Genomic DNA, 60948 nt, shown 5'->3' on the forward strand with positions numbered 1-60948 from the left:
ACTGAGTATAGAACTGGGCATGAAGTTACACCTCAGTGAGTGAAGCTATTATTAGCCATTATTACCGGAAACCGTGGACTAAATGGAGTATATCTTCCTGGAGTGCCAGTCCTACTCAACGCTTAGGGAGGGCACTGCCTTTTTCTAACGAAGCGACAAACGCAGGCGTACACAGGAGTGAATCACAAAACTCACTTAGATTCTGTGTGCAGTGTGGTGTGTGTCCGTGTGGGTGCCTGCTCGCGTGTGGGCACACGGGTGTGCTTTGGGTGTGTGTGCAAGGCTTGCTTGTGGATGCGTAGGCCAGAGTGGATGCCAAGCGTCTTCCCGCATTGTTCCCCACCTTACTGTATTGAAGTGGGGTGTCTTAGTCGGGGTTCCTTTTGCTGCGGTGAAACACCATGACCAAAAGCAACTTGGGGAGGAAAGGGCTTCTTTGGCTTACGCCTCCACAGCAAATGGAAGTCAGCAAAGGAAGTCAGGGCAGGAACTCAAACAGAGGAGGAACCTGAAGGCAGGAGCTCAAGCAGAGGCTGCGAAGGGGTGCTGCTTACCGGCTCGCTCCTCACCTTTCTTAAAGAACCCCAGGACCACCAGGCCAGGGATGGCTCCGCCCACAATGGGCGGAGTCCTTCCCATCAATTACTAATTAAGAAAATGCTCTACAGGCTTGCCTGCAGCCCAATCGTATAGAGGCATTTTCTTAACTGAGACTCCCTCCTCTCAGATGACTCCAGTTTGTGTCAAGTTGACATAAAACTACCCAGCACACAGGGTCACAGGGTACACTGATTTAGGTGGTCTAGTAACCAGCTTGCTCTGGCTGTCCCCTTTCTGTAGATCACCACTCCTGCCCAGCATTGCTGACAGCACCGGGGATCCAAACTCTTCTTCTCACACTTGTTTGGCTGGCCGCTCACCCGCGTGCTTTTGCTTGGATTTGTAACATTAAAACGAAACTTTGGCCCTGCCTCGCTCTCCTCACTCCCACTTCTACCTCTTAGGACAAAAGGACAAGTGGATAATACCCTGCCATGAGGAGCTGCTCAGAGGGAGGTCTGACACAGCGGCAGAGCCTGGAGATGCTGCCTGTACTTGGAGCCAGCCATCAGTACCTGCATTCTTAGGCAGTGGCTACCTGGGGTCCTGCGGTACCTGTAATGTTATGCACAGGGGATCTGGGGTCCTGTGTTAGTAAGGCGGGTTAACAATGCCTGTGCGTGCCTGTGGTGACATACGTGAAACAGCATGGCATAATGCTAACTCAAATATATATGTCGAATAATCCTTAGGTTATGGCGTGAAGAAACGGGACGTTGTTTTGAGACACTGTTTACCCAGCTTCCAGAAATGGTACTTAAGAGGCTTCCATTACAGCTGTGAGACTGCCCAGATTTCTGTAGGTGAGGAAATGCGAACTCATCTCTTAGCAATGTTTGTTTTGGTTTTTAGGAATCCCTTTGGCTCAGGCTTGCCTCTGGGTCAGCTGAAGATGACCTTGAACTTCTAACCCTCCTGCCTGCACCTCCCAGCTGCTGGGATTGCAGGCATGTGTGCCACCGTGTTTTATTCAGTGGTGATGGAGCCCAGGTTTTCCACATGCTAGGCTAGCCCTTCACCATCCAAGTGTCATCCCCAGATCTTGAATAGTATTAACTTTTTGTTTGCTTTTGTTTTTTGTTTGTTTTGAGACAGCATCTCTCTTTGTAGTCCAGGCTCTCCTGAAAGTCACAATGTAGACCAGGTTGGTCTCAAACTCAGAGATTCTCCTGTCTCTGGCTCCTGAATGCTTGGGGTTAGAGTTATGTGCACCACCACACCCAGCTAACACTAAGTTATAACCATGCTACATACCAGCATCTCCAGGTGTGTGTGTGTGTGTGTGTCTATGTGCCTGTGTATGTGTGTCTGTTTGTATGTCTGTGTGTCTGTGTGTATATGTCTCTGTTTGTGTGTCTGTGTGTGTTTAATACTTAAATTTTCAAATTTTGGGTCCATGGACAACCTGCCTGAGACCAAAATTATGCCAATTGTACTTAATTATTTGTTCCAGGGCATCTTATGTACCTGGCTCTATGCAGGTTCTTTTTAAATTTTTGTTTGTTTGTTTGTTTGTTTGGATTTGGTTTTTTCGAGACAGGGTTTCTCTGTATAGCCCTGGCTTTCTTGGAGCTCACTCTGTAGACCAGGCTGGCCTCAAACTCAGAAATCCACCTGCCTCTGCCTTCCAAGTGCTGGGATTAAAGGCGTGCATCACCACCGCCCGGCTCTTTTTTAATTTTTATAAATTATTTTCACTTGTTTTTGACACAGGGTCTGGAACTCGACTTCTAGGCCAAGTATCAAACTCACAGAGATCTACCTTGACTCAACTCCTCAGTGCCAGGATTGAGGGTGTTTTCCACCATGCTAGGTATCAATTTTAGTTAATTGTATGTGCATGGGTGTTTTGTCTGTGTGTATGACTGTGTACTACAAGTATGCAGTGCTGGAGGAGCCAGAAGACAGCATCAGATTCCCTGGAGCCAGGGATGTGAACTCCCCACTGGTTGCTGAGAATTGAACCTGGGTCCTCTGGAAGAGCAGCCAGTGCTCTTAACTGCTGAACCACCTCTTCAGCACCCCCCACCCCCGCATGAATATTTTTCCCTGAGTGTAGTTCCATATCCCCAGTATCCCAAAAACTTACCCAACATGCAGGTTCTGCCTCTTTTCCCTTCTGAAGAGCTTGAGCACAGTGGCAACAAACCACCTGACTTATCTCCACAGTCAGTGTTAGAGAAATGTGTGAGAAATGCTTTTGATTGGGAAAGGTTAGGGGCAGATCTTGATTATTCTTAATTTCCTTTAAACAACCCATTAGAAATCCCTTGTCTGAGAATGTGTCTAAATCTTAAAGACCTTACCAAGGTGACACACCAAGTTAATAGAATTACTATTTATACTTTACAAAGGTAACAAGGAGCTGACCGTAGGGTAGCCGATAACAGTTCTGCCAGTGTGTAGTTTAGCCTAGGCAGGGGGTTTTGCAGCATTACAGTAATGACTGAATGTTACTGAGAGAGCTCTATGCCAGGCCCTGATCTACAGCGTTCAGTCTCAGCGCTGTAATGATGCAGGTATTGCTATCTTACCTGCAAGAAACTTGAGGTGAGAAGAAGTTAACTGGAACTGCCCCACTCTCTCAGATTGTCGTCTGACTCCTTCAGGAATGCAGTGGCATGCTCCTGCCCTCAAACCCCTCTCTCTTTCTCATGTGAGTGTCCACAACCCACATACATATCAAATAAAGAACAAATGTAATACAATTTTTAATTAAGAAAAGAGTTGGCAAGAAGGCTCAGAGGGTAAGTGCTCAACCTCGCTGACCCGAGTTCCATCCCTAGAACCTCACTGATGGAAGGAGAGAACACTCCTTGCAAGGTGTCCTCTGACTTCCAGATGTGCACCAGCCTGGGCTATTGGTCCTTGTCTTAGTTAGGTTTTTACTGCTGTGAACAGACACCATGACTGAGGCAACTCATAAAGGACAATATTTAATTGGGGCTGGCTTACAGGTTCAGAGGTTCAGTTCATTATCATCAAGGTGGGAAAATGGCAGTGTCTGGGCAGGTGTGGGGCTGAAGGAGCTGAGAATTCTATATCTTCCTCCAAAGGCAGGCAGGAGACTGTTTTCCTGGCTTTTAGGATGAGGGTATTAAAGCCCGTGCCCACAATGACACACCCACTCGAGCAAGGCCACACCTCCTAATAGTGCCACTCCCTGGACCAAACATTCCAACCACTGCAATCAATAAACAGCCAAGATTTGGCTCCTACTTTTTTTTGTTGTTTTTGTTTTGTCAAGATAGGGTTTCTCTGTGTAGCCCTGGATGCCCTGCAACTCACTCTGTAGCCCAGGCTGGCCTTGAACTCAGAAATCCAGCTGCCTCTGCCTCCCAAGTGCCAGGATTAAAGGCGTGTGCCACCACTGCCTGGCTGGCTCCCACTTTTTTATTGTTTTGTTTTGAAGATCTTACTATGAAGGCCTGGCTATCCTGGAACTTACTATGTAGACTGGCTGGCCTTGAACCCACATAGATCTGCTTGTTTCTTCCTTTTTAATCACTCCTAACTCCCCCTCTTGCTGTGTATAGAAGGCCTCACTGAGATCTGGATTCACCAAAAGGGCTTTGAAGGGAAACCACTGGTGCTTCTGACTTTCTGGCCTTCCTCATTTGGCTCTGGGCTCTCATCCCAACCTCTAGACCAATTCCTAAGGGGTGGTGACCTTCACGTTCTGCTTGGGACTCTTCGGATACTATACCTATCCATTACAGCCTTGCTTACAAGCTGCCTCAGAGGTGCTTTCTCAGCTATTTAATGAGTATTTGTTTTATGTGCCCGACTAGACTGCCCTCTAGGCACATGTATTCAAGACGTGCACCACCACACCCAGATGACCACTTTAAAAAAACTATGTTTATATCTGTGTACATGAGTGGGGCACATGTGGGAGCACAGAAGACAAGGATGCTGTCACTCTGCAGGGCTATAACTTGACTGACTAGGAGTAAGGGCACACACCTTTAATACTCACTTGGGAGGCTGGGCGGTGGTGGCACACGCCTGTGATCCCAGCACTCTGGGAGGCAGAGGCAGGCAGATTTCTGAGTTCGAGGCCAGCCTGATCTACAGCGTGAGTTCCAGGACAGCCAGGGCTACACAGAGAAACCCTGTCTCGGAAAAAAAAAATCCAAAAAAACAAAAAAACAAAAAAACAAAAAAACCCCAAAACAAAACCAAACAAACAAACAAACACACAAACAAAACCTCACTTGGGAGGCAGATCTCTGGGTTTGAGACCAGCCTGATTTACACAGTGAATTTGCATAGATAGGTGGATCAGTGAGAGTCCAGGACGGCCAGGGCTACATATTAAAAAATATATATATAGAAAAGTGAAAAACAAAGTTGACTCAGTAGGAAAAGCATTTGCCACACAAGCTAGACTGGATTCAATCCCCAGAGGCCATATTAAGGTGGAAAGAAAGTCAGGCAGTGGTGGTGCATGCCTTTAATCCCAGCACTTGGGAGGCAGAGGCAGGCAGATTTCTGAGTTCAAGGCCAGCGTGATTTTCAGGACTGCCAAGGCTATACAGAGAAACCCTGTCTGGGGGTAGGGGGAAGAAAGAAAGAAAGAACCAACTCCATTAATTTGCACATCTGTGCCACACACACATCATATATATATATATATATATATATATATATATATATATATATATATAATAATTTTAAATTTAAATTGATTTTATTTATTTATTTTGGTTTCTCTTTGTAGCCCTGGCTGTCCTGAAACTCACTTTGTAAATCAGGGCTGGCCTCAAATTCACAGAGATCCTCGAATCTACAGAATCATCAGGCCTGGGCAGACTTTTTTTTTGTTTTTTGTTTTTTGTTTTTTTGGGGGGTCATATGTTTTTTAAAGAAATTATAGTCAGTCGGGTAGTGGTGGCGCACACCTTTAATCCCAGCATTTGGGAGGCAGAGGCAGAGGCAGGCGGATTTCTGAGTTCGAGGCCAGCCTGGTCTACAGAGTGAGTTCCAAGACAGCCAGGGCTACACAGAGAAACCCTGTCTCGAAAAGCCAAAAAAAGAATAAGAAATTATAGTCTGCCTTGCGTGCAGTCCCCGCCCCTCAACTCCCGTAAACCCCTACTCTTTCTCCTGCCCCTGATCCTGCATCTTCCTTCGTGCAGCCCCGCCACGCCCCGAGGCAGTCCTTCCGCCCCCGCCCCAAGCATCTTCAGCGTCCCCTAGCGACCGGGCGGCGGCTCCTAGCAACAGCATCCCGGCGCCCTAACGACGGCGGCACGCAGGCCTACGTCAGCGCGCTCGGCCCCGCCCCCGCGCCGCCGGCCCCGCCTCCCCGCGCCTTAGGCTGCCGCCGCCGCTACCGCCGCTGCTGTCGCTGCCGCCGCCGCCCGAGACTCGCGCAGAGCAGTTATGGCGGATCCCGCAGCGCCCGCACCCGCTCCCGCCCAGGCCCAGGCCGCCGCCGCCCCGACCCCGGCCGCAGCCCCTGCCGCCGCCCCGCCGCCCGCGCCCGTCACGGACTCGGCCTCCGGGCCGTCCTCCGACTCCGGCCCCGAAGCGGGCTCGCAGCGCCTGCTGTTCTCTCACGACCTGGTGTCGGGCCGTTACCGCGGCTCGGTGCACTTCGGGCTCGTACGCCTCATCCACGGCGAGGACTCGGACTCGGAGGGCGAGGAGGACGGCCGCGGCAGCTCGGGCTGCTCCGAGGCCGGGGGCGCGGGCCACGAGGAGGGCCGGGCCAGCCCGCTGCGGCGCGGCTACGTGCGCGTCCAGTGGTACCCGGAGGGCGTCAAGCAGCATGTGAAGGAGACCAAGGTGAGGCGGGCCGGGGCGGTCGGCAGGGCTGGGGGGGACGCCGCCTCAGCGCCCGGTGCACCGTCATCACACCGGCCTGGGCGCGCTCGCCGGCGGGGCTGCTCGGGGCGAGGGGAGGGGCCTTGCGGGGATGCTCGCCTTTGGTGTTGGCCTGGGGTGATGGACGCGCACGGATGCCCGTGGGGACCTCCTCGGGCGCTGAGGCGCGTTCAGCCAGCGTTACACTAGTGCGGCGTTTTTGCTGACAACCCCCACTGCCAAAGGAGGTCCATGCGGCATTGTGGTTCCCGGAGGGAAGGCCGTACCGGGGAGGGCTTGGCTGTGGGTTTTTCCAAAACAAAGATAGAGGTGAAAACCCAAGAAGTTGAGCAGATATGCTGACGGAATGCATGGTGGGGCAGCCGCCCGACGACGACGTCTTTTTTGTTTTAACCCCGCTGCATCCTTTAAATTGCTGCGGAGAACTTTGGGAGGAAAAGGATGAACAGTCCAGGGCCATGATATTAATAGTACTGAGGGAGATGGTGGCAGCTGCGACTGGGTGTCGAAGGACTTCTTGGGGTGGGGTGTCCTATGAAATCGTGGGTAGAAGAGAGGGACCAATGGAAAAATCTGTCGCGTCTTTTTTGTAATTTTATTTTTTTTTAACCTGAGGCTGTGAAGCAAACACCACATTCTCCCACTGTTTTGGGAAGAGGCTTGTGAATGGAGCAGTTCTACAAGAGAGGACTGACATCATAAACCTAAACCAAGATTGGTTTGCAGGCTTGTTTTCCTGAGTGTGTTTTGTATCTGTCTCTCACATATCTTTACCTCACAGCTCTCCCTCTCCTGCCCCTCCCCATCAGGAAACATTTCTAAGCATGAATCAGGCCTGCCTCCTTTTAAAGGTACCTGGAAAGTGAGAGGTCTGCTTTTGGGGAAGGCTGTTAATTCTTTTTTTTTTTTTTTGCAGTGTTGAGGGTTGAACCCAGGGACTTGATGCTAGACCACCAGCACTTTGTCATAGAACTACATCCTAAACCACTTTATTTTGAGAGTAAATCTTGCCAAGTTGTCCAGATTGGCCTGGAAATTAAGATTCTCACCTCAGCCTAGACGGTATGGAGGATTAAAGGGGTCACACCACCAAAACAATCGCAGGAGGTTCTTCATAAGTTAATATAAGGCGGAATGGTGACTCATGCCTTTAATCCCAGCACTAGGGAGGCTGAGGCAGGAGGATCTCTTGAGTTTGAGGCCAGCCTGATCTACATAATGGACAGCTAGAGTTACATAATAGGACCCTGCCTCAAAAAGAAAACAAAGGTTTCTTACACTGGGTAAAAAAGACAGCAGAGGCGCATGGCTCCATGCCATGCTGAGAGGGGAGGCGCTGCAGATGGAGGATGATGGCAGGAGACCAGGCAGGAAAAAGCCTGACTCCTAGGTAGAGGCTGTGATCTAGTTCTTGCACAGGGGCGATTGCTGATACCAGCGTCTCTCTTTTGGTAACCAGTGTGTACCAGCAGAATACTTATTAAAAACCATCAGTGTTGTGTCTGGGGAAAAGGGTTACTGCTCTCATTCTGTGTCTGACTGAGGGGCCAGAGGTTTTCTGTAAGCCAGCTACTCCACAAGTTTGACTCCCACCCTGGCTGAGGGAGCTGAGCTCTGTCACTGGGCACTGCCATATTCTCTTCCTCTCCTTTTTTTTTTTTTTTTTTTTTTTTTTTTTTTTTTTTTTTGAGACAGGGCTTCTCTGTGTAGCCCTGGCTGTCTTGGAACTCACTCTGTAGACCAGGCTGGGCACAACTCAGAAATCCACCTGTCTCTTGCCTCCCAAGGGCTGGGATTCAAGGTGTGTGCCACCACCGCCTGGCTATACTGCCATTTTCTTTTGTCTGTTGTTCCTGTTTATCTTGAAATTGGTGGTTAACTTTGTTTATGGCTATGGGCTGTGTTCCCTCTGCCTCCTCCAACAACATATAATAAAATTTGACCAAACTGAAAAGCCCATTTTGGAGTTACATAGAAAACAATTTGGAAAGGTTTGGGTAGATTTTAAAGATTCTCTCTTGAAACTTGGTCCAATTGCATTGGAGCCCATCTTGTCTCTGGTTGCATTTCCTCCACTTTTGCAATTCTTGCAGCTTCCAGCAAAGGGATTCCAAGGAGGGGTGGGCTGGGAGTATCCAGTGCAGGCCACAAGACCAGGGCTGTCGGGAAGGACTAAGAGAGTATGGGTTTGGGAAGGTTGTACATTTACAGGTAGCAAAGTGTCTTGAGTCCTGCTCAGCAGGAATCTGGCGATTGAGATCGAAGGAGCCTGTTACTGGCAGTTTGTAGGTGAAAGTCCTCTATCCTGGAACTCACTATGTACATCAAGCTGGTCGAAGACTTGGAGATCTGTATACCTGTGCTTCTCAAGTGCTGGAATTAAAGAAATACACACCACCACATCCAGCTGTAGTGACAGTTTTTAGGAACTTGTTTGTTTGTTTGTTGATTCTTTGCTTTTTTTGAGACAAGGTTCTCTATGTAGCTCTGGCTGTCCTGGAACTTGATCTGTTAGATCTGCCTGCCTACGCCTCCCAAGTGCTGGGACTAAAGGCATAGTTTGTTTCTATAGCTGTGATAAAACACCATAACCAACTTGGGAAGAAATTAATTCAGAAAGATTTATTTCACTTTTACAGCTTGTAGTTCATCCAGAAATACACAGAGCCCTGCCTGCCTCTGCCTCCTGAGTGTACACCACAGCTGGCTTGTTTTCTTTTTTTAAGGTGACAACAGCAGTGCATGCCTTTAATCCTAGCCAGCAAGGCCCACACACTGAGTTCCAGGATAGCCAAGGCTACACAGAGAGATTTTGTATTGAAAGAAAAAAGTTAATCGTTATTAGAATAATTTTTAAAATGTATTTATATTTACATGAGTACACTGTAACTATCTTCAGACACACACCTGAAGAGGGTGGCAGATCTCATTATGGGTGGTTGTGAGCCACCGTGTGGTTGCTGGGAATTGAACTAAGGAACTCTGGAAGAGGAGTCAGTGTTCTTAACCACTGAGCCGTCTCTCTAGCCCTATTCGAATAAATTTAACTGTGTCTATTTGATGGAGCATTCCTCACATACTGGAGTGTTTTTTTTTGTTTTGTTTGTTTGGGTTTTTTTTGTTTATTTGTTTGTTTTTTGTAGTTTACATGTTCAGTTGGAGAATATGAATATTGGCATAATACTCTCTTTTTAAAAAAAATTAGTTATTTCTTTTGTTTATATGAGTGCTATATCTGTATACCTGCATGCCAGAAGAGGGCATCAGGTCTCAGGATAGATGGTTGTGAGCCACTGTGCTGGGAGTTGAACTTAAGACCTCTGGAAGAACAGACATTCTCTTAACTGCTGAGCCAGCTCTCCAGCCCCACCCCCTTTGCTTAATACTCTTTATTGTACATACTGACTTGAAACACAGCCTCCCAAATAGTTAAGATTTCAGTGCGTCTGCCATGTCTAGCTTAATACCTCCCTCTCTAAAAAGATTTGTTTTTTGTTTTTAATTATGCATGTGAGTATGTACACACATGTCTGTGTGGGGTCTGTGAATATGAGTAGATTTGAGTGCAGAAGCCAGAAGAGGACATGGGTGCTGGGGACTGAACTTTGGTCCTCGGGAAGAACAGCAAATGCTCTTCCACATCTCTCCAGCCTGCTACCTGTCTCCAGATGTCAGGTTTTAGCAAACATGTATAAAGAAGGATGAAAGGCTGGGCAGCAAGCCCCATTTCCTTCCTGTCCCCGCACTATAAATGAGCAGCAGAAATAAGGGCTTTTTTTCCCACAAAGCATGGAGTTTGTGGCTGTTTCCAAAGTTCCCAGCAGCCAAGATTAAGCTTCTTTAGAACCTAAGGAACAGTAGGTGTGGTGGTGTGCACCCTCAGTCCTAGCACCCTTCTCCATCTCTGTGAGCTTTAGGCCAGCTTGAGCTATGGAGTGAGTTCCAGGACAGCCAGAGCTATAGAGACCTAGTTTTGTTTTGTTTAAAACAACTCCAACCGAGCAAAAGAGTTTAACAACCAGAAGCTCCTCCAGGCTCTCTCTTCCAGCATTTGACCTCACTCTGGTGGCCCATTCCTTGGCTGAGAGCTTCCTACCTGGCCAAGTGTTCTCTGTGGAATCTTGCCCTTTTCCCAGCACTGTTGGCTCACCCTTTGAGTACTGTTCTGAAATAAAGCCAACAGCAACAGCCCTGTAGCTGCCCTGAGCCCTGGCTGGACAGGGAGGTCTTCTTCTTTTCCACCTAGCATGCTGGGATGGAGCAGTCCTAGGAGGAAAGAGAGACTACTGTCAGTCAATTCAAACTCAAACTCAAACTTTTGGCTTGTTTCCCTCCTCTTCCTCCCTCCTTTCCTCCCTCCCTTAATAGGGTCTCATGTCACCCATATTGCCCTCAAACTCACCTTGTAGCAGAGGACAACTCTGTATTTCTGATCATTCTGCCTCTGCCTCCCAAGAGCTGGGAATGCAGGCAGGTGTGGGCCACCACACCCCAATGTTGCTTTCCCACCTCTGTGTGTTCTTTTAAGTTTGCTGCAACACTTGGTGTCTCCTGCGATTAGACTGCTTTTGTGAAGCTGGTGTGGGGTGTGTGTGAAGCTCCCTGATGACAGGTCCCTCTGGAATTGGCTTTACAGTTTATTTTTGGTTCCTACTCAGGCCAGCATTTTTAGGGGAAAGCTATTTAGGTGTAGCATCATAGCCTAAGAAGTTTGTCTCACTTGTCCAGGTACAGGGGCCCATTAAAAGGAATTGTTCTTAGTGATGTAGCAGGAAGGAGTTATATAAGGTCAAAGCAAGATGCAGGACTAAGTGGTTCTAAATTGCATTTTATTCAGATAGAATCACAGCTTGGAGACTCTTAACAGCTGTCTTGTGATTTTATTTTGTCCCTTGATTTCTCCCTTCTAACTCCTTGGCCTTGAGGCCACAATTGTGTCTCTGTGTGATAATTCCCCTACTCAAGGGCACTTTGACCAGATGAGGGATGTGTGCTTATATTGCAACTGGAAGTCAAAACCCTTGGGTGCTCTCCCATGGCTGGCCCTCGCTCTGGTTGACCTTGGCTAAGTCAGTGCCTCAGCTCTCGCCCCTGGCAGGTTAGATGTGTGTCTCCAGCCCCTAGAATTGAGCCTACACTGTGGAGTGGCCAGCAAGACAGTCCTGCTTGTGCCAGGAATGGCTTCTTGGTCCTGATGCTCAGAATATCCCTTTTCTGTCACGTGGTGGTGCCACAGCAAACAGGCACCTTGGAAAGCTTGTTTTGGTGATGTGGGAATTCCTAACCCTTGTGTCATTGGGTGGGAGTAGTGGTGACAGGTGTGACTCGGGACCCTTTTCCAGCAGTGCTCATGAAATTTCATGACTTCGTGACTTTGTAAGAAATTCAGTGATCCCTAATTAATGTAGCACCTCCAGGAGCAGGCAGAACAAATGCATAGGTACACAGCTGACTATGGTTCCTCAAGTCTGGAGATGTCATCATTGTCAGCAGTAGCAGCAATTGTTTGGTTTTTTTTTTTTGTTGTTGTTGTTTTTGTTTTTTTGTTTTTTTGAGATAGTCTCACTGTGTAGCACTGGCCACCCTGAAATTCAGAGTTGTGTAATCATGCAGACCAGACTGGCCTCTGTTTCCCCAAATACTGTGATTAAAGGTGTGCTTCACCACATTTGGCTGGAAGGTTTCTTTTGAAGTTCCCAAAGAGAGGTAATAGATGAATGATGGATCAGAATGATGTTTGTCCTAGGATCACAGCTCAAACCTATCCTGTTTGTTGTGCCCAAGGCTCTTAGTGCTGTACTTGGTGTTCAGGGCAACTGTCTGATTAAGATGCTATTACTGACATTGTGGTTCAGAGGAGAAAAGTGAGGAACAGCCAGCCAAAGGACTCCCCTAGCAACACACTAAGTGGAGGAACCTGGAGGGTTATACAGGAACCCTAAGCGCACAGCCATCCTGTTGCTGAATATGAACAGCCTTAGCCGGCTAGGGGTGGCCCAGGTGAAGTGGATATCGGGCAGTCCATATGCTGTTCTGAGCACACTGCACCTTCCTAGCATCTCAGTCATCTCAGAACCATCAAAACCATGTGTTTCTGGGGAACCTTTGATTCCCTAGAATATTGAATGAATACAGCACTAGCCTGCCTCAGTCCAACACCTACTGACCAAAGGCCACCTCCCACCTCTAGAAGCAGGAGGGCTTCTGTATCCCCTGAAAACCACCAGTAGTGGGACTCCACTTGACCTGCTGCCCCTGCTGCTGAGAATGCTGACTCATGAGTCAGGGCCAAGAAAGATTCCTTGGAAAGATTTGAGTTCTGCCTCAGTTCCTTTCTTCCCTTTGTCCTGTGGTCTGTTTTCTGCTTCCGGACATGCAAGGTGTTTCATGCCTTCCCTGCTTCATTGATGTCTTTGCTTTTTCCTTTCTCATTTTTATTTGATCAAGAACTTTCTCTTTTATTTTACACAACATTGGGCATCATGGAATCCCCTGGAACCTGTTTGGGGCCCACATTTTTAAACAGAAGTACAGTTATCATGTGTAATGTGAATGACTAGGGACACATGAGTGTGTCAGCTGCCTCTGGTTGTCCCCTCAGAGTAGGAGTCAGGACAATTGCTGTGGGTTTCTCCCAGGACAACATGATCTGAGCTCCTGTTAGGTCCATGGGAGCTTTGAGACCCTGCTCTGTGTCTGGCCTGTTTCTTGGGGCTGACAGTCTAAAGTGAGGAAAGCCCTTGGGAAAGTGTAAGAGTGGTCCAGCTTAGGGCACTGGCACTGTCCTTACTCAATAGGAGTTTGGTACTTTTGACTAGCTCCTTCCTCAGGCTTTGTCTAATGGCCCGGGATGGGAGAGCCGGAAGGGGAGGGGGCAGTGGTGGTGGCTTCAGTGCTGCAGCAGCCCTAGAACCTTCTCTTGGTGAGCAGTAGTGCCCTTCAGAACCCCTCTGGACCTGACATCTCAGCCTGCCCCAGAGGTCTATTAAGAACCAACTGATGTGTGGTTATATAGGAAAGAGCCAACTGCTTACTGGAATTTTTTTTTTGGTAGATCAGAGTAAAATTGAATCACATTAATGGCTGCCTGAATTTATCTGTTCCAAGGTTATTTGCCCTTCAACTCAGGGTGACCGTGTTGAATGAAGCCTTTGGTCACATGTGCCCAGGTTGCCCAGAGTCCTAGACATAAGTGGTGGTGTTCTTCCAGGGGAGGATAATTCAAAGCAAGATTTCATGATTTAGTGGACCTTTGGTCTTCAGTCTGGCCCCTCACAGTGGGCAAATGCTCTGTCCCTTCCTCACAAGGGCCCAGTGAGCAGTGAATGTGGAATGGCTACCCTTTAGGGGTTAGATCTTGTTGGTCATGTATATAATTGGGCAAAGTCAGTTTCTTTGCCTGTTTTAAAAGACTGCAGCAGTAGCATTTGCTATTCTACAGCTGGGTCAAGGGACTGAGACACTTGCTGTGTCATTTTTGGCTCAAGCTGATAACATAGCCACATCTGGGAAACAGTCTGACTACGGCAATTTAAAGGTTTTAAAAAAAAAATTAAGATACTGAGTCATGCTGGGAGGTTGGGGGAGAGCCAGTCAACCCTACCCAATCAGCCCAGAAAGATGGAGCCAGCAGCTAGGCTGACAGAGATTTCCTGCAGGCTCTCTCCAAGGAAGCATCCTGCATTTGCATACTGCAGCTAGGGCTCTGGCAGTCTTTCTGCCTGGCTCATTTCTGAGCCGCTTGTGAGAGCCTCGGCTGGATGTGAGGATTGCTGGAGCAGCCTTAAGGGGCCCTGAAGGCCAGGTGGGAAGTTTACAGGCACACAACTGTGCATTTCCTAGAGCATCAGGCTTGGCGTATGCGCTGCTAGAAGTGTCCTGTATTTGTCTGCTTCTGCCTAATGTCTTCAGGGACTTGGAGGGCCCTGAAGGTTGATGACGTCATCTTTTAGCCAGGGAGAACTTCTCCTGGCCTCTGGAGCATCCCAGTCCAATGCTGGTGGAATGGGTTGTCTGCCTCCCATTTCCTCATGACCCCTTACCTTTGGCCTTACATCTGGCCTGTCACACTGCATATGATGGCTCCCCAGAGGTCATAAGTGACTAGGGAATTCCTGGTCACCACATTTGCTGTCTTAGTCATTGGGCCTTTGATGCTATTTAATGCAGTCAACTCAGCTCTCTTATTTTTGACGATTATTTTATGTTTGTTTGTGGATACATGTATGCCATGAAATGCATTTGGAGGTCAGAAGACAACTTGTGAGAGTTCTCCTCTACCTTAGAGGTTCCAGGAATCAAACTCTAAGGTTGTCAGACTTGACAGCAAGTACCTTTAAACCTTGAGCCATCTCAGTAGCCTGACCATCCATGCCCTTGGAGACTTTTTCTTAAAGGACTTGGATTCCCATTGTAGCTGAATTACTTTTTTTTCTTTTTTCATTTTTCTTCCCCGGAAGCCTTGCTCAGCCTCTCCTTCCCTCCCCTCTGCTCCTCTTTCCTCGTTTCTCTCCCTTCCTGGGTTCTGAGTGCATCTGGTACCTGCATCTGGATGAGTGCCATGTCTGCATCACCTTCCTAGTTGCCTATTGTACATGCTGTCAAGCCATATCTAGCACGCCATACTTTGTGGTATAAAGTCTTGTGCTATAACTGCCCTCCCGTCCCCAGGACTGTGGGATTAAAATCATGCCCCCAGCTTTTTAATATGAAAACATTACGATGCCCAGAAAAACTAAGGAGCTAGACCACTGATAACTAATTGCCAGCCACCATGAATCAGCAGCCTTTGTCACTCTGCCATCTGGCTTCATCTGTGTATATGAAGGTGAGTCCTTGGAGCCACTTCTGGGTTAGATGCAGACACGATGGCAGTGCACTCTTAGTGCTAACGCTCGCAGCTTCTGACAGTCACGGTTATGAGCTTCACTTCGGACTTTGACCTCTTTGCCATCAGTGTCTTGTCGAGCCACCTGTTGCCTGTGCTTGCCTTTTCTTTTCTCCCTTTCCTTATTTACTTGGGATTGAACCATGGCCTCATGCATGGTAGGTGGATGATCTTACACACCCGCTTTTACTTTTGATTCTGAGACAGGGTCTTAGTCCAGGCTGGCCTGGAGCTCACTGTAGTATCCGCCTCTGTGCTTGCTCACTCGGCTTCTGGAGTAGTTGGTTCTACAGACCTGCAGCACCAGGCCTGGCTGCTCTGCTCAGTCCCTCCTACAGCCTTGGCTTGCTCTTTTCCTGGTCTAGAGTGACAGTTCCTAGGTCCTCAGGACCGTCCCAGACAGCTTCAAGTTGTCTTGCAGGTGATGACTTACACCCTCAGACCAGCCTTTTCCCAGTTGTCTGCATCCAGTCTGACTGATTTCCCCAGTTCACAAGTGCCTTCAATGCTCTGTGGCACACTGGCATTCCTTCTTGTGCAACAAGGGTAGGTAGCAAAAGAGCTGTGTATGCATATTCCTGGGAAACATGATGACCAGCGTTTACATTCCTTCAACTCACTGTGAACACTTCAGTGTTCACCATCTTTCTTTCTCTCTTTGTGTTGTCACAACTACTGGGAGTTGACCTAAGGCCTAGCACAAACAAAATAAACACTCTGCTACTGAGCTGTCTCTGCAGATACCCTCCATCTTCAGATGTTTCTTGATATTGGAGCTTCGGGCCCCATCCTTCCTTACACCTGCGTCTCATGCCAGCCCTTCTCCACTCTTGGTTGGCAGACTGACCCTGTCATTTATTGCCCAAGCTGGGTTCCTTTGAAAGCACTCTGAGGAATTCCTCCAGAAGCAGCCCACACGAACATCCTAATACTAGGAGCAGATTAGTCATGAGACACCATATTGCAGTTTACTATCCTGGCAGCTTCCATCAAGAGGCTTTCAGGCAATGTACAGTGTAGGGAGCGAGGGCAGAGCTAACTTCAGAGCACACATTCTTGGCTGCAAGACTTCCCAGGAAAGGCTGGGTGAGAACTGAGGAGGCTACATCCAGGGAAGAGTCACCTATTGGCCTGTGGTACCTTCTGATCCTCTCAGCAGTGTGCTGTTCAGGGTGACACTGAGTGCACCTGGGGGTATTGTCCCTGTAGTAGCTTTCAGTTCCCTAGAAGAGTCACAACATAATGTTTCCTCCTTGGTGATCAGTGTGGCTCATTTGTTGAAAGCTCTGGTTATATGTACTGCCTACATGGACACTCTTGGCGTAACCTGCGATTGCAGTGATTGTGGCAGACTTGCAACTTGGGGGAAATTTAAAACCATATTAAAAATGGATATAGCCTGGCGGTGGTGGTGCACGCCTGTAATCCCAGCACTCTGGGAGGCAGAGGCAGGCTGATTTCTGAGTTCAAGGCCAGCCTGGTCTATAGAGTGAGTTCCAGGACAGCCAGGGCTATACAGAGAAACCCTGTCTTGAAAAAAACAAATCCAAAAAACAACAACAACAAAAATGGATATAACTGCCACAGTTATCAGGGTGTCAGTGGTGGAGGAAGGGAGGGAGGCATGAATGAACACAGCGTAGGCTAGCTCTGGACAGATGTACCTGCCCACACGTAGGCCTTTCCTCAGTCGCTAGCACATAGAGTCTGGAGGTCTAAAAGCTCCGGTGATGCTTCTGCTAGCCAGGACTCCCTGCGAATCACACCAGTGGCATGGAGGCCTTTGGAGGTTCACTTTTTATTCCTTCTCCCCAAGTTTTAGTATGCAGTTGACTTTGAGCGTTTTTTTCCCAGTGTGTGTGTGAATAACCAGAAATCACTAAAATGTGGCTGCCAAAGACTGGCTGTTGACTAGGTAGTTGTGATGACTACCACATCTTTTTCCTCCCTCTACTAACGCCGCTGGTGGTGGACATTAGTACATAGTGTTTCCTCCTTTAGGGTGAAAATAGGGTTTCTGAGTGTGAACACTTTTTTTTGGATTTTTTTTTTTGTTTTGTTTTGGTTTGGTTTGGTTTTTGAGACAGGGTTTCTCTGAATAGCCCTGGCTGTCCTGGAACTCTTTTTGTAGACCAGGCTGGCCTCAAACTCAGAAACTCAGAAATCCACCTGCCTCTGCCTCCCAAGTGCTGGGATTAAAGGTGTGCGCCACCACCGCCCAGCAAGTGTGAATACTCTTAAGAGGAAATGATAGTTATTTTAATGGACTTGCTCGTGGATAGAGCCTGGCTCTGTGGGCCGCTGCTGGGGAGCACAGCTTTCTCAGTTGTACTCCCCAAGGTGGCCAGTGCCCCATTTTAGAGATGGAGAGTGAAACCCAGAGAGTGTTTGTAATTTGCCCAAGGCAGAGTCCAGATTTGAAACCAGGCCTGTTTGTGCGGTTAAAGTTCAGTGTTGATGAAATTAGTTAACACCTCTTGCCTTAGGCCTGGTGCTTCTGAGAGAAGACACTCCCCACCTTCTAGACGGGGAGCAGCAAGCTTTCTGGAAGGGGCTGAAGATAAATGCTTTAGGTTTGTGGGCTTCTCTGTCTCCTCTCTGTTCCTCACTTAGTTGCACAGAAGCACTTCGAGGTGATAATCAAGTGAATACCAAATGAATGGTCAGGCTGAGTCCCAATAAAAGTTTTTGCTTGCTTGTTTGCTGAGACAAAGTTTGTATGAGGCACTACAACACTGGCTCAGGGAAGTTTGCTAAGGGAGGGAGTGCATACCTGCCCAGAAGGCCACAAAAGCTGAGCCCACGTGGAGGGTGTATTTCACAGTCGGTGATGAGGCGCTTGGGGTCGGAAGAGTTGTAGCGGAGAGTACTTTAGCCTTTGAAAGAGAAGAGCATGGAGCAGCAGTGGCAGTTGGAAGGGCAGCTGGGGCAGGCTGCCGAGTAGCAGGCTAGAGAAATGGTTCACTTTAGCTGTTCCAAACTGAGAGCTGAGTGTGACGGCACATGCCTGTAACCCCGAGCATTTGGGAGGCTGCTGAGGTAGGGGATGGAGAGTTTGAGGCCAGCTTGGGCTTCACAGACAAACCCTGTCTCACAAAAACAAAACAAAACTTGGGCATCAGAATTCTTTTAACTAGTCAGGTGCTGTCATCCTAGCACTCAGGAGGCAGAAGCAGGTAGATCTCTTGAGTTTGAGGCCAGCTTGGTCTATATGAGTTCCAGGATAGCCGGGGCTGTACAGAGAGACCTTGTCTTGAAAAAAATTTTTCTAACCTAAAAAAAAGAAGCTATTGTGAACCTCATTTTTTAAAAATATGGGTTGCATCTTTTAATGCTTTGACATAAAATACATTAAAATAAATTTTAGAACACAAGAGTATCAGATGCACAGTCCATCAACCATAAGAGCAATGACATCATCACATGCGGATCTGTGCGCTGATGAGAATGAAAAGGGGAATTGCCTCTTCCCTGCAGTTGGAGTCAGAGTAAAACCTAGAGAGGCTTCTCTGATGGAGTTTGTTAGGGGAAAATTTTGATGTCAGACTTTCTAAAAGTCTCAGGCCTGGGACTCTTTTGAGAACTGAGCTAGAAGTAGTATGGAAGGTTGAGTGTTGCTAAGAGATGCTGGTTCTAATCAGACAGTGACAATCGCTGTTCCCTGTGACCTGTTCTGCTGTAGCCATGGCTGGTAGTGTTTTCTATATGTTCACTCAAAAACATTTTTTGACTATTATTATGTGTCTTGAGTGTTTTGGTTGCATGTATGTCTGTGCACCATGTGTGTGCCTGGCGCTCTCAGAAGTCAGATCCCCTGGAGTGGGAGTTACCGAAGGTTGTAAGCCTCCATGTAGGAGTCTGGGCAAGTGCTCTTAGCTACAGAGCTACCTCTCCAGTTCCACCTTCACTCTCTAAAGCCTTCTTGGCCGAGCCTAGTGATGCAAGCACTGCATTTTGCAGGCAAGGACAGATCATGAGGCTAACCTGGAAGAACTCAGGTTGAATCTGGGCAGTTCCCCCAGGCTACTCAGTCAACTGTTCTTCAGAAAACTTTGCAGAATGCTTGCTCTGTGGCACAGGCAGGACTTTGACAACAGACTCAGGAGCACGTAAATAGTCACTGCAGAGGGGTAATGGATGACCCAACAGAGGTTTGCTGTGGATCAGTAGCCAGCTGGACAGTGTGCAGATAGTTAGGAACGTATGTAGTATGTAGTGCAGTCTTAGGGCATTTTTCACAGGCATGATATCACATGCATGGTATGTTGAATTTTAGGATAAAATGACTCCGACTGTGAGCCAGCAACTTCTGAGACCCATGTTGAACTTCTGACAAGCTGGGAAAACTTTCCCAGGTTAACTTCACTGATGCTCTGTTTGACCATAGGCCTAACGCCTCAGTTAGAACCTAAGTAGTGAAGCTTTGAATGAGGTGGAGAGGAAAATCAAGGCACGGAAGGCTGTGGGTAGGAACAGGCATTCCCTGCGTGGCACACAGGAGAGGCTGGTGTGTTGGGAAATGGGGCACAGAGCAGAGCAGTGGTCATAGTTATGCCATGGTTCAGAGGATCACAGCAGCATGATACGCATTCCCAGAATCCCTCAGCCACCACCCTCCACCTCAGCCTCCTCATCCTGCCTGGGACCTGGCCTCCATCAAACCCACAACACCTCTCGAAGTGTGTTTAACTTTTAGAGAAACCTTTTATAAAAGTAGGCTTTAGCTTGTGACTCCTGCTATTGGGGTATCTGATTCCGTCTTCTGGTTTCTGTGAGCTTCCCCTCACATAAGTAATAAATCTAAAAACAAACAAATGTTCACTATAAACATGGTTCCCTGCTGTGAGAATCTGAAGGAGTGACAGGGACCCAGGCTCTGGTGTGCATGCTCCTCAGAAGAGCAGTGTAGGGAGATTCTGTGCTCTTTTTTTGTGTGTTTGCATGTGTGGGTGTGTATATATGTGTTTGCATGTGTGGGTGTATGTGTGTGTGTGTGTGTGTGTGTGTGTGTGTGCATGTGTGGGTATATATGTGCATGTGGATGCCTGGTGTGCCACATGCATGGGGAGGCTAGAAGTTAATACTAGGTATCTTTCTTAATCACTTCTCCAACACCCTTTTTTTTGTTTGTTTGTTTTTTGTTTTTGGAGACAATGTATGCAGCCTTCTGGCTGCTTGCACCTCTAGAATAGGCTGGCTTCAAACTCAAAGGAATATAATATGCCTGTCTCTGCTTCCCAAGTACTGGGAATAAGGGTGTGTGCCACTATGGAGCATAATTTTATATGTTATCTATTCTCTTGTTTGTGTATGCTTACATGCATGTCCATGTACCTGGTACTTGCACATATCAGATCCCCGATGGAGTTACACAGGGTTGTGAGCCACCATGTGAGACCGGGAATTAAACTCATGGCCCCTGAAACTGCTGAGCCATCTCTCTACGCCTTGGATCCAAACCTTTTTGAGGGTAGTGTTCATATTTCAGATTTTATAGCATTTCAAAGTTTTGGAACAGGATGCCCAATCTGTACCCACCTCCCCCCCAAAAATTCAAGAATCTTTAAAAAAGAAAATGGGCTTAAAAGTTTCCTGTAATGTAACCACTGAGGCTATCCTCTTTTTATTTTTTATTTCAGTGGAGGTTTATTTTAATCTTTTACAAGTATATAAATATTTCTGTTCAGAAAAACAGTCACGGTTCCCTAACTCTAATCTCTCACTCCCTATCATCTAACAAGCTGTACAAAGGGGTCAGGGGCCAAAGGACTATAAACACATGCTGAGGGGGCTCAAATCTGCAGTACCCGATGCCTTCTGTCTAACCGTGGAGACTTGAAAATCACTCAGCCTTCTCATCGTTCTAGAATGCACTGATAGCTTTGCTTTAGTGCAGTTGACCCCTCCTGAATGACTCTGCAAATTAGAGCTCAGCATCTGGACTGTCACCCTCTGCCTCCTGTCAGGGTCATTCCTTGACCCCTGCTGGGATTCCTTCCTCCTGCGTGTTTTGAAGTGTCCCTGTGTACTTCCTGCTTGGTTCTTATAGTACTATTTGGTGGCATTCATAATCAAATGCCCTTCTGAAGGGTAGTTGCAGTGCATAGGCCCTTTGCTGTAGTACGTACAGTGGGGCCAGTGTTTATCAAATATGTAGACCAAGAAAATGAAGTGACTGCTTTTTCAGGAGCCCCTTAGGATCCTTCTTTTCCCATAGTGCTCCTGAGATCTGTTCATGGGTAGAGGAGTCTGTTTTTCAGAAAGCCTTTCTGACTCAAAAGAGCAGTGTTGGTTTGTTCACATATGTGTGTTTATGTATGTGTGCATGTGTGTATGCATGTACAACCATGCACATGTAGAATCAAAGGTTGTCTCATGTCTTCCTGATGATTCTCATCCTGATGTTGTGAGACAGGTCTTTGCAGTGCAGTGGGTTCGGCTTAATGTTGCTTGTATTTGAGCCAGGTTGGTAGGCAGTGAGCTGTGGAGCTCGATCTCTGGTCTTCATGCTTGTCTGGCAAGCACACTACTCACTGAGCCGCCCACCCAGGCCCTAGAAAAGCAGCTTTTCCAGGGCTTCTGCTGAATGCATGCAGTGCCATTAGAGAGTCTAACTCTGTGGTCTGTTCCTCCTGGACCTGCTCAGGTATTATCACAGTTTAAGGAATAGGTAACTTCATTACACTTTCACATTATACTTTTTACAACTTTGTTTAATTTGCTTAGATAAATTCCAACATGGAATTATTACTGGGTCCATTTAAAGACCCTTGGCTCATGTTTCCTGTCATCTCAGTAGGTAGTGCCTGCTGCTTATCTGGGTGGTAAGGATTTGGGGTGACATGCCAGACCCCTAACTCATTAGCAGGATCTAGAGGGCCTGGGCCATAGCTAGTTAGCTGTCTCCTGCACCCTGGACTGAGTAATGGGTGATACAGCCCTGTGCATACAAATAAACCAGGGGGTGAAGTGAGCCAGGAGGAGCATGTGCAGAGCTGTGATTACCACAACTAGAATGACAGATTTCTGCTCCCTGGGGATTGGCTAACTCTGAGGTGCTGAGCAGAGCAGCTGACATTGCGGACAGTCTCTTCTGTGTGCTTCTCCCCACTGTGGTTGAAGGCCACTTAGTAGGATTGAAGGTGCAGCAGGACTAATGCTGGTTTGCTCCTTAAAACTGTTTTCTGCCTGAGCTGGAGATCAGTCTCAGCCTGTGACTGCTAGGCAAGTGTGTGCCCCTGAAATATGCAGAGTACATTGTTGATCTCTAGACTTAAGGTTGTCTTGTGTTCCTGTAGGCCAGAAAAGCATGTTCATGTTCCTGTGTCCAGATATGTTCCATGCATAGTCTAGTGTATGTGTCTGGGTTATTTTTCTGTTCTTGTTTTATATAGCCCTTGAACTCTTTAGATCCTGCTTCTTCCATTCTGAGTGCTGAGACTGTTATGCGCCATCATCCCGAGTTTATGTAGTTTTAATAATCAAACCTAGAGCTCTGGCTTGCTAGGCAAGTACCCTCCCCACTAAGCCACATTCCCAGCCCCAGATCCCTCCTGTAGTTTTTATGCTTTGTTTCTATTTTTTAGGGTCTCTCTATGTAGCTGGGTGGGCCTTGTACTCATCATAGTCCTCCTTTCCCAGCTTCATGGGAATGGAACTACAGTTGCATACCACCACACCCATGGTTTTGATAGTTTGTTTTGAGGCAGGGTCTCTCTGCATAGCCCATGCTGGGCTCAAATACTCAGACCAGCCAGCCCTTGTCTCACAGAGTTTGCTGTCTTGGTCAGTGTGGTCCTGACCATAAAGAATTTATCCTATACACAAATGATCCTCCTGCCTCGGTCTCCCAAGTAGCTGGGGATCTCGGCCCACATCACTGCGTCTCTCTTGTCTTTACTTTTATGCATAAAGCTTTCTATGTAACAGCTGTACAGTCTGCAGTACTGCCTTGGACCTGCATAGCTGGGTCTGCCTCAGACCATTCTTTGGTTCCCACCCTGTCCCTCAGAGCTGTTTAGGATGCCACTTCCTTCTCTGAAATGTGGCTGCCAGTCGGCTAAGCTGGATCCAGTTCAGTGTTGCCTCAGGGAAGAGGCTGGCTCGCTGTCCTGGGATCCCTTTGAGGTGTTGTTTTCTCTGTAGCCTCTGGTGCCACAGATGGGGTTGAGGAGTCAGGGCTATTTGAATTAGAACGGGATGGGGGAGGCAGTTAGCTTGAGGAACAATGTATTTCTATCAGTACCATGACATTTTTTCAGTCCTGTCAGAATTGTCCAGTTGGCTTTTTCCCTCTACTTCTTGGGTTCTGGACTTCGAACTCCAGTTGCCAGGCTTGAGCTGCAGGGGCTTTTCTCCAGGGCATACACACTGAGGTAGATGTGCATTCCCTAATCCTAAGTGTGTTTCTATTCCATGGTGTGTGTGTGTGTGTGTGTGTGTGTGTGTGTGTGTGTGAACATAGGACTAGTTATGTAGATTGCTTTTGCTTTGTTTTGTTGTTGTTTTTTGAGACAGGGTTTCTCTGTGTAGCCCTGGCTGTCCTGGTCACTTTGTAGGACAGGCTGGCCTCAAACTCAGAACTGCCCGCTTCTGCCTCTCCAATGCTGGAATTTTGGTGGGGTTTGTTGTTGTTGTTGTTGTATGTTTGTTTTGGGTTTTTAAAAAGATCATTGTGTAAAGCGTTTGTGTGCATGTCTTATATCATATGTATCCTGGTACCCATGGAAAGCACAGTAGGTGTTAGACTCCCATTAGCTGGAGTTAAAGGTGGTTGTGAGCTACTTTAGGGGTGCTGGGAACTGAACCTGTGTTCTCTGCAAGATCAGCCTGTGCTCTTTAATACCAAGCTGTCTCTCAACTCCCCTATTTATCTGTTTTTGAATTGGATTATTTGTTGACCTGCTTTTGAGGCCTTGAGTTGGGACCTGTCTGTCCTTCGAGTCATACCACTTGTGTGCTAGTATCTTATATCATTTTGGTAGTTAAACCCCATTCCTATTTATAAATAATGTTGACCCTTAGCAACTGAAAGCATTTAGTCTCAAATCTTCCCAGCAACAGTGTTCTAGTTCTAAATCTTGAGCTGCACACCTTCCCTGGGTCTTTCTAGGTGGTGTGTGACCTTTCCAGGGTACTGTCACTGCAACCGCAGTGTGCCATGCCCAGTGTTAGTTTGTCGCAGGCAGAGGTCATAGGCTTGGTCCTGTAACCTCTGGAAGTTTGGAATATGATCCTCATGAAGCAGTCCCATGGACTGTCTGTTGTGTCACTTGGCAGGAGCTGCAGTGCTCCTGGGTCATTTGGCACTTGACAGTCATGGCAAAAGAGGACCCTGCCTGTGTGCTTTGGAGGGAGGTCCTGAGTTTCCCCAGTAGGTTTTGGCTGCTGTACATGTGAGGTGTCTTTGTTAAGGATTGTTTTAGTTTAGCATTTAGGAATCTTAATTTTATAAGTGTGTCAAGTGTTGACTCCCTATGCCTGCAAGAAAGTCTCACCCGTATAAATGAAGCATACATACAAACCGATACATATATATCAATTAAAACCATATTTTGGGGGCTGGAGAGATGCCTCAGCAGTTAGAGCTCTGGCTGTTCTTCTAGAAGACTTGGACTTAATTCCCAGCACTCATTTATTAAGTTGAAGGGGTCTGTCACTCTCTCTGGCCTCTTCAGGCACCAGACATGTATGTGGCAAACAGACCATACAAGCAGGCAAAACACCCATAGGCATAAAATAAAAATAAATAATTAATAAAATTATAGTGGTACACATGCCTTTAATCCCAACAGTTTGGAAGGCAGAGGCAGGCAGATCTCTCGAGTTCTCGGCCAGCCTGGTCTGCAGGGTGAGTTTCAGGATAGCCAGGGCTACACAGAGAAACCCTGTTTAAAAATAAAAACTCAACACCTGGGTTACCCTTAGAGACTCTGATCTTATCTGATCTTAGCATTTTAGAACAGGATGTGAGAAGCTAAGGCAATCCCCTGCCACCAACAGCTCACCAGAGCCGAGAACTGCTGTTCTTCATCATTTGTATATCTAGGCTGCAGTTTGAAAGTATTGTGAATAAACACAGCCAGGCCGCATGCCTGTAAGGAGGATCGAAAGTCCAGGCCAGCCTGGGCTACGTAGTAAGACCCTGTCTTAAATAACAAGCAGGAATGAGGCGATAATAACTCTGTACCCCAGTTCAGTCCATGTGAAGCCAGGCATGGTGTTGAGTTCTAGAACCCACATACCACAGATACCTGGGACTTGCTGGCTAGGTGGCCTTGCCCATAGGAGAACCTTTGGTCTCAGCGAGACCCTCTTTCTAAAACCAAGGTGGACAGTTCCTGAGGAATGAATAAACACTCAAGGGTAACCTTTGGCATCCACACACATATATACACACATATGCATGCATGCTCACACATGGGCACACAGTACCCTCTCCTCCCTAAAATTAAATCAATGTGGTGAAGGTAAGAATAAAAACAAAATAGTTTCCCATTTTACTGAGTGCTGGCTTTCCTGTCCCCCTGTAGATCTGTCTGTCCAGCCCCCGAGTGTTCAGCTCTCACAACTGGAGTGTTCAGCTGGCTCTCCTGGCCACTAGAATGGGGTACTGTGCTGGACTGTGCTGGCAGTGGATAGACAGACAGGCAGGCCCTTCTGGAGACTAAACAGGCCTCCTGAAGCAGTGGTGAATCTCTCGCCTTTGCTGTACCTGCTGTTAGGAATCATGACTCAGAATATAAAGATCTCATTCTGAATTGGAATTCAGATACTTGGTTTCAACCACCAGATTTAAATCATTGTTTTAAGGGTCCAAGATCTCCAACTACAGGGACTACCATGGACCCTGGTCATACAGTCACATAATCAGTCCACCAGGTAGGTAGCCAGTGGTGGGATTGGAAGATGTGGTAGTCTAAATGAAAATGCCAATATACACTCCTGTGTATGGATACTTGAACTCCAGTTGGTGGTATGTTGGGGAAGAATTTGGAGGTGTGGCCTTGTTGGTGGAGATGCCAAAGGACTCTCATTCCCAGTCTGCCCCTCTGCCTCCTGCAGATGGATCAGTATGTGAGCTGTTAGTTGTTCCTGCAGACATGCCTTTACTCCACCATCATGGGCTCCAAGCCTCTGAAACTGGGAGCCCAATGAGCACCTTTAAGGTTCTGGTGTAAAGCCACTGTGGCCTCTTTGGGTGACAGCAGCAGGTACTGCTCTGGCCCTGGGAATCCTGGCAGCCTACTGGAAACCCAGCTTCCCAGAGGGAAGGGAGCAGTTTCTGACTGAGGCCCACTGGCGTGGACAGTTTCCAGTTCTGTGTGGACACTGTCCCATAATGCCTCTGGCCTCCGAGAGCTACAGCTCGTCATCCCAGCTGCCCTCTGCAGTTCCCTCCCTAACCGCTTTAAAAACTGATCTTAATTCTGGTTCTGTGTATATGTAGATGTTTGTGCATGTAGGTGCCCAGAGTCCTGAAGAGGGCATTAGGTCTCCTGAAGCTGGAATCACATGCAGATGTGAACCACTCAGTGTGGGTTTTGGAATCTAACACTTGCCTTTGCACGAGTGGTGCTTTCTCTTAGCCTTAACCAATGAGCCACCTCTCCAGCTTTCCCTCACCCGCCTCTTTCTTTCCCCCTCTTTTTTGGTCCTAATCCTCCAAGGAACATGAGCCTGTTCCTCTTATCTGGGTTCTCTAGCCCCACCAGTGAGGCTTCTGCTCACACCACCCTGTGGGACCTTTGTACTGGGTTGAGTGTGACACTGGGTCTCTCTGAAGCACTGGGCACTGCTTTCCACTCTTGACACTTGTCCTCTGTCCCAGGCTTCCCCTGCAGTGTGTCTGCAGCAGCCCCTGAGGTACATCTTCCTGTGCTGGGGGTGCTGTGGGGACACTGCCTACCACATAGGCTTCACACTTGGACCCATAGGCATCCAGAGACACAGGGACCCAGAGGCCACAGAGTGCTGTGGAGAAAAGGAAAGCAAGGGTCAGGGACACCATACAGTGCTTCTTGACAGAGCTGTCAGAGAAGTGACATCTGGGCAAGAGATCAGTAAAGCCATGTTGGACGCGTAGAGTGTTTGCCACCATGTGCTTGCCCAAGCTTGTTCCTTCATGCTTCATTAGCATCTGGGACAGGATATGTGGGACCCAAAGACAGCAAGTAGTATTTGATTGAATAAATGAATGTACAGTATACCATGGAGCAAGTGAGTAGCATAGTAAATGAGAGGAGGTCAGCCAGCCAGCACTAGACTTCCTGATTGGGTGGCTGTGTTTCTGCCCAGCTCTTTGGGGAAGAAAGGTGAGCTTGGACACCACTGTGTTAATGTTAGATGCCTCCTATTCATACCGCATCCCTGTACCTTGGTTTAAGTTGGGCATATTGTCTGCCTTACTTGGAAAGGGGTGGATACATGGGAGAACAGAAGATGGAATCTCTGTGCTTGCAGCACACCTGGCTTAGTATAGCTGGTCATCACCCTCCCTTAAGAGACAGGTTTAAAGGGCCCTTGAGATGCACTCTGTTCTCATCCTTCTAGACTAGGGATTGGTGGTCCTTGGGTACAGGGCCATTCCAGACACAGTCAGTCTGGTGCTCTTCCGGGTTATCTTTGGTTTCCAGGCCTGTCCATGCACACATGCTAGCCTGGGTAGGAGAGGGGACAGCCAAAGCATTTGTGAAAGGACTATACCTTCCTTCCAGGGTTTGAGCCCCTACATGCCAGTTGTACAGTCTGCGTCTCCAGTGCGGCTGAGCCCAGCCTGTGAGAGTAGAAGGCGGGTACTCAAACCTGGGTACTGGTAGCTTCAGTGAGGATGCGGGGTGTAGTATTGGTCAGCCTAAGCCTAGAGTGCTGGCTGCCCTTCTTTTTCGAGTGTTCTTTGGTTGGGTTCAGCTGTGACATTTCCCATTTTCTGCCAGGGAAAAAGGCCTGCTGGAGAAAAGGCCACAGCACCCGTCCATGGGAATTCTCTGCTTTCAGGTGGGTGGTGACCAGTCTCTACAGTTTTCCTAGCCTTGCCAATCACCACAGATTATTGCACATTCGCAGTTAATTTGTTGGAAAGCTTATTTTAGACCAGTGTTTCTCAACTTTCCTAATGCTACTACCCTTTAGTACAGTATCTGTGATAATGTACTAGTTAATGGTGACCCCCAACCATAAAATTATTTCATTGCTACTTCATCACTGAATTTTGCTAGTTCAGAATCATGATGTAGCTATCTGATATATGACCCTGACCCACAGGTTGAGAAACACTGGTTTAGAAGGTACTTTCCTGTTCTGACCAAATTCCAGTAGTCTGGAGAGCTGGAAGGAGAGAAGACACAAGGTTAGAGACCAGTATTGAGAGCCCAGGAGAATGAGTGGTCAGGTACTCTGCCAGCTCAGCAAGGCCAGCCTGCCCATGGGCAGGGGGACAGCACTGGTGTTTAGCAGACATTAGAGACTGTTGGGACTGCCACAGCCTACTCTCATCCATGGAGTCTTACATCTCATCTGTGGCTTTCCATTGCCTTTCCCAAGCTTTTGCTTCCCTGTAGAAAAGAGTCCTAGCAGGCCCCAGGGGTGAGGACGGGTAGTGCTGTTTCACAGTTGTTCTGGTAGGTCATGAGACCTCTCCCTGCCTGTGTGTGTGCTCATCTGCATGTCACTGGAAAGTTCTAGTGTAGTCTTCTTTGGCCACCAGGAATGACCCAGAACAAAAGAAAGAGCATTCAGGAACTGAGGAGATGAGCACCTCATACTTCGATGGGAAGGAACCTGCCCCTGCCCCCACCGCCTTGAGTCAAGGCTTTCATGGATTGTTTGTACTGCCTTTTCTTCATACTTGCAGTTTTAAAAATAGCAGTGCTGAGTGACTCCTTTTTCAGACGAGTCTGCCTGGTGAGGCAGTAGAGTGCGCTTTGTGGAGTGGCTATTGATTAGCTGTCATTTCGCAGCTTTGGGGAGCCAGGGCCACAGCAAGTCTCTGTCCTACCTGGGTGGAGCTCCTTGCTTCATTCAGCCTTTCAGGAAGGGTGATGGCTTGACGCTGCCAAGACCACATTATACAGATGGGGGCAAAGCAGGAGGAACGCCTGCAAGGATGTACCTAGGTCTGCCCCGGTGACTGAGACCACAGCCTCCCACCAGGGCCACAGCTTACTCATGACCAGGAACCTGCCTCTAAAATTGCACTCTTGTGCAGGAAGCCCTTTCCCCCTGGAAGTCTTGAGAGTGGCCAAACAGTGTCTTCTGTGCACTGGCAGAATCTGATCTTTGCTTCCATGGCAACAGCTGGCTGGGCCTAGTTCTTGTCTCTGTATCTGCCATTCTCAGCACTTCCCATCCCCCTAGTACTGGCCCACCTGAGCAGTCTCTCAAAGCTGAGGCTGCATCCTTTGAGAACTTGGTGCCAGTGTGTCTGTCCCCAGGCTGAACCACAGAAAGGGTTATCAGGGAATTCTGAGTAGTGCATGGTGTTAATTATTTTAAGCCACCATGTTTTAACACCTTGATATACAGGCCAGTCTATTAAAAACAAATGTCCCAGTGGAGTGTGATCACAGCACTCAGGAGCATGAGGTAGGTGGATCATGAATTAAGGTCAGGTGTCTCTGGGGTGTGCAGTGAGGCCTGAAGAAAGAAACAAAAGAAAAAGAATGGATTCCCGATTTGTATGTCAGCGGAGGAGTGCGGCAGCCATGATGCTCTGGGTTCAGTTTCCAGGCCTTGGGGGATGGGATTGAGGGACTACATGAACATGGCTGTCTTCATCCAAACCTTCATTCAGTAGGTTTGAAGTGAAAAATCAGAACTCTAGTTTAATTAGAAATGTTTTCTGTTTTCTATTTTGAAACAGGGTCTCACTGTGTAGCCTTAGCTGGCTAGGAACTTTATATATGTAGACCAGGATGACCTCAAACTCTATACTATATAAACTATATGTGTATCGGTGGCTTGCACCATGTATATGTCTGGCAGAGGCTAGAAGAAGGTATTGGATCCAGTGGGGCTGGAATTACAGACTGTTGTTAGTTACCATATAGTTGCTGGGAATTGAACCCCTGGTACTCGGAAGAGCAGCCAGTGGTCCTAACCACAGAGCCATCTCCTGCCCCAGAACAATTTTTAAAGCACCGGGATTCTGATCAGCAGCCACCCTAAACAGCCCCTTCCCCCTCCAGAGCCCTGAGATCTCTTTTGAAAGCCTCCGGTTTTTACTGCTCCATGACCTCACTGATGCCAGTCAGAATTCCTTAGCAGACTCCTTTCTCATTTTAAGGGGTCCCTTGTCTGTTCCACCAGCTAGTTGCTCTTCAAAAGCAGCTCAACAGCATGTAGCCAGCCATGTGCCATCTTGTGGTTGCTTGATGTAAAATGGCAGCATCTTGAAACCCAGCTGGTGCTCTCAGGACCTTTATCTTCTGTCAGGTTTATGATGAGCTCATAAGATCAGAGAATCCTCTAAAGGTGTGCACTTCCAGAGAAAGGAAGTTTCATGTGTAATTGTGCATGAAGCATCATCCTTGGTCCTGGTCTTCGTACCCTTGTCTGTGTTATGCCTGTTCCTACAGGGTACCACAGCCTGCTAAGTTGTCCCTGGGCTGAACCTGGCTCTGAGGCTTACTTAATTGTGGCTCAGCCTAACCTTGTATCTCCTGTCTCTGAGTGGGACCTTAACCTTGAGGTGCCCAGCTGCAAAGCCCAACTGGTCCTCTCCAGCTCCAACTACTTCTGCCCGGCCTGAGATAGCACCTGTTTCCTGTCCTGGGGCTTGAGTGTTGCTGTTTCTTCCTATAGCCAAGAGCTTTTTGTAATACTGTTGAGGGATCTCAGAAGTAACCTCTGAAAACAGACACACATCTCTGATGTCCTCAAACTCAAGCCACAAGCCATCACTGGGATTGGAGTATCCCAGCACATAAAAGGAGTTGGTAGAGAATGGTGACCATAAAAACTAGAAGGTTATCAATACTACACAAGTCATTGTAGTGTTCACTCATGACTCTCCCTGATAGACTTAAAATCCTTCCAATTTAATAATGCACTGAAGTCATGATACAGCCTTGTTAATATCTGCATCTCATTCCAGCCTTTGTGTTTTCATGAGCATATGGCTTCTCCAGCTGCGCTATTAGCTCCTCAAAAGCCTTCCTCGGTGCTCTAGTCCCTGAGGGCCACGCTGACTTGCTTTGGGGGTTCTGTAGGGATGTACTCCTGAAGTGATAAAGCAGAAGCACATGGCCTGTGGCAAAAGAGGTGCCAGGCAGGTAGCACTCAGGGTGCCTGAGATTGCGCAACATAAGCTCTGGGGTTGCACCTGGAAGAGTGCATCCAGCCCAGGGCTGTCCTGTCCATGGGGAGACTTCTGCTTTCTAGGATATGTGTTGGTACCCACTTGGGAGTGGCAGTGCTGTGTCCTCAGCAAAACCCAGTTCTTGAGTGCTCCCCCTCGCCTAGAATCCCACTTTCCCTGTTTATTTTGCTTCCTTGTGGTTTTGTCTCACTCTCTGGAGGAATAGACAGAGCTTGCTCCTAGGTATTCTGAGTACTTTTCAGTTAGTGCTTTTGCTCTTCTCCCTATCCTGAGGTACTTATTGCTGCCTTGTTCTAGAAGAAATGGAGGTGGAAAGGTGGGTATTTGAAGTCTTTGGACTTAGTGATTCACTTAAGCAGTGATGTCATCCCTCAGAAGCCATTTTGGTTAGCTCTGGTGTTTGCTCACCAGTTGTTACCTTGCAATGCCAGCATGCCTTGGTGCTTTCTTCTCATTGGCCTGGAAATAGCAAATGTGGTGTTTATAAAGCCAATGATGCTGTTGGCGGCCCCCAGTAGGCGGGTTCTCCCACACAGGGTTGGCTGGGACCAGCTCTGCTCACTGACTCAGCCTGGCCCTCTAGTTTCCCTCCTCCTGGGGAACATAGCTGCAAGGGATGCAGTCTCAGCTATTTCCCTAACTTTCCCCCCCTCTTTCTGTTTTGTTTTTAGACACAGTCTCTCTGTCTAGCCCCCAATTCTTGCCACCAACTCCTGAGTGCTGAGATGACACCTGCACACCACCATGCCTGTCTGCTTTCTAATCTTTCATTTTTACTTCTTCAAGAGAGAGCCCTGTTTCTCCTGATTGCATATTCTTCACTTCCAGCTCTGCCACCAAGTTCTGTGCTCATCATTTCAAACACTTTCCTTTCTACCTTCTTTTCTTCCTTCCTTTTATGGGGGATCAAATCCAGGGCCTTGTGCATGCTAGGCTTTACAAGTGAGTTATTTATCTTCTTGTATCATATTGAATCTGTAGGAAACATTCAAAAACTATTGACTGACTTGTGGGCTGGACCCCACTATGTGCCTTTAAAGAACTTCTGTGGAATAGTTCTGGTATTGTGTGTTTGTAATGTTTTAGCCAAAGATACCAATAATAATAATAATAACTTTAAAACCGTATATATGTATGTATGCTTGTGTGTATCTCTCTCTCTCTCTCTCTCTCTCTCTCTCTCTCTCTCTCTCTCTCTCTCTCTCTCTGAGGTAGGATCTCACTATGATGTCTCAGCTGGCCTGGAACACTATATTCAAGGTGCTGATGGCTGAGTTCTCACCAACTGAGCCTCATGTTGCTTAACTTCCCCCAAAAGCCCTTATTCTGGCACAAGCTGGCATCTCTTACCAGTCACATGCCATTCTAACATGGAATTGGGAAGACACTGAAAGAGAGGCCTGGCTTCAGCAAACAGGAAGCTCTGTTTTTTCTGCCACCCCTTCAGTTGTTGCTCTAGGTAATGCAGGACCATTCAAGGGAGGTCAGAACTATGAGTTTCCATAGCAAAGTGTCTAAGTGTGAACGAATAGATGCTGTAGTTGTAGGTATTTGGTTGCTGGTGAGGGGAAATCTCTCTGCTAGGCTGGTCATGGGTGGTAGGCAGAGACTTGAGTGGAATGAGGGTTCTCAAGCTTCCCAAACTTTCTGATAGTAACCCACAGTAAACAGTTTATTCTGTGAGACAGAACACGAATGTGTTCATTACATAGAACTGAAAAGACTTCAAATAGCATCTACCCTTCCTGTGTGTATCTAATATATACACAGATACTCTCTTCTTCCACTGCTGGCCATGACCCACTAACCCATGGTGTGAAAACCACTGTCATATAGGGTCTGCTGTTACAGGATTTCCAACACTTTTTCAGGTTTCCACAGAGGAACAGACCCTTCAGTCTGGCATGAGGAGCTTCCCAGGCTACTTAGTTAGATGAGGGCTAGACTGAACCAGCCCTTACAGGAGGCAGGGCAGTGTGCTGTGGAGTGGGGCTGCAGACATGCAACAGCAGGAGGCCCTTCAGGACAGCAGAACTAGAGGCAGGATTTTACCAGGACCTATAGATAGTAGGCTGAGCAAGGCACAAGGCATCCTCCACCCGAGGCTGACCGCTGTCTTGTTTGACTTTGAGAACAGAATGCTAGGGAACGAACATGCTAGTCCTAGTTCTAACACATCCCTGTCCATGTTTCTCTCTTCAGCTGTGTATCTGGGGCTCAGACCCCAGCTCAGGCTGCCGGTGGCGGGTGGGGCGGGGACAGGTAGGGGAGGCTTACTTATCTCGTTGGGAAGTAACAAAGAAAATAGGACTAACTCTCCGTGCTCACCTGGCATCCTGTTCCCTTCAAGAAGTGGCTGGAGTCCTGGCCAGGTGAATAGCTTCAGTCCCTGTGTGGCCTGCCTCAGTTGGGTTGGGGAGCAGAGGAGCACCTCACTTTTGAACACAAGTCTAAAAGATGGTCCACTGCAAACTGTCCCTGTTTGTCCACTCACTCCTCTCCCAGTGATGCAATGAGGGCAGGTAAGTTTGTCTTTGATCCTGATTTTGAGGCTTCAGTGGGTATGAGGTCTGGCTGCCTTGGGTTTTGTTTCCCAAGGAAACAAAGACCTGGTCCTGGGTACACTGTTGCCCTGGGAATATGGAGATTTCTTGCTCTGAGATTGAAGTCTGGCCACACCTCCCCTTTTGGCCTTCACTGATGTGGCTGGTGGCTCCTGCTCTCCAGACATATGTGTTTAAGCCCATTAAAGCCTTTCCCGTGAGGACTGGAGAAATGGCTATTGCAGAGGACCTAAGTTTCGTTCCAGTGCTGATAACTAGCGCCTGCTCACTGGGCAGCGGCAGCTTCTTCCCGGGACTGCAGTCCTTCCCTCTGCCCTGCCCTCATCTGTGTGGAGGCCAGAGCCCAGTATCCAGTCTCCTCACATCCTTCTCCATTTGATTCATTATTGCTTAATGTGTATGGTTGTTTTGCTTGCGTGTATATGTGTGCACCATTTATATGTAATGCCTAGCCCAGGAAGCCAAAGGTGATACTGGCTCCCCTGGAACTGGAGTTACCGATGGGTGTGAGCTGCCATGTGAGTGCTGGGGAGCCATAATAATTTTCAATTTTAATTTTTAACAAAGTAAAATAGAAGCCGGGCGTGGTGGCGCACGCCTGTAATCCCAGCACTTGGGAGCCAGAGGCAGGTGGATTTCTGAGTTCGAAGCCAGACTGGTCTACAGAGTGAGTTCTGGGACTACACAGAGAAACCCTGTCTCAAAAAAACAAACAAAAAAAGCAAAGTAAAATAGGCTGGAGAAGTGGCTGGGCTGCTAAGAGTGATGGCTGCCCTTCCAGAGGACCTGAATTTGGTTCCCAGCACCCATGTCAGGGAGTTCACAATTCTTTCTAACTCAGTTTCAAGTGATTGAACACTCTCTTCTGACCTCCATGGGTACTGCACACATGTGTGCACAGATACACAGGAAGGAAGGAAGGAAGGAAGGAAGGAAGGAAGGAAGGAAGGGTGAGCATGTGGCACACAGCTCTAATTCCAGCACTCAAGAGGCAGAGACAGGTAACCTCTGAATTTGAGGCCAGCCCAGTCTAAAGAGTGAGTTCCAGGCCAGCCAGAGCTATACAAGACCCTGTATTAAATGGGGTAGCGGTAGGTGAGAAGGGAGTGGGGAATTCAGTAGAGGTAGTGGAGATGACCTTTTACCCATCTTGTTTCTAGATATCCTGAGCAGCCAGGAGTTCCTTGGGCTAGACACAGTTGAAATGCTGTCTAGTCATTGTGACAGGAGCTGTCCTGTGTCCCTAGGGTGGGGAGAGGACAGAGTGGCTCCCAGCTGAAAACTACAGAACCACTGCCTTCCCTTCCTAGGCAGGTGAACCCAATGTGTTTCCTTGGCTTAGGCCCACAGGTGCTTCTGCCTTGCTCAGGATTCCTTTCCTAAGGCCTGAGTAACCGCTCTGTCCCTTTTAAACCCTGCCAGCCTCCAGGCACTGCCAGCAGCATCTAGAAGGCTGGTGTATTCAGGAAGCTCACTGCCTTACTCAGCCATGTATATGGTCAGAGTAGCCCTTTTACATAGCCTGGCCCCTGTCTGCTCTGCTTCTCTCACTGCCCTAGAGCTGGAGCCGGAGCCAGGCTGAGCAGAGGGTAGACACTTAGCTCGTGTTGTCTGGACAGTGGGTGCCTTAAAGCTGAAATCCCCTCCTCCACAGTATGGCCCTGAGTTGTTTTCAGAGGAGGCAACAGAGACTGCCCCTTGCCCCGTTCCCCGCCATTACATGACCAGTGCTTGTTTCATGCAGCCCATGATGACTCCCCAGGCAGAACATAGCCTTTGGTGTCACTGCTTCTTTTCTGCTGTTCCAAAACTTACGTTCACTGGTGCTTTCCAGGAAACGCTGGACACCAGCCAGTAAGCCTTGAGTTGCTGGGCTTTTTTCCCTCTTCTTTTTTTTTTTTTTCTTTTTAATTTTTAATGATAGAAACAAAAATATACCTAAAAGCGAAGCTTGTGGAAAAACCATTTCTCTCCTGTCTTATATTGTTCCTCCTCACACTGACCTTGGCCTCCCCAGCCTTTCATTTCAGAGCCCTAAAGACATCCTTGTCGAAAACAGCTTCATCCAAGAGGATGTCCAGAGTACCTGTGGGCATGACATGATTACAGTGATAAATGCTCACAAAGAACTTGATCTTGCATTTTTTGGCAATCTTTTTGCCGTGGCAGCCGTCACTTTTCAGGGGTCACGTTAAGGACAGTCTGAGGTGCCATCGACAGTGTTTTTGGCCTCCGGAGTAGTATCCAACCAGGACAAACATCACATTCCACAGTTTCATGAACTTACCCATTTCGACAGCAAGGGGTTGGTGCCCAGCAGAAGGCATGGCTAGCATTTTCAAGGCTCTCTAGACATTTAAAAGTCCGTGTTCCCAACTCTCTCAGTGCCGTGATGGCAATACTCAGGGTACCCCTTAGAAGTAGGGACTTGAGCTTTTAGTTTTGCAACAGAATCTCCTCTTTTTTGTTTAAAGATATATTTATTTATTTTATGTATACTGTACACTGTAGCTGTCTTCAGGCACACCAGAAGAGGGCATTGCAGATAGTTGTGAGCCACCATGTGGTTACTGGGAATTGAACTCAGGACCTCTAGAAGAGCAGTCAGCGCTCTTATCTGCTGAGCCATCTCTCTATCCCCTGGAATCTCCGTTCAGGCAGGTGCAGTGCTCTCTGGTGCTCACTTCCTGGTGATGTCTGGCACCTGTGACTTAGTACTTGATCTTTCTAGATGAAAGGGGAATTGGGGATCAGGTACATAGCCTTTTACCCAGGGATGGAGCCTTAGGGGAGTCTGTGAGGCCTGCAGTCAGATCCCACCACAGCTGCCTTCTAGATGCCTCAGATGCTTTTTAAAACAGCAAAGCTCTATTTGAAATGTGTAAATCTACTGGAAGTATGTTTTTACCCGGTCCTGTCTTTGCAGCTCGTGGAAGGGATAAGTGTCTGTGTGATGTAAAGAAAGGACAAGAGTTAGACTGCCAAATTTAGGTTCACGCTGTGTCAGTTCTGTGAGTTGTGTGACCTTGAGCATGCAGCTTTCTCTGTGTCTGTTTGCTTACCTGTAAAAGGGTTGACAGTCAGGATGGTGGTAGCACGGCCTTGGTGGAGTTGGGGGGCACTTCAGGGTAACATCCAGTGTTCAGAAACCAGCCTGGGACCTAGAGCGAGCAGAGCAGGGAAAGCTCCCCAGAGCCACAGCAGGTCCTGACAGAATAGGAACATTGAGGGATTTGAGAAGCAGATAGCCCATGCTGGCAAAGAAGAAAAGGAAGGGGTCGTTGGGGTAGAACCGTGTAGTGTGGGGACACCCAAGCTACACAGGCATATTTGAAAGTCTTGGAAAAAGACAAGGGAGTGAAGAAAAAAGTCAGAGGATGGTGGAGAGCCTTGCTTGTCCCCCTTGGGGATTGGCACATAGTGACCCCATCCCTTTTTCTCCCCGTCCCTTTCTCCCTGCTGCTCCCAGTGCCAGCAGGGGAGTTGGAGCTGCTTGGCAACAAGATTAGAAGAGCTGGGCAGTGGTGGCACACCTTTAATCCCAGCACTTGGGAGGCAGAGGCAGGCAGATCTCTGAGTTAGAGAGCAGCCAGGGCTACACAGAACACAGAGAAACTCTGTATCGTTGAAAGAAAAGAAAAGAAAGAAAGAAAAAGAAAAAGAAGAGCTCCTGAAGATGGTTCCCAGGTGGAAAGCCCAACGCACATGGAGAGGCCGTTCTTCTCTAGCATCCCTCCTGCCGTAGAGCTAGGGCCTCCATTTCTCATGCCCTGTATGAGGCTGTTCTGATCGAGGTCTGTACATGTGGATCCTCCCCTCCTCTGCTGGCAGTACTTGGACCTGACAAAGGCCCACGGGATGATCTACAGATGCAGCTCAGGGCTCTCCTCAAGGCCTCTCCACTCCTTGAATCTCCCTCCCATAGGCAGCTTCTGCTTCCTGTGGTGACTTAGACCCAATTGGTGGTGATTTGATGTCTAAGCTAAGAAGGCAGTTGAGGTGAAGCTGAGGGTGGGGCAGGCACAAAGTGTCTTCACAGTTAGAAAAAGGTGCTGACCTCTCCTCCATATTTCCTTCCGTGCCCTGAAGCCAGCCTTTGAGGACCTCAGCCTATGTCCCTATGGATGGGAGTCAGGCAGGGGTGGATGATTATAGCCGCTGTGTGACTATGTGCGTGCATGCACTTGTGAGCCAATGCTTTCTTTGTGACTTCAATCCTGTCACAGTTCCCAGTGTTGACTGCTGAGGTTCTGTGTGTACATGTAGAGCAGGTCCTGGATCCCTGTGGCAGTTTGGTGGCAGAATTGCTCCCTTAGGTCACAGCCTACCTTTAGAGCTTGTTCAATTGACCTTACCTACCAAAGCTTCAGTGACCTTGTACTTCCTTTCAGCATTTCTGTCCTGTTCCTCTGGCAGTCACCTTTCACAATAGAGAGCAGAGAGACGTTTGCTGTGGTTGTTGAGAGTTGGGGAGAATTTGAGAGATAGTTCACCCTGGTGTGTGTTGCTAGTCTTTGGGCAGCGGAGATGCAGCAACCACATACGGCTTGCTCAAGAGTGACAGAACAGCCGGGCGGTGGTGGCGCACGCCTGTAATCCCAGCACTCTGGGAGGCAGAGGCAGGCGGATTTCTGAGTTCGAGGACAGCCTGGTCTACAGAGTGGGTTCCAGGACAGCCAGGGCTATACAGGGGAAAAAAAAAAAAGAGTGACAGAAGACTCCAAATTTGGAGATGAGCAGAAAAGACAACCAGCCTGGTAGAAAAGCAGCTCTGCCCCGGCCCTGGAGGCCACCCGCAGCAGGAGGCGGGAGTTCTGGGGCTTCACTTGGATCAGGACAGGCCCTGTAGTGCCACAGATAAGGAGCAGGCTGCAGCTGGGCAGGCAGGATGACCCAGATTAGAAGGGTGGTGTCCAGTGACAGCTAGCTTCAGAGTGACTGGCCACTGCCCAGTATCATGCCAGTCCTCCAACCACTCCTGAGCACTCCCAAGCCAAGGTCAGAGGGTAGACACTTTGAGAAGGATTTTTACTCATTAAGATGCTTGCTTTTAATAGGATGCGCTAAACCCTGTACTAGAGTGAGACCTTGTGTGGTGTAGCTATGCCTCCCAGTGCATAAGACTATCGCCACAGTGTGTATTGGAGGTGGGGGATACAGATAAAAGGATCCTTTCTCTGCCTTTGGTGGGATGGACCTGGGTGGAGAGCATTCTGATGTGCTGTTTCCAGGGCTCTCATTCATGTTTTCTTTTTTTTTTTTTTTATTCGATATAATTTATTTACATTTCAAATGACTTCCCCTTTTCTAGCCCCCCCACTCCCCGAAAGTCCCGTAAGCCCCCTTCTCTTCCCCTGTCCTCCCACCCACCCCTTCCCACTTTCCCGTTATGGTTTTGCTGAGTACTGTTTCACTGAGTCTATTCATGTTTTCTTTACAGCTGAAACTAGAGGACCGCTCTGTGGTGCCCCGGGATGTGGTCCGACACATGCGCTCAACTGTGAGTCCCTCATCCCCATCCTGTCTTGGCTCTTGAGCCTGCGTGCTCCCACTCTTGTTTGGAAGACAGCTGCTTGGTTGGAGGAGTGGAGAGCATAGGGAGTGTCTGGTGGGGTCTCCTACGGCAACCTTGTGGGATGTTTCCTTCCTCCCAGGACAGTCAGTGTGGTACAGTGATAGATGTCAACATTGACTGCGCCGTCAAGCTCATTGGCACCAACTGCATCATCTACCCTGTCAACAGCAAGGACCTCCAGCACATCTGGGTGAGCGGCCTCTCGTCTTGGCTGTGTGGCCTCAGCTGCTGCTCCTGCCAAGTGCAGTCTTAGTGGGTCGGATGGCTCAGTGCTTGGTTGGTCACTGTGGCCAGTGTGCTCTGCTGCACTATCAGCAGAGATCATGACAAATGTGGTCGCTTTCCTTGTTTCTCACCTACCACAGACACGAATTTGTTTGTTTGTTTGTTTGTTTGTTGTATGTATGTATGTATGTATGTATGTATTTTGCATGAATATAGTCTGTGTACCATTTGCATGTCTGATACCAGAAGAGAGAATTAGATCCCTGGAACTGAAATAACAGAATTGTGAGCCACCATGCGGGTGCTGGGAATGGAACCCAGGTCCTGAGGAAGAGCAGGCAGTGAGTGCTCTTCACTGCTGAGCCATCTCTCCATCGCCATCCAACACTTAACTTTTAAAGCTACAAGAAGGTTGGAGAAATGGTCCACAGGCAAGAATCCTTATTCTTGCTGAGGACACAGACCCAGAGGATCAGCTCTGTCCTTTACCTCTGAGAGCACCAGGCTCACACATGGTTCACATACATACATGCAGCAAAGTACTCTCACACATAAACATAAAGGACTTTAAACTTACCCAGAAGTGCTAAGCTGTGTGCCTAATCTCCAGAGCGTGCAGCCGCTGGCCTCCCCACTGACCCCCGTCACCATCATCTCCTGAACCATCTGAAAGCAAGCTGCACACACAGCCCCCAGCACCCCTGCTCACCAAAACTTGTGCTTTATAAAACTTGGATACAGCCCGTAGCGGGGGGGTGGGGGGGAGTAGGTGGTGACCCCATACTGCCTGAGCCTCCGACTGCTTAGCATCCTTTCCCTCTGGGCCCTGGGCCCGTGCGGGAGTACACCTGGCTTTACCTGTCTACCTGTCACTCCTTCCCGTCTGGAGTACCCTTCCACACCCTGGACGGCCATGCTGCAGAGCTCATGCACGATGTTGTCTCATGGACAGACTCCCAGCATGCCCCTGTGCTGTGCAGCCATGTCTGGGCCTTTTGATGTCCAGTGCTGCTCTGCCTCTGGGGATGCTCACTCTCCACTCAGGCTGTGTTGGTCTTCATAGCTCCTCCCCTGTAAAATCATCCTTTACCCCAGGAAGTAATTGTATTCCATACATCACGAGCTTCTGTGTCAGGCCACCATCTGCAAGCCTTAGTCTAAGGAACATTGCCACTTAAACTGGCCACAACACTGAGAGTCACAGGAGGAGTCTCTGTGCCCTCATTTCTATTGGTTGGCATTCTCATGTGTGTGGAAGAGCTGTGCCTACTGCTGTTTCTTCACTTCTTCATTTTTATATGAGGTGCACCGGAGAGTTCTGTTTACTCGACTGCTTAGTACTCACTTATTCAGTACTTATCACATACTGTCTTCAGTTGTCCCAGTGAGGAAGCTCCTTTGGGATGGCTTCTGTTTGCTGAATGCTTTTTTTTTTTTAATTAATTACATCGGTAGTGTTATTTATTCATTACATTTTCCTTAATTTATGTATGTGAGTACATTGTTGCTGTTTTCAGACACACCAGAAGAGGGCATCCAATCCCATTACAGATGGTTGTGAGCCACCATGTGGTTGCCGGGATTTGAACTCAGGACCTCTGGAAGAGCAGTCAGTGCTCTTAACTGCTGAGCCATCTCTCCAGCCCCCTGCTGAATGCTTTTTAACAGAGAACACTGCGCTCAGGGTTCCCGGTGGATTCACCTTTATTAATGGTCCTCACCTATCCACAAAGCCCACCTCCCACCCATGCCAGCCTCCTAGTGCTGTCCTCTGCCGCTGCAGGACATCCCCCCACAGGGCCCACAGGCCACTACTGCCTACTCAGTGGAAAGGGGCTTGGGGTACAGTGCAAGTAAATTGTTTAGAACCTTTCACATCCTAGTGGGGTAAGGCAGACCCCAGGCTCTGGCATCTGCTCTGTCTCACTGCTGTGTCCTTGATCGGCAGCCCTTCATGTATGGAGACTATATCGCTTATGACTGCTGGCTGGGGAAGGTCTATGACTTGAAGAACCAGATCATCCTCAAGTTATCTAATGGTGCCAGGTAGGTGTCAGCTTAGGGACAACTGCCTGCTCCAAAATACAAGAGAGTTTTTACAGGTCTGTGACAGTAATGAATGTCTGGTCCGGGACAGTAACGGATGATGCTAGCATTCAGCATCTGTATCTCAGTGGTAGCTCTGTCTCTGTCCTGCTACAGCTCAGGTTCTGGGCAATCTGAGCTTGTTAAATGTTTCATTTAGGTGTGTCTGCGGGTCGGTGCTCTGTTGTGCGTGTGTTAATAATGGCAGCACTAATGGCAGCTGGGGCTCCTGTCCTGGGGCAGAGCTGGGCTGTGGGTGGGAGGTGACCGGTGTGCTTTAGGGCATGCTTTGGTCTTGGTGCCTCTGATTCCTGGTGCTGGGTGTGTACCACCTTAGTGGAGACCAAGCCTCTGTCTACTGTTTCAGGTGCTCCATGAACACAGAAGATGGTGCCAAACTCTACGATGTCTGCCCTCATGTCAGCGACTCGGTACATATGCTCTGCCAGAAGGGAGTCACCATGTCTGTCCTCCGCTGCTTAGGCACTGAGGACTGTTGTAGGCTAGGCAAGATCGTGAGGCAAGGGGAAGAGGGCACCAGAGCGACGCGAGACTTGGGCAGGGGCACGAAATATCAGCGTTTTATTTGTCAGTAGTCTTACCTGGCTGGTTAACTGAAGGTAGGGTGTAAGATTTATTTTATGAGAAAATCAGAGAAAAGGAGAATGTGCACCAGGTGTTTATAGGAACATGTGGTGGCAAGAACAGGTCAGATCCCCTGGTAATGGAGTCAGAGGAGATTGTGAGCCACCATGTGGGTGGGTCCTCCTTAAGGGCAGCCAGCGCTCCTAACTCCAGTCACTTGTTTTGTTTTAAAAACAAAGTCTTGATCTGCAGCTTGGGCTAGGGTTGCTGCTGTGCCCCATGCTGCTGGCCTTGTCTCCCCCTCGGGTGCAGAGTCACTTTGTCCAGCAGGGTGTAGCAGCACAGTAGCTCATGTAGGTCGTCTGTACTAGGGGTGTGTGCTTACATGAGTGTTTGCCATTGCTCTCTAGAGCTTTGCTCCTGAGTGTGTGACCCCAGGTCACCAGCACTGCATTGCCTGAGAGTCTGTTAGGGCCTAGAACGATCTCCAGCTGCATTTTAATATGATTACTAGTACCTGGTGTGCACCATTCTTACAAAGTATATTCTCCATTGACTGTGCTTCAGCCATTCCCTGAGGCCTGACGTGTGGCTGGCCAAGGTGGTCTACTGTAAGATAGCTTTTAAGAACAGTAGCCAGTTCCTTAACTCCCTGCCAGCCCTCCTCCCAGTTTCCAGCTCAGCCCCTTCAAAGATTAATCCCAAGCGCTCCTCCCTCAGTTCCCCAACAGTCTGCTTAACAACAGTCCCTTCTCCTGGTGTTCCCAATACCAGCAACTCCAAACTACAACTGTTAGAGCATGTCTGTTCAGCTCAGCCTCTCCTCCCCTGGCTCATCTGTCTCCTAACAATGTCTTCTGCACCAACTGCCTTCTCCTCTCACTCTGCGAGCCAGCCCCTCATCCCCTTTTCTCTGCCTCAGCTGGCTTTTAAAAACCCATCCTGTTCCCAGAAATCCAAGAGGCAACCAACACTGAAGGTGTATCAAGCAATTCAATAGCTAAGAATTCTTTTTTTTTTTTTTTTTTTTTTTGGTATTTTTCGTGACAGGCTTTCTCTGTGTAGCCCTGGCTGTCCTGGAACTCAATCTGTAGACCAGGCTGGTCTCAAACTCAGAAATCCGCCTGCCTCTGCCTCCCAAGTGCTGGGATTAAAGGCGTGCGCCACCACCGCCCGGCAATAGCTAAGAATTCTTAAAGGGCCAGTTGACTAGCAACAGGGCATCCTTTAAAGCCTCAGGTACACAAGGTACATCACACTAGAGCCCACTCATGTGCGCTTTCCTCCACCCTCAAACCCTTCAGGGTCTCTTCTTCGATGACTCCTATGGCTTCTACCCAGGCCAAGTACTTATCGGCCCAGCCAAGATCTTCTCCAGTGTCCAGTGGCTCTCTGGGGTCAAGCCTGTCCTCAGCACCAAGAGCAAGTTCCGTGTGGTGGTGGAGGAGGTAAGGACATAAGCAGTGGGGCGAGGGGCAGAGTTGTAAGCTCCAGGTCCTGTCTGCTGCCCTCCAGCCTGCTCTCTAGAGACCAAACCCCAGTGGTCTGAATGAGGTGTGAGCATTGGAGCAGCCTAGGCTCTAGTGGTGGGGTGGCTGACGGGCATTGATCCCTCCACTTGCCCTGCTTGGGCAGACTGGAGAGACCCTGACTCCTGCTGGGTGGGTGGCTACAGTATATCTGTGTGTTGGTACAGATCTTGAAAGTCTACTTCTGGCTATCCATCTGTCCTTCCCTAACCCTAACTGTGGTGATTGATTGATTGATTGATTGATTGATTGATTGATTGATTGATTTGTGTTGGAGTGGGCTCTGGGCAGCTATTTGAAGAAAGTATCCTATCCATTGTCCTCAGGTGCAGGTTGTAGAATTGAAAGTTACGTGGATTACCAAGAGTTTCTGCCCTGGGGGCACGGACAGTGTTAGCCCCCCACCTTCCATCATCACTCAGGAGAACCTAGGCAGGTGAGCGTGCCCCCACCTCAGAACCCCAGCACTCATCCTCAGCATGTGTTGGTCTGGCCATAGATGCGTGGGAGGACCAAGCATCCTACCAAGCTCTCAGAAGTGCTGCCAAACTCCCGGTTTTTCTCTTCAGGGTGAAGCGTCTCGGATGCTTTGACCATGCTCAGCGGCAGCTTGGGGAACGCTGTCTGTATGTCTTCCCAGCCAAGGTAGAGCCGGCCAAGATTGCCTGGGAATGTCCAGAAAAAAACTGCGCCCAGGGGGAGGGCTCTATGGCCAAGAAGGTATGTCCTTGAGGTGGGCGGGTGTGGGCACTCAAAGAACTGGCTGTGAGCCATTTCCACAGCCAGCAAGGTGGGTCTGGGCTTTAGGCCTTAGGGAACAGCCCTGAGGACCCTTGCTGGCCACTTAGGTGTGTATAGCTCTACTCCCCAAGACAGTACCTGGGGCCACGGTGGCCCCTGCCTGCCTCAGTCTACAACTCCCTCCCCTTTGTTCTGCTCTTGTAGGTGAAGCGCCTACTGAAGAAACAGGTTGTGAGAATCATGTCCTGCGCCCCAGATACCCAATGTCCTAGGGACCATTCCATGGAAGACCCAGACAAGAAAGGAGAAGCCAGAGCCGGAAGCGAAGTAGGGTCTGCTAGCCTAGAGGAGCAACGTGATGGATCAGCCAGCCCAGTGGAGATGCAGGGCGAGGGGTCAGAGGAGCTTCAGGAGACGGGCGAGCCACTGCCCCCTTTCCTCTTGAAGGAGGGTGGCGATGACGGGCTCCACTCAGCAGAGCAGGATGCAGACGATGAGGCAGCTGACGATACGGACGACACCAGCTCGGTGACCTCCTCTGCCAGCTCTACGACCTCCTCCCAGAGTGGCAGTGGTACTGGTCGGAAAAAGAGCATTCCGTTGTCCATCAAAAACTTGAAGCGAAAACACAAGAGAAAGAAGAATAAGATCACGCGTGACTTCAAGCCTGGAGACAGGTGAGTTCCGAGTGTGTTCCTTATCCCGCGGTGCGGTGCGCACACAGACTCAGTGCCCCAGGCTCTATGTGCCCTGTAAGAGCCTGTGGTGCTCCCGTCTGCAGATGCTCGGCGCTATGGTAGGCCTGGGGATGGGACAAGTGTGGTGTGAGGATGGCACCCAGCCCTCCCTCACCTGGCTTTCTGGGACCACATTTGCCTAAGTTCTCCTTGTGGGTCCTAGCCTGAGATCGTATCACAGGTGAGCTTTCCATACACTAGGCATTCACCCTGAGACTGAGGTAGGCCTGGAAGGGGTGGAAGGTCACCTGCTCTAGCTACAAGAAGCCTATTTTTGTGACCTGGCTCACGGGCCTACACTTCACAGGGTGGCTGTGGAGGTTGTGACCACAATGACCTCAGCTGATGTGATGTGGCAAGATGGCTCTGTGGAGTGCAACATCCGCTCCAACGACCTCTTCCCTGTGCACCACCTGGACAACAATGAGTTCTGCCCCGGGGACTTCGTGGTGGACAAGCGAGGTAGCGCTGGACTTGGGGTCTAGGAGTACTCTGAAGCTCTTTGACAGGCTGGCAGAGGCCTGTGTGGTTTGAAGCATGTTTGCAGGCAGGTGCCCCAAGCTCTTCAGCTAGTCATGTCCCTTCTGATTTCCCTAGTCCAGAGCTGTCCAGACCCTGCTGTCTATGGTGTGGTGCAATCTGGGGACCACGTTGGCCGCACCTGCATGGTGAAGTGGTTCAAGCTGCGACCAAGTGGGGATGATGTAGAGGTGAGTCCCCCCCCCACCCCCACTTCCTCTGGGTGGGCTCTGGCAAAGGGGTGAGGCCCTGGCTCATTCAGCCCGCCTTTTGCCACAGCTCATTGGAGAAGAAGAGGACGTGAGCGTCTATGACATCGCTGACCACCCTGACTTTCGCTTCCGCACAACCGATATTGTCATCCGCATTGGTAACACCGAGGATGGGGCTCTTCCCAAGGAGGACGAGGTGAGTGCGCTGCTCTGCCTGGGACTGCACCTTGTGTCTGGGTGATGGCTGCAGTCCCTCACACTGCTACCAGGTGCCTTCAGGAGCCAAGACCTGAAAATCTTAGAGTTCTGCATGCCAGGATGGCTGGCATGGCATGGCTTAGAGTTAGAGACAGGGCACCCACATACTGGAGGCTTCAGGCTTCATGGCTCCTGGCAGTTAGGTTCCTAGGGGCTGCACTCCACTGCAGCCGTGAGCACCACACAGTCAACTGAGCTAGATCTGGAGGAAAAGCTGGGGTGTTGGGAAAGGCCAAGACAGAGTCCAGACACAGGGGCAGAAACAAGCTCTGGTGTCAGGGTCCTATGCTGGGAAGAGTGCTGAGGCAGGCCAGGGCACTGCCTGTGGGGAGAGAACTCTGCAGATTTGGGAAAAGACATTCAGTGTTCGCTGCCAGTCCAGGGGATGGGGGGGGGGGGGGCAGAACCCACTAGTGCTTCCTCCCTTCAGGGCTCGCAGCTTCCCCACTGTACCCATCTGACCCCATCCCCTCTACCCTTCAGCCCTCAGTGGGCCAGGTGGCCCGAGTCGACGTCAGCAGCAAAGTGGAAGTGGTGTGGGCTGACAACTCAAAAACCATCATCCTGCCACAGGTGAGGTTGCCAAGACCCAGGCCACTGGCCACTTAGAACCCCGGCCTCCGGGGCTGGTGGCTACCCCGAAGGTGCTCTGTAGATTTCCCACATCAGCCCCAAGGACAGGGACAGAGGCTCTCTAAATCTCACAGTGTGCGAGGTTCCCAAACCTCTAGATCACCACATAGTGTGTTAGGAAATACAGGGGGTTTCCTGCTACTGTTTCTAGGACAGTTGTTGACACATTAGGAAGAGAACAAAAAGGCTGGTCCCAGTTCTGGCCATCTCTAGCTGGTCCCCTTTCCTCTGCCATACTTGAGCTGACCCTGTCATCAACTCTACTTTCCTGGTGCACACAAGGGGATGGGCCAAATGGACAGACAGAGTGGCTGATCCCTCCCCCGCCTGGGTAGCTATTCCAGGGGAGAGCAGGATGCAGTGTGACCAACTCTAATGCCCCTACTTTGCCTGCCAGTAAGCTTACCTACTCACTCCTGTGCAGCCCACAAAGACCTTATGACCGACCACACCAGTACCTGGCCTGAGTCCTGGTGGTAGGCTGGCTTTGCCAAGGTTCCCCTGTGCCCCTTACTCACTCCCGCTGGCCAGATGCTGGCAGGCTGCCCAGAGCCTGAGAGGAGGGAGTACAGGCGTTAACTTAGCTTTGTGTACTGCTTGGGGTGCACATTTGGGCAAAGGGCCTCTTGCAGTGAACTGGGGCTCTTGTAGCAGAGACAGGATTTCAGATGAAAGGTTGAGAACAGGGAAACCGGAAAGGGCTGACCCAGGCCTCGGTGAGCTGCAGGCAGGAAAAGGGGAGGGGCGGCTAAGGTTCCTCAGTATTGAGTTCTGTCTGGATTTTCCTCTTCCCTAGCACTTATACAACATCGAGTCTGAGATCGAGGAGTCGGACTATGATTCTGTGGAGGGCAGCTCCAGTGGGGCCTCCTCAGATGAGTGGGAGGATGACAGCGACAGCTGGGAGACCGACAACGGTCTCGTGGATGACGAGCACCCTAAGATAGAAGAGCTGGCTGCCATGCTGCCTACCGAGCAGCCGGCTGTCCCTGAGGAGGACAAGGGGGTGGTGATCAGTGAAGAGGCCGCCACGGCTGCCATCCAGGGCGCCGTGGCCATGGCTGCCCCCGTGGCAGGGCTGATGGAGAAAGCTGGCAAGGACGGGCCTCCAAAGAGTTTCCGGGAGCTAAAGGAGGCCATCAAGATCCTGGAGAGCCTCAAGAACATGACGGTGGAGCAGCTGCTCACAGGCTCGCCCACCTCGCCCACCGTGGAGCCCGAGAAGCCAACCCGAGAGAAGAAGTTTTTGGATGATATCAAGAAGCTACAGGAGAACCTCAAGAAGACCCTGGACAACGTGGCCATCGCCGAGGAGGAGAAGATGGAGGCAGCGCCCGACACAGAGCGCAAGGAGGATAAACCTGAGGTGCAGTCACCGGTGAAAGCCGAGTGGCCCAGTGAGACACCTGTGCTCTGCCAGCAGTGCGGTGGCAGGCCTGGCGTTACCTTCACCAGCGCCAAGGGCGAGGTGTTCTCTGTGCTGGAGTGTGCACCCTGTGAGTCACCATGAATGGTGTCCTTGCCACACCCCACCCCCAGTTCCTTCCTCTGCCATCACCGTGTGTCCTGGGGGATTGTAGTGGGAGGCACCCGGGCTCCACTCCGTCCAGGCCTGACTGTTCTCTCCCCTGCAGCAAACCATTCTTTCAAGAAGATTGAGTTCCAGCCCCCAGAAGCCAAGAAGTTCTTCAGCACAGTACGGAAAGAGATGGCTCTGCTGGCCACCTCACTGCCCGATGGCATCATGGTCAAGACTTTTGAGGACAGAATGGCAAGTGGCCGCTGGGAACTTGGGGAGGCAGGCACAGATGCCATGGGCACTAAGGTGTAGCAGCACTACCTTGCCATGGTTCCAGACATGGTGGAGCCATGTTACAGGAACACAGTTACCTGATAGCAGACTAGAGCCCTGCAGCCACATGCTTGTATCCATGTAGTTCTGAAAGATTGGAGCCTGGTAGGAGGAGGCCACCTTTGCTGTCCCTTCTCCTTTCCCACAAACCCAAGGCCTCTGCTCATTCGTAGTGGCTCCTTCCAGAGGGCCTTTTCTGAATCCGCACTACCCTCTCGTATCACCACAGCATAGAGTCCTTTGTGCAGTTTGTCATTACACACAGCTGCCCTTGTAAGTCCCTGCCAGGAACTCACAGTGGTCCTCCTGACTCAGCATCCGAAGTGCTGGGATTACAGGTGGAAGTCATCATGCCCAGCCTTACTTAAGGACCCCAGGGACATCTGTTTCTCTTGGGTTTGGTGAAAATTCTTTTGGGAAGTCCCCAGCCTGGCACAGCTCAGTTGAGAGAGTAAGAGAAGCAAAACAAATCAGACTTTCCGAAGTCCTCAGGCATCTTCCAGGGCACCTCAGACCCCATGCAAGGGTCCTTCTTTCTCTCCATTTTCCCAGTTACTGTCTCTTCTACTCTGGTACCCTGGCAAGGGTGCACACATGCAAATACTTAAAGACACACAATGCTTGTTTCCTGGATATCATAGTTCCGCTGGCCTCTGCCAGTGCTTGCCTTGCAGCTCAGACCCTCATACCAGTGCCATTCCTTCAGCTGCTCACCCCACCCCCACCCCATCTAAGCAAATGCTTAGATGTCTCCTTGGCCCTGGCCTGGAGTGCTGCCCTCGGACCTGCAGGTCTGTGCAGTGCTTGGAGGAAGTGTGCGCAGACTCCAGACTCCAGCCCTCCTCCTGTGATCCCTTCTAGGACCTCTTCTCGGCACTGATCAAGGGCCCCACCCGGACTCCCTATGAAGATGGCCTCTACCTATTTGACATCCAGCTTCCCAATATCTACCCTGCAGTGCCCCCACACTTTTGCTACCTCTCCCAGTGCAGTGGCCGCCTGAACCCCAACCTGTATGACAATGGGAAAGTGTGTGTCAGCCTCCTGGGTACCTGGATTGGTAAGGTGAGTACGGGCCCCATTGCCCAGCAGAGCTGCTGTCCATCTGGGACAGACCTAAAGGTTCTGCTTGTGTTTCAGGGGACAGAGAGGTGGACAAGCAAATCTAGTCTTCTCCAGGTGCTTATCTCCATCCAAGGTATGATGGGCTCTGGGCACACTGACAATCTGTTCCCTTGGGGGTCCCGGGCAAGCCCACCCTCGTGGGCTTCCCCACTTACTAAGGGACTCTTCTGGCAGGTCTGATCCTGGTGAATGAACCGTACTACAATGAGGCTGGCTTTGACAGTGACCGGGGCCTGCAAGAAGGCTATGAGAACAGTCGCTGCTACAACGAGATGGCATTGATCCGTGTGGTGCAGTCCATGACCCAGTTGGTGCGACGGCCTCCTGAGGTCTTCGAGCAGGAGATCCGGCAGCACTTCAGCGTGGGTGGCTGGCGGCTGGTGAACCGAATTGAGTCCTGGCTGGAAACCCATGCCATGCTGGAGAGGGCCCAGGCACTGCCCAACGGGGTTCCTAAAGACAGCAGCTCTCTAGAGCCCCTGGCTGCAGCTGAACTCTCAGACTCCGGCCGTGAAGAGCCTGAAGATGTCGGGATGACCCCTGGGGAGGCGTCCCAGGGCTCAGACTCAGAGGGGGGCGCCCAGGGCCCTGCCTCAGGCAGCAGAGACCACACAGAGCAGACTGAGACAGCCCCTGATGCATCAGCACCTCCCAGTGTTAGACCAAAGAGGAGGAGGAAGAGCTACCGCAGCTTCCTACCCGAGAAGAGCGGCTACCCCGACATCGGCTTCCCCCTCTTCCCCCTCTCTAAGGGCTTCATCAAGAGCATCCGGGGGGTCCTGGCACAGTTCCGTGCCGCCCTGCTGGAGGCGGGCATGCCGGAGAGCACAGAGGACAAGTAGCTGCCCACGCTTGGAGTGTCACGGTGGGAGAGGTCAGCCGCTGCCTGCTCTCTCCCTTCCTAAGATCCTGCCCCTCTTCTGCCCCTTCCTGTCCCCAGTTGGAGCCTTCTGCTGCCCTCTCCTCCCTGCGGCAAGTTTGATGCTGAAGTGGAAGTGTCCCGAGATGCTGCGTACCGTCCCTCAGTTATGTTTCACAGGCAGGCACCTGAGGCACTGGGAACTCACTGATGTCCCCCTATTGCCCCAGGCACAATGTCCTGGCACTTGTCCCCTAGCTGTCCCTTCTCAGGTCAGAGTGGGGTGTTGAGGGACCTGCAGATGGCAGGAGGGTGGACGTGCCTTGCATGAAGTGGCTGCCCCTGCAGTGCTCCCGCTCCCTCTCCTCTCCAGCTTGACAGTAGCCTCCACATGTCCCAGACCTTCCTGCTGCCATCCCAGGTCCTTCATTCCCCTTACCTCCCATCTCCTGGAGCTGTGGCTGCTGGGGCTGGCTCTGGCCTGCCAGTGCGTTATAGCCCTTAGGTCTATTGAACTTACTCTCTAAGAGAGGTTAGGATTACGCTGAGGTTCAGAGTGACACCAGGAGAGGTTGTAGCCTCACAAACAGAGTTGAGGACATTGTGCTGCTTGGAAAGAAATGGCTATCGGTGCCTTGCTCTTCCAGTCCAAGATGGCAGTGACAGTGGCAGCCCTGCCCAGACCTGCCTGTGTGAGTGGGCTGTTCTGTCACCTGCTCCACTCAGCCTCATTTTATCCCCACTGAGGTGACAGGAGCATCTGCACAAACCAGGCCAGCCACAAGGGCCTCTCCCACCCAGCGGCTCAGCCTCTCCAGTCAGCCTTGGTTTAGAGACTCTCTGCAAGGGCAATCTGAGGGAGGAGGCTGGCCCGCAGCCAGAGCTCCACCCCACCCCCACAGGCACAGAGGTTTACAAGTTTCTAAGCTTTTGATAATGTGAAGCTCCAGGTAGAGAGGATGCCGGTGAGCACATTACAACTCTTGTCATTTCTGGTGTATGTAATATTTAAGGTTGAAAAAAATAAATCTCAAAAGCAAAGATACTAATAACTCTTACTAGAAAAAAAAAGACAGACAAAATACAAAACACAAAAAAAAGCCAAAGCATGATGCGTCTTGTCAGCCTTAAGTGGGTTCCACGCCTGTGCCAGGCCAGGGCTACCAGGGCAGCAGGGCCCTGGGAAGATGCCGGGAACTGGAACTCGCCAGGACCAGCACCTTGAGGACACGGGGCCTGGTGGGGCTGTGCGTCCCAGGCTGTGGTTCACCGGGAGATGTGGATGCCTACTGCTTACAATACCTGTATAAAGTGCTGTGTGATTAAACTTTTTTTTTAACTTGCATTTTTGGGGGGTGGGGTTGGCTCATTAACAAAACAAGATGGCACCATTAAACCTGCCTCTGCCATTCATCAGGCTGCTGTCGCCTTCTGTGCGCCAGGACCTACCCTCCCATACCACTTCCCCAAGGGAGACTGGCAGTAGGTTCTGGCCTCCACCGCCTGATGCCTTGGTCTCTCACCATGGAGTCTGTTAGGGTGAGTGACTATCCAGACAGCAGTCACCTCACCGCTGAGGAATGGAGGCCCGTGTGCCTGGGTAACTGTGCATCCAGCTCCTCCGGGTTCTCTGGGGATTGGTACCACAGCATCTGGAAATGGCCAGGTATTCCGGGCTCCAGGCTGAATGGTTGCCCTGGTCGGGGGGTTGGGCACCTGCCCTGTCCCAGCAGTTTACTTTCATTTCTGCCTAGAATTCCTGTTAAGTGCAGAAGGGCTCAAGTGTCCTGGGTGAACCCAGAGCTGCCTCATGGGTATAACCCAGTTCATTTTCTAAGTTGCTGCCTGTCGTTTTTCAGTTTAATCACAAGAGTCCCTTCCATGAGATGTAAGCAAGTCTTCCCCTCATAGTGTCCCAACCACAAAGTATGGGTCCACCAAAGCTCCCCCTCAGGACGGAGCACAGGGCACTCATCCACACAGTATCCACTTAGCGTGGATGATGGCTTCCCTGTAGCTACATGAACACGGACTGCGCAATATGCTCTGGCGTGTCCCAAGACCACTTGAAATGAGAGCAGAAGCACATGTGAACGGCCTGGGGAGTTCCCGCTTCTGTGAGGAGGTGCAGTCGATCTGAGGGTCTAGAGAACAGAGCTGAGTCTTCCCATGTGTGAGGTAGGGCTGCCAGCCAGGCTGAGGGCCTCTGCAGCTGAAGTGGGTCTGATTATCAGCCCCTAGGGAGTTGAAGTGCCCAACACCCACATGACTGCCCCATGGGATATAACTAAATGCATTTAACTGGCTTCAATTCCCAATATCCCAATTCCATAGCCCTTGCTGGTGTTAAGACCCTATTCTCTTCCCAATCCCCAGGATAGGATCAGCAGGTTGGAAAAGTCTCTTTATTTGAATCTGGTTCTCAGGGAAGGTCCCCTAGAGCACTGAGGAGTGCCTTCTATATGCAACTGCTGGCCCGGCCAGTGGAACTCTACCCAGGGTCCCATTCTAATTATAGGGTAGAACCTTTCTTTCCAAGAGATAGCCCCACCTTCTAGATTTTTCTTTTTCTTTATTCCCCTCAGAGACAGGGTTTCTCTGTGTAGCCCTGGCTGTCCTAGAACTCTGTAGACCTGGCTGGCCTCAAACTCAAATCCGCCTGCCTTTGCCTCCCACGTGCTGGGATTAAAGGGGTGCGCCACCACTACCCAACCTAGCTTTATCTACAGGGGTCCCCATCACCTCCATATGAGCTTTAGAAATAACCTCCCATACCAGGAGATGGATGCAGGGGAGGGCCCCATCTCAGTGTAGACATAGACACAAGCAGAGTCATAATGGTTCTGATGGAGGTGGCCTCTGCTGGGAGTCCCAGCCAGACGGCGAATCCCTGTTGCCACAGACCATCCAAATGTAGTTTGGGTGCACTTGGCCCTGCACAGCCTCACAGCACATGAGCTCTCCATCCACGGAAAACACGCCCCTCTGGCTCTTGGGCTCCAGGCGGAAGGCGACGACGGGCACATGAACCAAGTATGGACAGTCAAGCTCCATATGCTTGCCCTTCTGCATGGCCAGGAAGAGGCGCAGCAGCGAGGCCCTCGACACTCCCGCCCGCACATAGAACAGATGCATCACACCAGCCTCGCAGCGGCCCATGGGTGCTGCAAACATCTCGGAACTCAGGTGGGTGTGTAGCAGCACCAGCACCAGCACGAAATCCTGTTCCGGCACCACAGTCCAGTGAGAAGGCACAGGCTCTTCCAGAGGAACAAGGTGTGTGTTGACAGGGCCCTTCTGCACCAGCCTAGAAGCAGGTGTCTTGGAGGCATTTCCTACGGGAAGGTAGGCCAGTTGGCCTTGGTAGATGCGCAGGCTTGCTAGCCGAAAGAAGGTTCCCACAGTGAATCGAATCTCCCCCAAGCGCCTGTATTTCTCACTCTCGAGGTCCACGTCAGCAACAAAACCCCAGGACAGACTGAGCACTGAATAGAGCTGCAGTCCAGAGGCAGTGTGCAGGGACAGCAGATTCATGGGTGACAGGTGCCGGCGGCACAACAGCGCTGTGCAGTTGATGAGGAGATCTTCATTAGTCACTTGCTCGTACCTGCGAGGTTAAAGGTCAGATGAGACAGGAGCCCTCATGGGTCCTCTCTGCTCCTTTTGGGGAGTGGGAGCTAGCAGAGCAACAGTGGTCCCTGGGGAGTCCCTGGAGCCAGTGACAGCAGATGGGGACTTCCCTAGGGTCAGCCAACTGAGGACAAGGCTCCAGATAGTGGAGCTTCCCATGGGAACTCAGAAAATGGTGGCAGGGGACAGGACACCCACTCTGACCCCCAGTTCTCACCCGGCATAGTAGTTCATGGAAGCTGCCAGCGCATTGCCAGAGCCTCCAGGGAGGCTACACAGTGGCTTCTGGATGGCAGTCTCCCAGTCAGGCCGTTCCATTAGTCCATTCACCACCTGTTAAAGCACCGTGTCTCAGTCCAGGAAAACCATCCCGGGCCCTCACGGCCATCCTCTAGCTCAGCCCTTACCTCGTGCATCAAACCATCACCAGACATGACCACCAGGGCATCCCAGCGACCCAGCTCATCTGCACACACCAGCTCCCTGGCATGGTTCTGTCGTTCTGGGGGAAGAGTTGGTGTTCTCAGAGCTAGCCTTAAGGCAGGAAATGTTCCCTTCGCCCCCTAGGGTCAGTACTCACCGGTGAGCATCAGTTTAAAGGATATCTCTGCCTCCTCCAGCCGGGGCTGCACTTGGCTCTGGAAGAGCTGCAGGGCCTTGCCCTTACCACCCCGGGGGTTCAGCAGCACCAGCACTCTGCAGGGCCGTGGGAGCAGTCCCCGGGGGCAGTCTGCTACAAACAAAACAAAACCAGGCGGGGCTGGAGGAAGGGCTCAGTAGCTAAGAGCACTTGCTGCTCTTCTAGAAGACCCAGGTTCAGTTCTGGCACCCACAAGGTGGCTCACAGTGGTCCCAAACTCCAGTTTCAGGGGATCCCTACGCCCTGGCCTTCAAGGGCACCAAATACATACCTAGTGCATATACATACATGTATTCTGTCAAAACACTCAAACATAAAAATAAACCTTAAAACAAAAACAGAATGGCAATGTCCACAACCGGCCGCTAGAGGGCCGAAGAGAGCTGCGGGAACATGGGTGGAGGATCCCACTGGGTAACTGATCAACACAGCCCTGCTGGAGGGAGCGGCCTACCACAGGTTGTTTGGGAATGGGACACCGCAATTCCTCTTGGCCCCTGGGCCAGACGATGTCTGGCCTCGAGGGACAAAATGTTTCTTTCGAGTGACCCTAGGCTTCTTTCTGCTGTCCATCATTTCTTGGGGAGAGGGGTCTCTTTAGCCTTTCCCAGACAGGTAGGTACCCCACAAACCTAGTTCCATAGCCAGGTCGCGGGGCTCCCGCTGAAAAGAGGCCACCGGTGCTGCCCCGGCACTGCTAGAGGTAACGGCGGCTCCTGCGTTCAGCTGCTTATCGGTGTTGCCCAGGAGGGTATCTGGCGACTGGCCGTGGGGCTCGCCCTCTCCACCTCCCTGGGCTGTGAGCGCGCCCTCGTCATTCCCCGAGGCGGCCAGATCTGAGGGACGGACAGGAGGAAAGAGTGGTGGGGTTCGCTTCCTGGGCTCCGTGCACGTGGGACAGAGTGCCCAACCAGAGCCCCTGGACCTCGCGGAGGGTGCTGCATGCGACTGAATCACCGGAGAGCCCTGTGGGTCGGGGATCTAGCTTTCCAGACTGAGCTTCCCACCCACGAACGTTCCGTTCCAAGGGACACCGGATTCGGGCCCGACGCATGAGTCAGTGGGCTTTCTTCGTCGGACCGGCTCTTCACCCTTTGGGGTTGGTGGAGAGTCCAATTGCATAAAATTCCCAGAACTGGCAGTGCTAGAAGCCTACTCTGGGACGAAGTAACCCGTCGCAACCTGCGGAGTCGACCGTCCCCCGCCCGAACTCCGAGAGTCTCCAGGAGGGTGGGGGTGGGGGTGCACGCCGCGCTCGTGAGAACAGTGCCCAAGTCCCACAAAAGCCTGCCCGTGCTGGGTGGACCCACAACTGCGGTCTGCCCTGCGGAACGCGAGTGTGCACTGACGCGCAGGCATGGGGCCGCCTCCCTCACCGACCCACAAAGGCACGGGCAACTACGGGAGGGCGCACGCGGGGGAAGGGGGATCCCTACCCAGTCTGTCCCACTAGCGGCCAGTGGCGGAAAGCAGCTCCTCTCGGGCTCAGCCCCGCGACAGAGGGACAGCTGAAGCACTGGGCTGACACCGACTCCAAGGGATCGCTCCCCTCCGGCCTTAAACTTTTTTGCTCAACTTCGCAGCGGCGCGGGGAGGGCGCTGAGCCTGTGGGCCGGCCTGGCCACGCCCCGCGTTCCTGGTGCTCTCCGGGTGGAACCAGAGTTGCGCGCCGCCCTGGTCCCCCACCCTCCCCGGATCTCACTGTACCGCCCCGAACACAGTCGCCGCCACCCAGGGCTCGGCCACGCGCAGATGAGGGGCTGGATCCCCCGGCACGATTGTGCACCCCAGTGCTGGAGGAACGGCTCAGGAAGTCGGCAAGGCGTGGGGTTCTGAGCCCGGCCTGAAGCAGCGCGAGGACGGAGCGCAAAAGGGAAAGCGCAGCCCCAATGCGGGCGCCCAGCATCCGAGTGGGCTTCGGGTACGCGTGGTTCTGCGCTTGCTGAAGACCCCGGGCTGTACCTCGAAACCGCTGCTCGCAGTAGGGAGGCAGAGCCTCTTTGGCGTCGCCTAGCCCTAGCCTGATCAAAATTCCACATCCAGACCCTTCCTGCTGTCCTGGCTCTGGGCCAGGTCGGGTCACCCGCCACCCGCGAGCTGCTCTTTCTTCCCTGCTCCTCCGCGGTGCCTTTACTTTGAGCTTTGAGACGCAGGCGCTGGATCATTCAGCCGCCGAAGCCGAAGCAGTCTGGCACGCCTTTCTGGAGGAAGCTGAACCGGTTTGGGGACCAAGTCGGGAGGAGGGAGCCTTGTCAGCAACCTCCAAAGGTGGAGTCTTTCCCCAACCAGAGAACGCTATCGAGGCCTGGGATGCTGCCTGCAACGGATGATCCGGATCCACGATCCTCACCAACTGGAGGAACCCAGCAGTGTGGACAGGGCAACGGGGGCTCTCATCCGGATTGGAGAGGCTATCATGGGGGCGTGGTCCCACCGCTCCCCACCCCTTCGGGCGAACTCGGGGTGAAAATGCACACGTGCCCGGGTGTATGCGCTTTGGTTGAGATAAACAAGACGCATGGTTGTGTAAGTGATATATTTCGTGGCAAATGACCTGAGGGTGTCCGTGACTAACAGGAGTTAAATTCCTGGAAGATTATTAGCGGAGACTGGGAAAAAGAAGCTCCCAATTTCGACTTGGCGACCTACCCAGGGAGCACCAAAACAGACACCAAACTCCCAAGGTAGCTGCGTTGGTTTAGCTCTGGTTACAGAGAACTCGCGCTCCCACACACCGGCCCCCGCGCGACCCCACCCACCTCTCTCTTTGCATCGCTTCTTAAAGTCCAGAAGAGGCGAGTCGGGGAGGAAAGCGGACCCAGAGAAGAAAGCGATGTAGTGAACTAGGTCACGCCTTGAAGGTGGCTTCTCTCCCAGAGGACCCTGGAGTTCCCCGACCGAGTTTCACACTATTTTAGGAGTTCCCGGGAGGGCCAGGGGCGCAGGCTGGACCTGCGGTTCCGCACGCGTCACTGAAATACATGCCTTGGCTCTGTACCGCCGCGGGACAGCCTGACTAGATCATGAAGGCCCCGAGTGCCTTCCGAGAAGGTGACTCAGCGACACGCTCACGGGTGGAGAAACTCCCGGAAACAACCAACCAACCAAATAATAATAATAATAATAATAATAATAATAATGAGGAGTTGGAGGGAGCAAGGGCGTCATCACCCACCCCCGGTGCCGCGACGCGTGGCCACCAAAAGCTGGTCCTGCACCCACCCCCATCCCCGGCTTCCCACCTCACACCCCAGGAATCCAGCGCGGACAAGGAGAGCGGCTCTGCAGCCGCAGTGCCGCGGTCACGCGCTGCGGGGACGCGAGCCGCGGTGGGAGGAGGGGGCTCTGCGGGGGAGCCAGGCTCTGCCGCTCGCTCCCTTGTCTACCCTGTCCCTCCGCTTACCAGAGACCTAGGGACCAGATCTGGCGCTGGTTTCTAGCAGATTCAGGGAGGAGACTATTCTCCCCGAGATTTTGAGCTTGGAAGGGGCTGGCTGCCCAAACTGTAGGAAGCACTGCTCTCCCACAGTTTAGGAAGAAGTGTCTATCAAGCCCGAAAAGCAAGTCATTAGCAACGAAAGAGGAGAAACTGAGGCATTGGGAAGGAAAGATCAGGCTGTGTGTACATTTGCGCTCGAAATGCCGACCTGGATCGGGGGGGTCTCGCTTTTCTTTTAGGTCTGGGGCTGGAACTTCTCACGCTCTTCAGGCAAGCGTGGGGCAAGGTTGACTGGAAACTCAAGTCCCTTGGAGAGAGCAGAAGCAGCCTGCAGGCATTTTATACTTGGGCCTCAGGGCTCGGTTCCCTTTCTGCTCGGAAGAGACCCAGTGGGAGGGGGGTTCCAGTCTGGCGCTGATTCCAGTCTGCACAATGGCTTCTCTGTGTCCACTGCGGCCTCATCCTCCGGCCTCCTCACCTCTCTGATCTCTGCCTCTCTCGTTCTTGTCCACCTCCCCCATCCCGGGCAACTTTCTAAACCCTTTCCCTTCCTAAAGAACTTTATCCTATCTCCAGGAACCCCTGGCCCTGAAGCGGGGAATGGACAATAACAAGATGTTGGTTTTCTTTTGTGTCTCTTGAAGGACTGGGAGGGGAAGGGCCTTATGGGAGCTGTCAAACCAATTCCCAGCAAAGCTTATAACAAACTCCAAGCCCTTCCCCCAGTCTGGGAAGCCAAGTACCAGCAGAGTTTACTCTGTTAACTAGCCTGGTGTATTACCAACAGGCACTTCAGGAACCCAGGATCCTGAGAATGTCCAGGAGAAAGGAACAGCTATCTCCAAACACTCCCCATGTACACAACACAAGCGTGCGTGCGTGTGCACACACACACATACACATTAACCAGCTGTGTCCAGCAAGGCCCACCTGACCTTGGTCTTGGGCCAGTCTGGAATTCTGATTTGATTGTCAATCAATTCAGCCTCTGTTCCCAGGCCACACCTGTCTCACAGGTGAAAGAAATTGTTTTCCTTCTTAGGCTCCTGTGGGCAGCCTTCCCAGAGAAAAACACCAAAGCACTCCCACAACACCACCTCCTCCCACCTCATGCTAGATAGGAGACAAAAAGTTATTCATTAGGCCATTCCTGCACCAAGGAATTCAAGGCTGCCAAGTAGCCAAATGTTTAAACTGGTTTGGGGGTGTGTGTGTGTGTCTATGTGTCTATGTGTGTCTCTGTGCTTGTGTGTGTTTGTATGCATCTGTGTGTGTGCCACAGTGTACGTGTAGAGGTCAGAGGACTACCTTCTAGGGCCTGTCTCTACATCCATCATGAGGTCTCAGGGTTTGAACTCAGGGTGTCGAGTTTGGTGGCATGAACCTTCACCTGCAAAGCCTTCACTGGCCCTGGTTGTTTTCATTAGGCCAGAATGCCTGAACCCTTACCCACTATGCCTGAAGCTACCATTTTGGGGTGTTTTTTTCTTTTTCTAAAGAATCTGGTCCTGCTGGAGAGGTGGCTCAGTGAATAAGAGCACTGACTGTTCTTCTAGAGGTCCTGAATTCAAGTCCCAGCAACCACATGGTGGCTCACAACCATCTGTAACATGATCTGATGCCCCTTTCTGGTGTGTCTGAAGACAGCTACAGTATACTTACATATAATAAATTTAAAAAGAACATTTTTAGATGCACTGAGTCTATGCTATGTGTATGGGCATTTTTGTTTTGTTTTGTTTTGTTTTGTTTTGTTTGAGACAGGGTTTCTCTGTATAGCCCTGACTGTCCTGGAACTCACTCTGTAGACCATGCTGGCCTTGAACTCAGAAATCTGAGTGCCTCTGCCTCCCAAGTACTGGGATTACAGGCGTGCGCCACCACCGCTCGGCTGTATGGGCATTTTTGCCTGCCTGGTATAATGTGCACCATGTGTGCACTCAACACACATGCAGGTCAGAAGAAGGCACCTGACCTCCTGAAACAGAAGTTACGTATGGTGGCAAGCCTCCATAGAGAGGTACAGGGAACAGACTCGGGCTGGCCTCGGACTCAATGTAGTCCTTCTGTCTCTTGAGTGCTGGGAGCTCGGGCACGTACCAC

General features: G+C 50.5%; 2 protein-coding genes across 5 annotated transcripts; one reads left to right on the forward strand and one right to left on the reverse strand.

Annotated features, from left to right (window-relative positions):
* The first annotated feature begins 5914 nt into the window (after window positions 1–5914).
* On the forward strand, window positions 5915–52463 carry Ube2o (ubiquitin conjugating enzyme E2 O). Of its 2 annotated transcripts, none has more exons than XM_052197025.1 (18): window positions 5915–6393; window positions 39642–39701; window positions 39856–39966; window positions 41950–42047; window positions 42454–42517; window positions 43976–44119; window positions 44527–44636; window positions 44770–44920; window positions 45146–45618; window positions 45986–46140; window positions 46276–46388; window positions 46477–46605; window positions 47151–47240; window positions 48097–48796; window positions 48935–49071; window positions 50014–50217; window positions 50293–50350; window positions 50452–52463. In XM_052197025.1, exons 1-18 carry the CDS (start codon window positions 5989–5991, stop codon window positions 51117–51119), a joined length of 3870 nt encoding a protein of 1289 aa, XP_052052985.1. In that variant the 5' UTR covers window positions 5915–5988; the 3' UTR covers window positions 51120–52463. The 2 variants fall into 2 exon arrangements, with proteins under 2 accessions (XP_052052985.1, XP_052052986.1); XM_052197026.1 differs by having other exon boundaries at window positions 44770–44845.
* Window positions 52464–53527: 1064 nt separating this feature from the next.
* Window positions 53528–58083, reverse strand: Sphk1 (sphingosine kinase 1). 3 transcript variants are annotated; one of them, XM_052197029.1, is made up of 7 exons: window positions 56843–57458; window positions 56332–56498; window positions 56039–56242; window positions 55347–55499; window positions 55174–55268; window positions 54984–55099; window positions 53528–54743 (listed from the first exon to the last, which is right to left on the reverse strand). In XM_052197029.1, the coding sequence occupies exons 2-7, from the start codon at window positions 56348–56350 to the stop codon at window positions 53969–53971; spliced, it is 1362 nt and encodes a 453-aa protein (XP_052052989.1). In that variant the 5' UTR covers window positions 56351–56498; window positions 56843–57458; the 3' UTR covers window positions 53528–53968. The 3 variants fall into 3 exon arrangements, with proteins under 3 accessions (XP_052052989.1, XP_052052987.1, XP_052052988.1); XM_052197027.1 differs by lacking the exons at window positions 56332–56498; window positions 56843–57458 and adding an exon at window positions 57541–58083; XM_052197028.1 differs by lacking the exons at window positions 56332–56498; window positions 56843–57458 and adding an exon at window positions 57541–58079 and having other exon boundaries at window positions 55347–55496.
* Window positions 58084–60948: the final 2865 nt, after the last annotated feature.

This window comes from Apodemus sylvaticus, chromosome 10, assembly GCF_947179515.1.
Source record: "Apodemus sylvaticus chromosome 10, mApoSyl1.1, whole genome shotgun sequence".
NCBI lineage: Eukaryota > Metazoa > Chordata > Mammalia > Rodentia > Muridae > Apodemus > Apodemus sylvaticus.

Excerpts from the sequence above, each read along its gene's own strand:
- Ube2o (XM_052197025.1), top strand. The coding sequence starts at position 5,989 with ATGGCGGATCCCGCAGCGCCCGCACCCGCTCCCGCCCAGGCCCAGGCC. Across the intron at positions 44,120-44,526 it reads TCCGTGTGGTGGTGGAGGAG|GTGCAGGTTGTAGAATTGAA; the intron begins GTAAGGACATAA and ends CATTGTCCTCAG. Across the intron at positions 45,619-45,985 it reads GACTTCAAGCCTGGAGACAG|GGTGGCTGTGGAGGTTGTGA; the intron begins GTGAGTTCCGAG and ends TACACTTCACAG.
- Sphk1 (XM_052197027.1), bottom strand. The coding sequence starts at position 57,571 with ATGATCCAGCGCCTGCGTCTCAAAGCTCAAA. Across the intron at positions 56,243-57,540 it reads CCTGCGTCTCAAAGCTCAAA|ATCTGGCCGCCTCGGGGAAT; the intron begins GTAAAGGCACCG and ends TCCGTCCCTCAG. Across the intron at positions 55,269-55,346 it reads CTTTAAACTGATGCTCACCG|AACGACAGAACCATGCCAGG; the intron begins GTGAGTACTGAC and ends CTCTTCCCCCAG.